We start from the raw sequence: 62,855 nt of genomic DNA, 5'->3' as shown, positions 1-62,855 counted from the left end.
AAACACGGGATCGTTTGCAACCCGCAATGAGGGTGTGCCGAAGGCCTGAAACGGTATACAGGGTTTCCTGCCTGAGTGGGGGGGGGTTGGACTAGATGACCTCCAAGATCCCTTCCAACTTTATGATGATGATGATGATTTATAATCCTGGTTTGTTTTTCTTTGCCTTCGAAACGAAGCAGAGCAACTGGCCGCAAGTGGCGAGATCGGCCCGCTTTTTCCTAGGGTGTCCTCCAATTTTCCGCCCTTTTCCCATCCCGTCCGCCGGACGTCCGTTAACGACATGACAAGAACACGCTATAAGATTCAACGTTTGGCTTTCTCCTTCTCCAGCCGTACTTTTCCTCTGGTTAACATGCTTGGTAAGGAATGAGGAAGTGGGTTTGAAGAGGGAAGCAGGTGTGTGTGTGTGTGTGTGTGTGTGTGTGTGTGTGTGTGTGTCTTTCCTCATTGGCACCAACTCAAGCCACAATCCCTGGCGGCCACTTTTCCTTCTTCTCCTCTCGCACAATATTCTTGAGACGGGACGCTGCGGAAATGAAATAAATGCATAAAAGTCCAGAGAAGGGAATATTTGGTGCTCTCTGAGCTTGGTGGTTTTCTTGGAGACTTTTGACGACCCAACTAGGTAACGCCATCAGAGCGAAAAGGGAGGGAGGTTGTGGAAAGGAGGAGGAGGAGGAGGAGATGAAGAAGAAGAAAGGAGGAGGAGGAAGAAGAAGAAGAAGTAGAAAAAGAAGAAGAAGAAGAAGAAGAAGAAGAAGAAGAAGAACAGGAGGAGGAAGAGGAGAAGGAAGGAAGGAAGGAAGGAAGGAAGGAAGGAAGGAAGGAAGGAAGGAAGGAAGGAAGGAAGGAGAGGAGGAGATGGGGGAGATGGGAAGGAGATGGGAAGGAAGGAAGAAAGAGAGAGAAAGAAAGAAGAAAGAAAGAAAGAAAGAAAGAAAGAAAGAAAGAAAGAAAGAAAGAAAGAAAGAAAGAAAGAAAGAAAGTAAGAAAGAAAGAGACAGGAATCCTAGCTAATCCATATTTTTGCCTCTTGGGCAAACTCAGAGCCAAAATCCGTAATGATCCTTAAGGAGATCACAGGACATTCCATGAATTCCCCCACTTGTATGTGAGACCCTCAGTCTGAAAAAGTTTCAGCCAGTTCCTACAAATGATTGTCAGATGTCACAAAACCTGTTTGATTTCCTCCTTCATCTGTGGTCATCCCTAGTGGGTTTATCTATCTATCTATCTATCTATCTATCTATCTATCTATCTATCTATCTATCTATCTATCTACACACACATACACACACCACATACCCCCTGAGCTATATATATGTATATGGAGAGAGGAACATTGGTGTCATATATATATATTTATATATTTATATTTATATATTTCTATATATATATGCACATGGCATCGATGTTCCTCTACTTTCAAAACCCTCCACTGGCTTTTCACCCTAGATCTTCGGCTGTCAACTGCAGAGATAAATCAGGATTTATTTTACACCATCATCCATCGTTTCATATTTATTTTTTAAATGCACGGGGAATCTTCACAATTTCCAGGTCAGCATTACTTTAAAGCCACCCTGCAAAACTGGAAATCGGTCATCCAATTTCGCCAAGTGTTAAGTTCCAGATTGCTGTTTTCTTATTCATTTAATAAAAAAAAAAAAAATTAACGTGGAGAATTGGAGAGAGAGGGAGAAATAAGCCAAGGAAAAGCAGAAATAACTGCTTTTTGTTTCCTGTTTTTGAAGCAATCCAGCTGGCTGCCAAATAAAAGAATTCCAGTTATGTTTTGTTCTGAGGAGGATAAATGGCGTCTTTGTGTAACTTGCCAGCCTCGTGTAAATATTTTTTTAGGTCAGTTGAATCCATGAAACCCAGTTCCCTGGGAATATATATATGGAAAGATAGAAAACGTTCTTTTCCCGTCAAATCTGCCCTTGGAAGTATTTTGTTATTGGTGGGAATAATATTTTATTTTTTATTTTATTTTTAATTTTTGTCGCATTCGTTCATCCCAAACCATGTTTAAATTCTGTTAAGGACGGTGGACTCACTACTTCTTTGCAACGGCCCTGGAAAAAGGGACTGATGACCATTTTTTCACATTTACGACCGTCACCGCATCGCCACGGTCACGTGATCAAAATTCAGACCCTTGGCCACTGACTCGTATTTATGACAGTTGCGGCGGCTTCCCCAGACTCGGTCACGTAATTCCCCTTTGGCTAGAATAGAATAGAACAGAACAGAACAGAATAGAAGTTGGAAGGGACCTTGGAGGTCATCTAGTCCAACCCCCTGCTCAGGCAGGAAACCCTATCCCATTTCATACAAATGGCTGTCCAGTCTCTCCTTAAAAACTTCCAGTGTTGGAGAAGGAAGGAAGGAAGGAAGGAAGGAAGGAAGGAAGGAAGGAAGGAAGGAAGGAAGGAAGGAAGGAAGGAAGGAAGGAAGGAAGGAAAAATATACAGAATAACAGATGGAAGGGACCTTGGAGGTCATCTACTCCAACCTTCTGCTCAGGTAGGAAACCTTGACCCATTTCAGACAAATGGCTGTCCAGTCTCTTCTTTAAAACTTCCAGTGATGGAGAAGGAAGGAAGGAAGGAAGGAAGGAAGGAAGGAAGGAAGGAAGGAAGGAAGGAAGGAATAACAGATGGAAGGGACCTTGGAGGTCATCTAGTCCAATTCCCTGCTCAGGCAGGAAACCCTACCCCATTTCAGACAAATGGCTGTCCAGTCTCTTAAAAACTTCCAGTGTTGGAGAAGGAAGGAAGGAAGGAAGGAAGGAAGGAAGGAAGGAAGGAAGGAAGGAAGGAAGGAAGGAATAACAGATGGGACCTTGGAGGTCATCTAGTCCAACCCCCTGCTCAGGCAGGAAACCAAATGGCTGTCCAGCCTCTTCTTAAAAACTTCCAATGTTGGAGCATTCAGCGCTTCTGGAGGCAGGTAGTCCCACTGGTTAATTGTTCTAACTGTCCAGAAGTTTCTTCTGATGATCAGTCAGAAAAGACCCTTATGTCAGTGTGGTGATTATTTGCAGAAACATGATCCAAATGTTTAGATTTATATTCACAATTGTGCGAAGCCTTCCAGAAGGAGAGACTCTACTCACAACCCCTTACACTTGAGAGGTGACTACACACAGGTGTAGTCCTTGGAGGCCGGCTGGAAGCCACAGCTGCTCCGGAATCCAACCTCTGAAGGAGCTCGGGATACTCCTCAATCAAATCATACCTCCACCGAGCATGTTGTTGGCTTCTGGCTTCAATCCCAGGCGATGATGGTCAGCTTTGGGGCTCAAAGCCTAGCGATCAGTAGGTCCACCTTCTGTCCACCATCCTAAGACCAAGCAACACAACGTCAAGGCCAAGAGAAGACCTTGGCTTGAAGGCCATCAACGTTGACCCTCGATGGCCCACCTGAAATGGAGGGAGGGATGAACAAGGTTCCTTTCCATAAAAAAAAAAATAAGTTGATCCTGGGAAATTCAAGGTAGGGCTTCATCCTGGTTTGACCCCTCACATCTCAGCAGATCCAAGGGCCCACCTTGTCCTCCGTTCACATCCGGGCTGTTCCGGAACAGAACCAGCTCGGGGCCTTTTCAGAAGTTGCAGACACGGAGATTTATTTAGACAAAAGATGCTGAAGTTGCCAGCCCGGGGGAGGAAGTGAAACCGGATGCTGGAAATCTGTTCGCTGCAGAAGGTGACCTCCGATGGCCCTCGGGAGGAAGTCCGTTGACTTTTGGGTTGGGTTCGCTTTCTCCTTCCTTGGAAACCTGGAAAGACTTCCAAGGAATGTGGCAGACTCTAGAAGCGGGGTGGCCAACCTTGGCAACTTTTTGTGGACTTCAGTTCCCAGAATTCCCCAACTAGCTGCTGCTGCTCCTCCTCCTTCTTGCAAACCCCCCTCCCTTCTAGCACTGATGATGTTCCCTAGTTGGGTCACGAACCGCCTGCAAGGAAACCAGCAAGCTCAGAGAGCGCCAAAGACCCCTCAATTCTCCTCCTCCTCCTCCTCCTCCCTCCTCCTCCTTCTCCTCTTCCTCTTTCTCCTCCTCCTCCTTCTCTTCCTTCTTCTTTTCCTTCTCTTCTTCTCCTTTTCCTCCTTCTCCTCCTCTGCTTCTCCTCCTCCTCTTCTCCTCCTCCTTCTTGTCCTCCTCTGCTTCTCCTCCTTCTTCTCCTCTTCCTTCTCCTTCTCCTCCTTCTCCTCCTCCTTCTTCTTCTTTTCCTTCTCCTCCTCCTCCTTCTCTTCTTTTCCTCCTTTTCCTCCTTCTCCTTCTTCTCCTCCTCCTTCTTCTCTTCTCCTCCTCCTCCTTTTCCTCCTTCTCCTTCTTCTCCTCCTTCTTCTCTTCTCCTCCTCCTCCTTTTCCTCCTTCTCCTTCTTCTCCTCCTCCTCCTTCTCTTCTCCTCCTCCTCCTCCTTCTCCTCCTCTGCTTCTCCTCCTCTTCTCCTCCTCCTCCTTCTTGTCCTCCTCTGCTTCTCCTCCTTCTCCTTCTCCTCTTTCTCCTCCTCCTTCTTCTTCTTTTCCTTCTCCTTCTCTTCTTTTCCTCCTTTTCCTTCTCCTTCTCCTCCTTCTTCTCTTCTCCTCCTCTTCCTCCTTCTCCTTCTCCTCCTCCTCCTCCTTCTCTTCTTCTCCTCCTCTTCGTCCTCCTCCTCCTTCTTCTCTCCTCCTCCTCCTCCTCTTCCTCTCCTCCTCCTCTTCCTCCTCTGCTTCTCCTCCTTCTTTCTCCTCCTTCTTTCTCTGCCTTCTTCTCCTCTTCCTTCTTCTTATCCTCCTCCTCCTCTGCTTCTCCTCCTTCTCTTTCTCCTTCTCCTCCTCTTCTTTCTCCTTCTCCTCTTCTTCTCCTCCTTCTCCTTCTCCTTGCAAAAAGGGATCCCATGAACCTCTGGGAACACTGCGGCAGTCATAAATAGGAGCCAGCGGCCAAGCCCTTGAATTTTTTTTTTTTTTTTTTGGATCACAGAGATGCTGCGACGGTCGTTAAGCATGAACCGCAAGTCACAAGTCCCCCCCCCTTTTTTTTTAGTGCCATTGGAGGCTTGAGCCCGCCGCTGGAGGAACTGCAGGACTGGCCTGTAGATTTCCCCCACGTTCGTAGGAGGCACCCCTGCCGTACCTGAGGCCCACTAGCCGCAGACCCTCCATGCTCAGCGGCAGTCTATCTGAACCCAGGCCCGTTACGATTTGCCAGGCCCTTTTTCCGCTGAAGGATGCAAGTCTTTTGAGTCCATCCCGCCACCTTCTTCTTCTCCACGGGCGAAACACACACACACACACACACACACAATAAAAACCTGTTGCCCAAGAGAAAGTTGTCACAATACGCCACACCAGAATTCACATTTCAAATTGCCTCTCGATGCAACAGCACAAGCGTCATTGATGGGAAGTCAATGGAGGGCCGGAAGAGATTGTTAATTTGATAGCGGGTGAGCCAGTTGTGGCGTGCCCTGCATTCCTCTGAACCCAGGTTTCGGATCAGAGAACTGGGCAGATGGGGTTGCCGTGCGCACAACACAACTGAGAAGCCTCTAGGGAGGTTCCTGCCTTGAACAGTTGTATCAGTTTACTAAAAACACAGCTTTGGTATTGATTCTGTAGATTTATTTGTAAACCACACGGCTTTACGCAGGTGTGATGGGCTGTACACGTATTTGATCAACTTGATAGCTGAATAAATAGAATAGAACAGAGTAGAGTAGAATAGAATAGAATAGAATAGAATAGAACAGAATAGAATAGAACAGAATAGAATAAATAGAAATAAGGAATAGAACAGAATAGAACAGAATAGAACGGAATGGAATGGAACGGAATAGAATAGAATAGAATAGAATAGAATAGAATAGAATAGAATAGAATAGAATAGAATAGAATAGAATAGAACGGAATGGAACGGAATGGAACAGAATAGAACAGAATAGAATAGAATAGAATAGAATAGAATAGAATAGAATAGAATAGAATAGAATAGAATAGAAAATAGAATAGAATAGAATGGAATGGAACGGAATGGAACGAAATGGAACGGAATAGAACAATAGAATAGAATAGAATAGAACAGAATAGAACGGAATAGAACGGAATGGAACGGAACGGAACAGAACAGAATAGAAAATAGAATGGAATAGAAAATAGAATAGGAAATAGAATAGAATAGACCTCCAAGGTCCTTCTGACTCCGTTATTCTGTTATGACTCCTGTGTCTAGCTTACTGTACTGATTTTGAGCGTCGTATTTTCCTCTTTTTCGTGTAAGATGAAGCTTGAAGAGCCCTGCTGTATAGGGTCTCTTGCTCAAGCAGAGGGTTGGACTAGATGACCTCCGAGATCCCTTCCGTTCTCCTGTTCTTCGGTCTAGTTTATTTGTACTGATTTGGAGCATCGCGTTTTCTCTTTCTCGTGAAAGATGTTCTAGCCTCAGGAAATAATAATAATAATAATAATAATAATAATAATAATAATAATAATAATAATAGCAGGAAAATTGAAGAAAGAGACCGAGGGACTAATTCTATCTGCACAAGACCAAGCCTTAAGGACAAATGCATATAAAGAAGACAGCAACAGACAGTAAGTGCCGCCTATGCAAAGAAGCTGAAGAAACAGTGGACCACCTGGTAAGCTGCTGCAAGAAGATTGCACAGACTGATTACAAGCAGCGGCATGACAAAGTAGCAACAATGGTGCATTGGAAGATCTGCAAAAAATATCATTTGCCTGTAAGCAAAAACTCGTGGGATCATAAAATAGAGAAAGTCATAGAAAATGATAAAATTAAACTGCTCTGGGACTTCAGAATTCAAACAGAAAAGCACCTGCAACATAACACCCCAGACTTAACACTTGTCGATAAGAAAGACAAAAAAGTCTGGATAGTGGACGTGGCAGTGCCTGGAGATAGCAGAATAGACGAGAAAGAACTGGAGAAGATCACAAAATACAAAGACCTACAAATAGAAATAGAAAGACTGTGGCAAAAGCAAGCAAGGGTAGTACCAATAGTCATAGGCTCCTGGGTGCAATCCCAAAACAACTGGAGCACCACTTGAACACCATTGGCATTGACAAATTCGCTATTAGTCAATTGCAAAAGGCGGCCTTGCTAGGAACTGCTTCCATCCTGCAACGATACCTGTAATACCATCAAACATCCACATCTGCCTATCCCATGTCCTGGGTAAGGACTCGATAGGTAGACAAAATGCCAAATCCAGTCTGAACATCTGGCTGACTGTGCAATGATCCATAATAATAATAATAATAATAATGAGAGAAATACAGAGATCGGCAAACACTGAGGACCTTGCAGTTCAACCCCTAGCAACGAATATTCCCAAGGAAACAATAAATGCATTGCGAATTCCAGGTGCAGGGAAACGGCGCGATTCACCTGCCGCGGATAAAACCGAACGCCACCCTGAGCGGCCCACTTCAAAGGGAGATAAGAGGAAAGCAGATAAGAGGAGATTAAACAGATGTTAAAGCCCTGCCTGTCGCTTGGTTACGTGTGTCTCCAACGGCGAATTCTTCGATTTCAGACAGGGCCGCCGTCTGGCAAGCGCCCACATGGCTTTTGACCACAACGGTCCTTACGATGTATTTCCTGCCGAGGACGTCCGATGCCCACCGGCCTTCAAAAACGCAGGCCATGAATACAGGTACTCTAGGTCCCCGACTTACGACCAGAACGGGAACCTGGTGCTGGTGTGGCAAGGATCCCTCCTTCGCCGTGGCGACTATGGAGCCAGGTTCCATACCTGTGCATTTGGCTTTTCTTGCCCAAATATAGAAGCTTCCTTTTTTTCACCGTGGAAAAAGGAGGAGGAGGAGGATTGTGGGGCCCTTGGTGCTCTCTGAGCTTGGTTATTTTTTGCAGCCGTTTCATGACCCAACTAGGGGACATCATCAGTGCTTCAAGGAAGTGGAATTTGGGAGGAGGAGGAGGAGGAGGAGGAGGAGGACTGTGGTGTCCATGGCGGTCTCTGAGCTATGTGTGTTTCCTTGCAGACGTCTCCTGAACCAACTAGGGAACGTCATCAGCGCTAGAAGGGAGGGGGGTTGGCAAGGAGGAAGAGGAGGAGGAGGAGGAATAATAATAATAATAATAAAACAACAACAAGAAGAAGAAGAAGAAGAGGAGGAGGAGGATTATTATTGTTAACCTTCTTATTAATAACCCTGTACTCTGCTCTGGGAAGTGAGGGGGGGGAGGGTTGAGGGTGGGTGGGTGGGTGAGTGGGTGGGTAATGATAATATAGACATGGTAAACGCTTGGGCATTTCCCCTATGCTTCGTTCATGTGTGTGAGAGGGATGAGAGGGGAGGAAGGAGTAAGGAGGAAGTAGGATGGTTAGAGGAGGTGGGGAGGGGAAGAGAGTAGGAGGGGAGGAGAGAAAGAGGAGGGAAGTAGGGAAGGTATTAGAGAGGGTGGACGCAGCCTGGGGGGAATGGGCAGGCTGTACCAATGGTTAATTGTATTTTGTATGAATAAATGGAAAATAAAAACTTTTTTAATAAAAAAAATAATAATAAAACAACAACAACAACAACAACAAGAAGAAGAACAAGAAGAAGAAGAAGAAGAGGAGGAGGAGGAGGAAGAGGAGAAGGAGAAGGAGAAGAAGAGGAAGAGGAGAAGGAGAAGGAGAAGAAGAGGAAGAGGAGGAGGAGAAAGAGAAGGAGAGGAAGAGGAAGAGGAGGAGAAGGAGAAGGAGAGGAAGAGGAAGAGGAGGAGGAGGAGGAGGAGGAGGAGAAGAAGAAGAAGAAGAAGAAGAAGAAGAAGAACTGGAAGGGACCTTGGAGGTCATCTAGTCCAACCCCCTGCTCAAGCAGGAGATCCTAACCCAGTTCAGACAGATGGTTGTCTACAAATCTCTTCTTAAAAAGGAGGAGGAGGAGGAGGAGGACTGTGGGGTCCACGGGGGTCTCTGAGCTGGCTCGTTTCCTTGCAGATGTCTCATGACCCAACTAGGGAACATCATCAGTGCGACGAGGAGGAGGACTGTGGGGTCCCTGGTGCTCTCTGAGCTGGCTGGTTTCCTTGCAGACCTCTTCTGACCCAACTAGGGAACATCATCAGTGCTAGAAGGAAGGGGGGGTAGCAAGGAGGAGGAGGCGGCGGCACCGGAGGAAGCACCCAGCCTTCTTCCCTCCCTGTCTCCCTCCCTCCCGCCTGCCCAGCTGCGCCTTGCCGGATGGCGCTGCCCGAGGCGCGGGCGGGCGGGCAGGGAAGGACGGGCGCCCAGCTGCTGTCGGCAGACCCGGCCGGGCAGCGGCTCGCCAGGCGGAGGCGGCGGCTGCTGCGGAGGCGCCCCGCCCTCCCCAGGTGGAGCTCCGCGGCGCAGCCGGGGCCGCCCAGCCCGCCAGCCAAGGCCGCCAGCAGCCGCTCCGGAGCGCAGAGACGGCAGGCCGGACGCCTCTCCGCACCGCTTGCCCGGACTGTCCCGCTCGCTGCCCCCGCCGAACCGCCGGGGGACCTTTCTCCGGCGCGCAGCGCGATCCTGAGAGCGGCGCCGCGCCGCGCGATCCTGAGGGCAGCGCCGCGCGATCCTGAGAGCGGCGCCGCGCGGGGAGGGAAGGGGCTGAGTGCTGCCCTGCCTCCTCCTCCTCCTCCCCGTTGTAGGATCGCCCAGGTCTGTCGGCGGGGCACCATGGGTGGTGTAGTGGGAGGTGGAGAAGCAGCCCGGGAACCGCCTTGGGAAGCCCTGAATTGCGTCCGGAGCCGGGGCGCATGGGATTTGTGACTCTTTCCCCCCCCCCCTCTCCCTCTCCAGGCTTACACCTCTCCCGGGACTTTGGAGTGAGTACTTCCAGTTTGGGGAAGGGAAGCGGGAGCAGATCTCCCGGCAAGGTAAGCGCCTTCCTCGGCTGCGCAGATGCCTTTGCAGGACAGGCAGAAGTTCAACAGGGATAGCTGCCCTTCTTTTCTCTGCTCGGCTCTGGCCTTTGCAGCCGGTCCTCGGCTTACCGCCTCAACAGGAGCCCTAAAAAGTCCGTTGCTAAGCGAGACCTTTGCGGGGGGGGGCTTTCGCCTCGTTTTACGACCACGGGCGCTAAGCGAATCGCGGCCGTCGTTCAGCGAGTCAGGCGGTTGCTAAGTGAATCTGGCTGTCCCATTTATTTATTATTTATTAATAAAATTTATATGCCACCCAATCCCTAGGGACTCATTGACTTGGCTGGTTAGAGAGTTACACAAGGGGATCCCGTGACACACACACACACACACACACACACACACACACACACACAGAGGACGCAGCGACCGCCATAAGTGTGAGTCGGTCCCTAAGGGTCCGAATTTTGACCCCGTGACTGTGGGGAGGTTGCAGCGGTCATAAGGGTGGAAAAGGGTCGCTAGGTCGCTGTTTTCAATGCCGTTGTAACTTAGACCCGTCGTTAAATGAGCTGTAAGTCAAGGACTTCCTGTATTGTTTTTTTAATCAATGCTTTGAGTGCTGCAGCAGTGATTAGAATTGAGTTTTGCAACACACACGGACACACACACACCCGTATGCACACTCACACATACACCTGTTTGCGTGTGTTGCAAAACTCAGTTCTAATCACTGCTGCAGCACTCAAAGCAGTGATAAAAATTACATACATACATACATACCTACATACATACATCCATAGGTCTTTGGTTATTCGGGTTTTCTCCCGCGTCAAATTGTTCGCTTTCCATTTCCAAAATTAAGAAAAAAATTGTACATTTTCTTAAATTTCTCACCTGAAGTTAACCACATCTTATCAGTTTGATCTTTATAAAATCCATACATTTTCACCTCTTTTTCAGATCTATTTTGCACCTGTAAATGTGCCCACCACGACAGGTTGATCCCCTGATTTTCTCATTTAGATTTCAAATTCCCACCAATAGTTAGAATACCTCTATATGCCCGTATTTTTTTTTTTCAATATCTACCACGTTTGGATGTAGAAAAATGCCTCCGTCGGAGATACCCACAAAGTGTATTTTAGCTTTAATTTTTTCCCCCATACTGTTAACAAAGCCTTTCTTATATAGTGGTTTTGGAAATGTTTATGAGCTGTTTTTCCCACACCGTAGGAAAGCGTGCCGCCCCGCTTGTAAGTCATGCTCCTCTAAATATAACGACCTTTTATTTCTAAGCATTATCCATTCTTTCACCCCCTGTTAAAAAAACAGATGCTTGGTAATACAACGCCCATTCTGGCAACTCAGATCCCTCGCCGTGTGTGGCCGCTGCACCTTGCCGGATTGCGCTGCCCGATCTTAACTACACACATGTAGATAGGTGCCTTAAGTCAAACTTGGCCCCTGGCAACGGATGTGGACAAGTCCGTGCAGTTTTCTTGGCAGCTATTTATTTAAAAAAAAAAAGGAAAAAAAAGTCAGAGGACTGGCCCAAAGTCATCCAACTGGCTTCCACACCCGAGTAGGATTAGCACTCGGGTTCCCTACTCCCAAAATAATCTTTTCCTCAGTCCGGGCTCGCTGCTTATTCCAAAGTCCAGAAAAATCCTAGCCAAGAAACAGGGAGGAGTTAAAACGGGATCCAACCGGCTCGCCATCGGCCTTTTGGTGTCCCTGGGCTGGACTACTGCACCGATAACCTGAGTGGGTCATCCCTGGAGGCAGCCCACTAGGAAGGCCAGAGGGAGGGGGTGGGAAAAAAAATAAGAATAAAAATGACTTTTTCCGTTTCAACGCCGGCGTTTGAGGTTTGTTGGAAAAATAAAAATGACTTTTGCAATTTCAGCGCTGGCGTTTGAGGTTTGTTGGGAAAATAAAAAATAAAAAAAATAAAAATTCCCTCCGGGATGTTTTTGCCTCTTAGGAATGTCGGCTCCGTACGTTTACTTAAATCGCCTTCACGGGGCCCCCAAAATGCAGCTCCACGCGGTTCAGAAGTTGCACAGACCTTGGATGGTTCTCCTGAATGGCTGCCGAAGTTTCAGGCAAAATTCAGCCAGAGGTAAGAATCCTGATTCTTGGCGTGAGATCCAGGGAGGCCAAAGGAAGGGATGCTTTTGATCAGGTGCGGAAATATGCAGGCGGTCCTCGGCTTGCGATCGATAAATTTATGTTCCCGAGGGAGACATTTGGGAAGCCAGCCTGGCCCCATTTCCTGATCTTTCTTGCTGTGGCGGTTCCTTCCTTCCTTCCTTCCTTCCTTCCTTCCTTCCTTCCTTCCTTCCTTCCTTCCTTCCTTCCTTCCTTCCTAGAGACAGCCACTTGAGCAGGGGGTTGGACTAGATGACCTCCGAGATCCCTTCCAACTCTATTCTCCTCCTCCCCCTCCTCCTCCTCCTTTTTAAGAAGAGATTGGATAACCATCTGTCTGAAATGGGTTAGGGCAGTGGTTCTCCACCTCTGGGTCGGGACCCCATTTGGGGTCGAACGACCATTTCACGGGGGTCGCCAAACAACGCAGTCCGCCATTTTTTTCCTCCCTTTTCCTTAGCTGTGCTCCTCCCTTTTATTCTATTGGCTGTTGAAAGCCAATAGAATAGACTCTCTTGAATACAATCTAATTCTATTGGCTTTCAAAAGCCAATAGGAATTGTCCAGGCTGTCTCTGCCCTGCTGAGCCCGCCAAAAGTCCCCTTCTGCAAACGGTGCTGCACCAGTTGAGTAGTCCTCGACTTACGACCGGTTGAGTAGTCCTCGACTTACGACCGGTTGGGGGTCACGGCATTAAAAAGGTTGAGAACCACTGGGTTAGGGTCTCCTGCTTGAGCAGGGGGTTGGACTAGATGACCTCCGAGGTCCCTTCCAACTCTGTTGACTTCCTTCCTTCCTTCCTTCCTTCCTTCCTTCCTTCCAAGAGACAGCCTCTTGTCTGAAATGGGATAGGGTCTCCTGCTATAGCAGGGGGTTGGACTAGATGACCTCGAGGTCCCCTTCCGATTCGGTTATTCTGTTATCCTTTTGTTATAGTCCACGTTCTCAACCGGAGAAACCTCTAATAAAATATTTTTTAAAAAAAAAAACCACCTTAGTTTTTTTTTAAAAAAACTTTATCGTGCCCTTAAGGACCCGTGCCATCCAAACCGCAGGCGGTGATCTTCTAACTCTAAACGTCTTTTGTTTCTTGATTCCGCTCCTTCGTCCAAAACAAACCACAAACTACATGAAAAATACATTTCCCAAACCGGTAAAACCCAGCCCTGTTTTTTTTTCCCTCTACACTTTGTAACACTTTTAATTTGCGGTTTCTTTTCCCTTGCCAGGCGAATTTAAATAAGGCCCTTTTTTTTTTCTTTTGCTACTGTTCGAATGGTTGATCGGCTGTCAAAAAAAAAACCCACAAAAAACGACATCGCAAGGCAGTCCATCAGAAAAGAGCTGGAAGGGATCTTGGAGGTCATCTAGTCCAACCCCCTACTTTGCAGGAGACCCTAACCCATTTCAGACAACTGGCTGTCTCTTGGAAGGAAGGAAGGAAGGAAGGAAGGAAGGAAGGAAGGAAGGAAGGATAACAGAGTTGGAAGGGACCTCAGTGGTCATCTAGTCCAACCCGCTGCTCAAGCAGCAGACCTTAACCCATTTCAGACAAGTGGCTGTCTCTTGGAAGAAAGGAAGGAAGGAAGGAAGGGAGGGAGGGAGGAAGGAAGGAAGGAAGGAAGGAAGGAAGGAAGGAAGGAAGGAAGGAAGGAAGGAAGGAAGGACAACAGAGTTGGAAGGGACCTCGGTGGTCATCTAGTCCAACCCCCTTCTCAAGCAAGAGACCCTAACTCATTTCAGACAGATGGTTATCCAATCTCTTCTTAAAAAGGAGGAGGAGGAGAATAGAGTTGGAAGGGACCTTGAAGGTCATCTAGTCCAGCCCTCTGCTCAAGCAGGAAACCCTAACCCATTTCAGACAGTTGGTCGTCCAGTCTCTCTCTTTTTAAAAAAATATATTTTATTAGATTTTATATGGGTAGGGAAAAGGTGGGGTCGGTGCAGGTACAGGGAAATCGGGATAAAGGGGACAGGGTGTGGATAACTACAGTAAATACGTAATTCAGCGAACAAACTGTCGTCCAGGTCTTCATATGGAGTATTATTGTCTATATAATACTAGATATTTGTAAGAAGAAATCGGTATAGTTACAACTGACATTTGGCAAAACACTAATATTCCTTTAAATAATTAACATAGTTGATCGCATAACAACTATTTCCAATCATCAACCTAATGTAATAAATCTCTAAAATCTCTTCTTAGTCTAACGTGTTTCAACCCACTGATAAAATTTTCCCCAGGTTTTATGAAAAAATGGAATCTTCTTTCTCCTTCATCTCGAACGTTAATCTAGTCCCTTTCTGCACAATCTAGGATTTTCAAAATTATAATCTCGTCTGATGGTAGGTTTTCATTTTTCCAAAATTGGGCAAATACTATTCTTGCAGCTGTTAATACATGTAATTTTAAATAATCCTTTTCTTTGCCATAGTTAGGTCTTAATATACCTAACAGGAACAATTCCGGTTTAAATTCTATCTGGATTTTCATCATCTTTTTTAACCATCTATGAATCTTAGACCAATATTTTTTTGCAATAGAACAGCGGTTCTCAACCTGGGGTCGGGACCCCATTTGGGTCGAACGACCATTTCACTGGGGTTGCCAAACAACGCAGTCCGCCATTTTTTCCCCCCTTTTCCTTAGCTGGGCTACCCCTTTTATTCTATTGGCTTTTGAAAGCCAATAGAATAGACTCTCTTGAATAGAGTCTAATTCTATTGGCTTTCAAAAGCCAATAGGAATCGTCCAGGCTGTCTCTGCCCTGCTGAGCCCGCCAAAAGCCCCAGTCTTCAAATGGTGCTGCACCGGTTGAGTAGTCCTCGACTTACGACCGGTTGAGTAGTCCTCGACTTACGACCGGTTGGGGGTCGCGGCATTAAAAAGGTTGAGAACCACTGCTCTAAAGCATTGAAATCGGCGCCGAAGTCGGGGGTCATCTTATACGCCGAGTCGTCTTGCCACCAGAAATGGTGGGCGCTCCATCACTGGAGGTTTTTAAGAAGGTGCTAGAGTCAGTCACTTGTCTGAGACGGTATATAGGTTCTCCTGCTTGAGCAGGGGGCTGGACTAGAAGACCTCCAGGGTCCCTGTATTCTCCTCCTCCTCCTCCTCCCCCTCCTCCTCCTCCTCCTCTTTTTAAAGAAGAGATTGGATGGCCACTTGTCTGAAACGATATATAGATTCTCCTGCCCGAGCAGGGGGCTGGACTAGATGACCTCCAGGGTCCCTTCCAGCTTCTATTCTATTTCTAATTCGAATGTGGCAAACGGCCAAACGAAACAAAACCACCACCCTCTGCCCCCCCCCTGGCCAGACATTCCTTTTCATCAAAGTGGTGACATTTTATTTCCTCCGTGTTAACACATCTTTCTTAATTTCCTTTCGTTTCTTAACCTCGTGGTTTCGAAATAATAACATTACCATTCGCATTGGCTGCCGCAATCTCCAAGATTTCCTAAGCCGAAAGGCGGTTTTCTCCCGTTCTTTTTCTCATTTTTGATCTTTGCAAACATTCCCTTTGTGTGTGTGTGTGTTTGTGTGTTAACATCTTCATCCTCTGATTACGGATCGCCCTCGTCTTAACGATCCTTTGTTTAGCCACCGTTCAAAGTGACCAGGGCTTTGAAGAAAGTGGCTTTAGACTGTGTCCCACACTTAACGACCGTTGCAGCCACCCTCCCCGTGGTCGGGGGATCAAAATTTGGATGTTGGCTCCTCCTTTTGTGACCAATGGGGAAGCCGGGATTCATTTAACAACCGTATTACTAACTGAACAGCTGCAGTGATGATGATGATGATGATGATGATGATGATGATAATAATATCATCCCAGGTGCTTGGGAAGAACTCGATAGGTAGACAAAAGTGCCAAATCCAGTCTGAACATCTGGCTGACTGTGCGATGGTCAATAACAACAACAACAACAACAGGAGTCAGTAGAAACATCAGAAAATTTGTGCAAAGATTGATGGCACAATGGAAGACACAGTTGCAGATCGATGGTGAGAGACTGGGAGAAGTTAATATCAAGAGAGGAATATTTCAAGGAGATTCATTGTCACCATTACTATTTGTCATTGCACTGTTTCCTCTGTCAACAATACTGAATAACTCAGGACATGGCTATCAAACATCAAAAACATCTGCCAGACTATCCCATCTCCTTTACATGGATGATCTGAAGCTGTATGGGAAAAGCATCGTCTGAAATAGAATCGCTGCTCAACACTGTCCATGTATATAGCCAAGATATTGTTATGGAGTTTGGCTTGGACAAATGTGCCACACTTACTATCAAACAAGGAAAAGTAGTGAAAACTGAAGGAATCAAGATGCCCCACGAAAATAATATTAAGAGTCTGGATGAGGAAGATTACTACAAATACTTGGGTATCCTTCAAGCTGAAAACATCAAGCACACTGAAGTCAAGAAAAAGATTAGAGGTGAATACATCAAGAGAGTGAAGAAGATCTTAAAGTCCAAACTCAATGGAGGAAATACCATAAAAGCAATCAACACCTGGGCAATCCCAGTCATTAGGTACACAGCTGGAATAGTGGACTGGACTCAAGCAGAACTAAAAGCAATGGATAGGCAGACCAGAAAAATAATGACAATGAATCATGCCCTTCATCCACGCAGTGACATTGATAGACTTTATCTACCAAGGCAAATAGGTGGCGTGGAATACTACAAGTACATCTTATGGTTGAAGAAGAAAAAATGGCTTTGGAAGAATATCTGAAAAACAATGATGAAGATGCACTGAAATTAGTATATCAGGAAGGCTTACTAACTACTGGAGAGACCAAACTGGCCTACAAGAAAGACCAAATGAAGAACAGAATAGAGGCATGGGAAGACAAAGCACTACATGGCCAATACATTACAAAAATAGCTGGGAAAGCAGATAATAACAAGACCTGGCAATGGCTAAGAGCAGGAAAATTGAAGAAAGAGACCGAGGGACTAATTCTGGCTGCACAAGACCAAGCCTTAAGGACAAATGCATATAAAGTCAAAATTGAGAAGACAGCAACAGACAGTAGGTGCCGCCTATGCAAAGAAGCTGAAGAAACAGTGGACCACCTGGTAAGCTGTTGCAAGAAGATTGCACAGACTGACTACAAGCAGCGGCACGACAAAGTAGCAACAATGGTGCATTGGAAGATCTGCAAAAAGTATCATTTGCCTGTAAGCAAAAACTGGTGGGATCATAAAATAGAGAAAGTGATAGAAAATGATAAAATTAAACTGCTCTGGGGCTTCAGAATTCAAACAGGCAAGCACCTGCAACATAACACCTCAGATTTAACAATTGTCGACAAGACAGACAAAAAAGTCTGGAGAGTGGACGTGGCAGTGCCTGGAGACAGCAGAATAGACGAGAAAGAGCTGGAGAAGATCACAAAATACAAAGACCTACAAATAGAAATAGAAAGACTGTGGCAAAAGCAAGCACGGGTAGTACCAATAGTCATAGGCTCCTTGGGTGCAATCCCAGAACAACTGGAGCACCACTTGAACACCACTGGCATTGACAAATTCGCTATTAGTCAATTGCAAAAGGCAGCCTTACTAGGAACTGCTTCCATCCTGCGATGAGATCTGTAATACCATCAACATCCACATCTGCCTATCCCAGGTCCTGGGTAAGGACTCGATAGGTAGACAAAATGCCAAATTCAGTCTGAACATCTGGCTGACTGTGCGATGATCCATAATATGACTTTCTCTATTTTATGATCCCACCAGTTCTTGCTTACAGGCAAATGATTAATAATAATAATAAACATTTTTTTCAGAATTTCACAGAATGACAGAGTTGGAAGGGTGTATATATATCAAAGCAATCAATTTAGCCATCTCTGCTAACGCCATCAACATTTCTCCCTTTTGGGGATCCAAATGTCTTACTTAGCTTGGAATTAAGGGGGTCCCCAGCCCTTTAAACAAACCCCATTTCAGTTGAACTTGAACCAACTTTTGTTTGTTTGTTTGTTTCTTTTGCAAAATAGTTCCCCTTTGTGCGATTCAGCTCTGGCAGGCAGCTGCAGAATTGCGTTGACATTGTGTGTACCGCCCTCCCTGGCCAAAAAAAAAAAAAAAAGTGGAATTTGAATTTGCTTTCATTGCTGGAAAGTTATCCTGCAAGGCGTAACTTCAGAGTCATTCAGCACTTTTTTAAAAAAAATAATAAAAGTAATAAAATAAAGGCAAGTTAAACTCTTTCAAAAAAAAAAAAAAAACAACAATGTACAATGCGAGCAGTTTGCAAAAAAAAAATCGGGTGGAGGAATTTACCGAAGAAGCCAAGCCGGTCGAATTCAACCCGTTTATACTGCAGGAAAACAAAAACACGAAAAAGTTCTTTGGAATTCCCAGGGCGGGCTCCTTAAGTTCAACGGCCCTTGAGGTTTGGCAAAGACCGCTAGTCCTTGACTTACGACCGCCGTTGAGCCCTAACTTTCTGCCGCTAAGCGAAGCGGTCGATTGTGCCCCATTTGACAACCTTCTGCGCCGGTTGTTTATTTCGTACTTAACCTGTTCAGTGGATCCACCTTTCTCATCGAGTTTGACCGCACCAGGGCACAAGAGGGGGGGTCACATGGGACGCTGCAACCGTCATAAATGCGAGTCAGTTTGCAAGCCTCCGATTTTCGATCACGTGACACGCAGGGGTGCCGCGACGGTCGTAAGTGTGAAAAAACAGTCCCAAATCCTTTTTTTTTTTTTATTTTAGCACTGCTGTAACTTTGAACTAAATGAAAAGCCATTCAAGGAGTATCTGCAGCTGTGCATTGCTTCCCGTCTCACATCTGGAACCAGCTTATTTATTATGAATTCCCTTAGGGGTTTTTTTTAATTTTCCCCGTGTTTTAAACAGACGTTGTGGAAGCTTCGTCCCTGGAAGCATTCAAGGAGAAACTGGATCTGCCATTTGTCAGAAATTGGTGTAGGGCCTCCTGGTCAGGTGGGTGGGGGTTGGACTAGATGACCTACAAGGTCCCTTCCAACTCTGTTCTTTATTCTACTCTACTCTATTCTGTTTTCTATTTTATTCTGTCCATTATTATTCTACTCTACTCTATTCTACTCTACTGTGCTCTACTCTACTCTACTTTATTCTATCCATTATTATTCTACTCTATTCTGTATTCTATTTTATTCTATCCATTATTATTCTATTCTACTCTATTCTGTATTCTATTTTATTCTATCCATTATTATTCTACTCTGTATTCTATTTTATTCTATCCATTATTACTCCCTACTCTACTCTACTCTACTCTACTCCACTCCACTCCACTCCACTCCACTCCACTCCACTCCACTCTATTTTGTATTCTATTTTATTTTATCCATTATTATTCTACTTACTCTGCTCTATTCTATTCTGTATTCTATTTTATTCTATCCATTATTCTACTCTACTCTACTCTACTCTACCCTACCCTACCCTACCCTACTCTATTCTGTATTCTATTTTATTCTATCCATTATTATTCTATTCTACTCTATTCTGTATTCTATTTTATTCTATCCATTATTATTCTACTCTACTCTATTCTGTATTCTATTTTATTCTATCCATTATTATTCTACTCTACTCTACTTTACTCTACTCTACTCTACTCTACTCTACTCCACTCCACTCCACTCCACTCCACTCCACTCCACTCCACTCTATTTTGTATTCTATTTTATTTTATCCATTATTATTCTACTTACTCTGCTCTATTCTATTCTGTATTCTATTTTATTCTATCCATTATTCTACTCTACTCTACTCTACTCTACCCTACCCTATTCTATTCTGTATTCTATTTTATTCTATCCATTATTGATCTGTTATCTCTTCCAACTCTGTTACTCTACTCTATACTCTACTCTGTTCTGTTCTATTCTATTCTATTCTGTTCTGTTCTGTTCCTTATTTCTATTCTATTCTATTCTATTCTATTCTATTCTATTCTATTCTATTCTGTGCTATGCCATGCCATGCCATGCCATGCCATGCTATGCTATGCTATACTATGCTCTGTCCTATCCTATTCCATTCCATTCCATTCCATTCCAGGCAGCTGAAAAACCACTTTCGGCTTTTGTATTTCTCTCTCTCTCCCCGGCTGGCCGATGACCCCAGTAAATAAATATTGCACAAGGCTGAAGGAATAAAGGAAAGTGATAAAAAGGGGTCATTGCAGCGATTATAAGCAAGAGTGGGAACAGCTGGGAGAAAGGAGATTGTGACTGGGAGTTAACACACCGTGTTGCTTCCTGGGGTCAAAAGGTTGTTTTGCTTCTCAGCCAAAATTGATATTTACGCAGAGAAAAAAAAAATCAACAATGGGCTGATTTATCGCAGCTGCAATAAATTTTTCTGCTGCAATAAATCAGCCTATGGTTTTCTTCCAGCAGGAAATGGACCCAGATGACCGAGGGTCTTTTGAAATATATATATATCCTGTTTTTTGCAGCCTACAGCGGTGATCCTTGGAGAAAGTTGGCTGGTTTTGGCAACCCTGGTTTGAACCGGATGAGTCTAAAGAGATCCAGGCTTTTGTTTGGATTCCCAGGAATTCAAAGATGCGGTTTTTCGTTATCGGGAAACGGCGCCGTTTTGCAAAGAGAAATGCAGGTAAGATTATCTGGGTGGTTGTTGGATTTTTTTGCAAGTGTATGCGTGCAGTCCTCAACTTACGACCGCAAAGGAAACTTCTGTTGGCTGTCGTTAAGTGAGTCGCACGAGGTAGGTAGTCCTCGACTTACTGAAACCCTTTGTTTCGTGGCCGTTTGAAGTTACAAAAGTGACCTATGAGCGTTTTTCTCACTTCACGTCCGCTGAAGCATCTCCTGGGGTCACGTGTTCAAAATTCGGACACGTGTGTGTGTGTGTGTGTGTGTGTGTGTGTATGTAATAATAATGATAATAAAGTTGGAAGGGACCTTGGAGGTCATCTAGTCCAACCCCCTGCTCAGGCAGGAAACCCTATACCATTTCAGACTAATCATTATCATCATCATCATCATCATCATCATAAGTTGGAAGGGACTGTGGAGGTCATCTAATCCAACCCCTTCTCAGGCAGGAAACTCTGTACCCTGTCCAGCATTGGAGAAAGGAGGGAGGGAGGGAAGGAAGGAGGGAGGGAGGGAGGGAGGGAGGAAGGAAGGAAGGAAGGAAGGAAGGAAGGATAACAGAATAACAGACTCGGAAGGGACCTTGGAGGTCATCTAGTCCAACCCCCTGCTCAGGAAAGAAACCCTATACCATTTCAGACAAAGGGCTGTCCAGTCTCTTCTTAAAAGCCTCCAGTAAAGGAGCATTCATAACTTCTGGTGGCAAATCGTTCCACTGGTTAATTGTTCTGATTGTCAGGAAGTTTCTCCTTAGTTCCAGGTTGCTTCTCTCCTCGGTTAGTTTCCATCTGTTGCTTCTTATCCTGCCTTTCAGGCGCTTTGGAGAATAATGTGTATATGTGTTTGTATATATATGTGTGTGTGTGTATATATATATGTGTATAGATATGTGTGTGTATAGATATATATATAGAAGCACGAAGCCGAAAGCACCAGCCTGAAGATGACGAATGAGACTTCGTCGAAACGTCGCCAAGACACTTCCAATTTTACGTGGGAGAAAACCCGAATAACCAAAGACCTACATATATATATATACCATCTACCAGAAGAAAACACACACAAACCGCTATCTACACGTTCTCTCACACCACCACCCAGCACAGATCAACTCTGTAGCCAAGACACTCATCTCCAGAACAAAACGCTTAGCTGACGAACAACACCTAAAACCCGAACTACACACTCTCACCAATGTACTAACATCCAATGGATTCCATAGAAATAAGATTACAAACCTAATCCAAAAAGAAACCCCCACTAAAATCCAAGACAAAGAACAAGAAAACGGCAAAGCCCTCCTCCCATACATAAAAGGCACCACAGACAGAATCAGTAAGATCCTCCATAAACACAACATCAAAACAGCATTCTGCACAAACAGAAAAATATCCACCATCCTTAGAAACCCCAAAGATAAAATTGAATTAGAAAATCAAGGAGTATACGAAATCCCATGCACCACTTGTCCCACCACATACATCGGACAAACCAACAGAAGAATAAGTGCACGCATTGAAGAACATAAGAACTCAGTCAAAAAAGAGGAACCAACATCTTCCCTGGTCCAACACCTTAAAGCCACAGGACATGAAATTGACTTTAAAAATACCAGAACCATTGCCAAAAGTGAACATTTTAATAACAGAATAATCAGAGAAGCCATCGAGATAGAAAAACGCCCACACAGCATGAACAAGCGAGATGATACCTCCCGCCTACCAGCCATTTGGAAACCTGCCCTTATTGACAAACGACTCCCTAACCCCAAAATCTTAAACCCCTCTGCAACTCAGACTAACCTGAGCACAACCAAACAGAACACTCCCCCAGCCAATCAGAGCACAGCCAAGCCCCTAACCATTCAGAACACACCTCCACCCAATCAGAACACAGCCAAGCTCCCATCCAATCAGTTCATACCCTCACTGGCAGTTAAAAGGAAGAAACAGCTAAAACCACACATTGCTGCTCAAAGCAAGAAGCTAAAAACACCAGCCTGAAGATGACGAATGTGACTTCGTCGAAACGTTGCCAAGACACTTCCAATTTTACGCGGGAGAAAACCCGAACAACCAAAGACCTATATACAAATACCCGCGAAAACCTCAGAAAACATATATATATATAATATATATAATATATATATATATATATATATATATAATATATATATATATATATTTGTTTTCTGAGGTTTTCGCGGGTGTTTGTATGTAGGTCTTTGGTTGTTCGGGTTTTCTCCCGCGTAAAATTGGAAGTGTCTTGGCGACGTTTCGACGAAGTCCCATTCGTCATCTTCAGGCTGGTGTTTTCAGCTTCGTGCTTCGAGCAGCAATGTGTGGTCTTAGCTGTTTCTTCCTTTTAACTGCCAGTGGGGGTATGAACTGATTGGGTGGGAGCTTGGCTGTGTTCTGATTGGGTGGAGGTGTGTTCTGATTGGTTAGGGGCTTGGCTGTGCTCTGATTGGCTGGGGGGTCATTAAACTCCTCCAATCCATACATGAAGCAAACTGACACCCTCCATGAAGAGGAGGCACGACCACGAACGCAAAGCCAAAAAATAGCAAGGCAGCCCAAAATATTAAACCCCTCTGCAACTCAGACTAACCTGAGCACAACCAAACAGAACACTCCCCCAGCCAATCAGAGCACAGCCAACCCCCCAGCCAATCAGAGCACAGCCAACCCCCCAGCCAATCAGAGCAGGAACTTCCTCATTCTCGATCCTCCATCCAGCTCAGGCAGGAAACCCTATACCATTTCAGACAAAGGGCTGTCCAGTCTTCAAAACTTCCAGTGGTTAAAATAACCTCACGGCCTCAACTTTTTCACTTTTGCACATGAAGAACTAGCCATTTCTGGAACAAGAAATCGATCAAATCTGCAAAACCAAAGTCCGGAGTTTCTTTCTCTCTTTATTTTTTTTCGTCCCAGGTACAAAATCCAGAAGCGATTTCCAAATTAAAAAAGAAAACATAACAAAAGATATTCTCCCTTTTGAACAATTTCACCATGTCTGCTTTTTTTTTTCTTCCTGGCGGCGCAAACCCCGTCTACAGGCTGTCCTCACCTTACGACGGTCTGTTTAGTGACTGTTCACAGTTAACAACAGCAGGGAAAAAGGGGATTTGCGACCCGTTTCTCCCCGTTACGACCGTTGGCAACCTCCCACCTGGTCACGTGATCGAAATTCGAACGCTTGCCAACCGACTTGTACTTATGACGGTCGCCATGTCTCCTCCTCTCACGTGATTTCCCTCCTTTGGCGGACCTTCAGCCGAGGAAAGTCAGTGGGGAAACGAGATTCGCTTAATAACCGGGCGACCCGCTTAACAACGACGGCCGAGAAGGTCGTAAAGCGTTGAGAAAGTCACGCGGCAGAGGTCCCCCTTAAACGACGGAAATTTGGGGCCCGGTTACGGTCGTAAGCCGAGGACTACCCGTATTCGTGTTTTCACTTAAGAATCTTTATATACTATCACTGTTTATGGAGGTGCTTTTTTCCAAGGGGCAACTGGACTTCCGTTGTTTTTCTTTGAAGACGTTTCGCTTCCCATCTCGGAAGCTTCTTCAGCTCCGACTGGATGGTGGGGAATGGAAAGACTTATACTCCTTTCAGAGAGCTGGTCATTTGCATTTCTTTTAGAGAGTCGTTGAGGCCACTTGGAGCTTGACCTGTGTCCTCAGTTGTCCCAAAGGTGCATTTTCAAGAGGGAGCTGGATTTTCTTTGTTTTTCTTTGGTTTTGCTTCTCATCCCGGAAGCTTCCTCAGGTTCTGACTGGATGGTGGGGAATGGAAGGATTTATACTCCTTGCAGACAGCTGGTCATTTGTCTTCTTTTAGAGAGTCGTTGAGGCCACCTGGAGGTTTGTCTCAAAAGTGCTTTTTCAGGACTTCCTTGTTTTCCTTTGAAGACGTTTCGCTTCCCATCCCGGAAGCTTCTTCAGCTCCGACTGGATGGTAGGGAATGGAAGGATTTATACTCCTTGCAGACAGCTGGTCATTTGCCTTCTTTTAGAGAGCCGTTGAGGCCACCTGGAGTTTTACCTATGTCCTCAGCGTCACCTGAGCGGTGCAAATCACATCCTCTATCTCCAGTCTACCACACAGTCCTTTCAGCAGTTCCACGCCAATTTGCACCACTCACGTGAGCCTGAGGACACAGACAAAACTCCAAGTGGCCTCAACGACTCTCTAAAAGGGTGCAAATGACCGGCTGTCTGCAAAGGAGTATAAATCCTTCTATTTCCCTACCATCCAGTCGGAGCTGAAGAAGCTTCTGGGATGAGAAGCGAAACATCTTCAGAAGGAAAACCAGAAAGTCCAGTTGCCTCCTGAAAAAGGGGCAACTGAGGGTCTCAACGACCCTCTAAAAGGGTGCAAATGACCGGCTGTCTGCAAGGAGTGTAAATCCTTCCATTTTCCCCATCCTCCAGTCAGAGCTGAAGAAGCTTCTGGGATGAGAAGCGAAACGTCTTCAGAAGAAAAAAAACAACACACGGAAGTCCTGGGGGAAAAAAAGCACCTTTGCTATCACCCGCTTATATTAACAAAAGTGGCTGTCGTTTTTTTTTCAAATCCAAAGCCTGCAATCCTTGATCTCGCCTTTTCTCCTCCTCCAGAAGCCGGAAAAGAAGAATTTGGGGAGATGGTGGAGCTCCTGCAGCAAAGCAGCGCCATCCTTGGTGTACAAAGTCCAAGTCGCCACCGGGAAGCTCTGGGGTTCGGCCACCTTCAACTCCGTCTCCATCACCCTGGTGGGCTTAAAGGGGGAAAGCCCCAAGCAGCTGCTGGATAAGACCGGGAAGGACTTCATCCCCGGGGCGGTGAGATTGGGACCCTGGGCTCAGGGGGGGCGGTGGGGGGGGAGGCCATCTTTAGGGTTTCCAACCAAATTCTATTCTATTCTATTCTGTTTCTTATTCTATTTATTTCTTAACCTATTCTATTCTAATTTCTTACTCTATTTCTTATTCTATTCTATTCTGTATTCTATTCTGTTCTAATTTCTTATTCTATTCTATTCTATTCTAATTTCTTACTCTATTTCTTATTCTATTCTATTTCTTATTCTATTTCTTATTCTATTCTATTCTATTTCTTATTCTATTCTATTCTATTCTGTTCTATTCTAATTTCTTTTTCTATTCTATTCTAATTTCTTATTCTATTTCTTATTCTATTCTATTCTATTCTATTCTGTATTCTATTCTATTTCTTATTCTATTTCTTATTCTATTCTATTCTGTTCTATTCTAATTTCTTTTTCTATTCTATTCTAATTTCTTATTCTATTTCTTATTCTATTCTATTCTAATTTCTTATTCTATTCTATTCTGTATTCTATTCTATTTCTTATTCTATTTCTTATTCTATTCTATTCTGTTCTATTCTAATTTCTTTTTCTATTCCATTCTAATTTCTTATTCTATTTCTTATTCTATTCTATTTCTTATTCTATTCTATTCTAATTTCTTATTCTATTCTGTATTCTATTCTATTCCATTCTATTCTATTCTACTCTATTCTACTCTATTTCTTATTCTATTTCTTATTCTATTCCATTTCTTATTCTATTTCTTATTCTATTCTATTCTGTATTTTATTATTCTATTCTATTCTATTCTATTCTATTCTATTCTATTCTATTCTATTCTATTCTCCAACAGACCCTCTCCTTCCCTTAGGTGGACAACTACGAGGTCCTGAGTGACCGTGACCTTGGTCCCCTGCTTTTAATCCGGCTGCACAAGGAACCGTATCAATTTTTCCCGGAGGACCCCTGGTTCTGTGACTTCGTCCAGCTGACCACGCCGGATGGCCAGACCTTCCATTTTCCTTGCTACCAATGGCTCGAGGGCTACCGGACCCTGGAGCTCAGAGAGGGGACAGGTGAGATCATCCAGTCCATCCCCATCTTGGGAAAGAAAAATAATAATAATAATAATAATAATAGTAGTAGTAGTAGTAGTAGTAGTAGTAGTAGTAGTAATAACAACAACAACAACAACAACCCTGAAAGAATCCCATAGGAGCTGATAAAGATGTACAGGCAGACCTTGACTTACAACGGTTCGGTTAGCGACCATCCAAACTTAACCACGGCACTGGAGAAAGCGACTCACGATGGTTTTTCACACTTAACGGCCGTTGCCGCCTTTCGTGTGGTCACCTGATCAAAATTCTAGATGCTTGGCAAGCGACTTGTATTTATGACGGTCGCAGCGTCCCAGGGTGTGTGTGTGTGTGTGTGTGTGTGTGTGTGTGTGTGTGTGTGTGTGTGACGTGATCCCCTTTTGCGCCATGTGTTTCACTTAACAACTGGAGTTTATGGTCGTAAGTTAAGGACTAGCCGTATGTTGGGAAGGAGAGAAGCAACCTAGAACTAAGGAGAAATTTCCTGACAGTGAGAACAATTAACCAGTGGAACAGCCTGCCTCCAGAAGCGGTGAATGCTCCAACACTGGAAGTTTTTAAGAAGAGACTGGACAGCCACTTGTCCGAAATGGTGTAGGGTTTCCTGCCTGAGCAGGGGGTTGGACTAGATGACCTCCAAGGTCCCTTCCAACTTTTATTATTGTTATTACTATTACTATTATGGGATGCCTTATTTTATATCTCCGGTGACAACTCTGCCAGGTCTTCTGTGCTGAGACGGAAACGTGACTCAGATCTTGAATTTGATCTTCCTAAATCATCCCCTTTTTTTTCTGACCCATCACTGTCCACTTTTTAAAAATTTATTATTATTATTATTTTTAAAAAAATCCATTTCTACATTGAACCGTGCGTTGTCTAGGTATACAAGTATTCAAATAATCATCGCATTCATACTAATCTTATCAAAATACATTCATATACTAGAAAATAGCAAAATCAAATTATTAAAAACAACATGACCCGCATTAACATTAGTTATAGAGCAATCAAAGTATTTACTAATCCGTTATCAATCTCGCTCACTTAATCCTCATAATTCTCATGTTTCCAACTTTCTAACCTCTGTTTTGAAACAAGTCCCATGTCATGGAATAGTCCGTTTCTTCTTTTTTCTTTGATTTTTAATGTTAAGCATCCATTTCTGCGCATTCCAGTATGTTTTCAATTATATAATAATAACAATAATAAAAATAAAGTTGGAAGGGACCTTGGATGTCATCTAGTCCCACCCCCTGCTCAGGCAGGAAACCCTATACCATTTCAGACAAATAATAATAATAATAATTATTATTATTATTATAATTATAATTATAATAACAACAACAATAACAATAAAATAAATAAATAAATAAATAAAGTTTGAAGGGACCTTGGAGGTCATCTAGTCCAACCCCCTGCTCAGGCAGAAATCCCTATAACATTTCAGACAAATAATCATAACAACAACAACAACAACAACAAAGTTGGAAGGGACCTTGGAGGTCATCTAGTCCCCCCCCCTGCTCAGGCAGGAAACCCTATACCATTTCAGACTAATAATAATAATAATAATAATAATAATAATAATAATAATAATAATAATAATAATAATAATAAATAAAGTTGGAAGGGACCTTGGAGGTCATCTAGTCCAACCCCCTGCTCAGGCAGGAAACCCTATCCCTTTTCAGACAAATGACAATATTCTCCTCTCCACTTTTGAGGAATAGGAAGGTTTTTTCCCCCACCCCCCCAGAGTTAGCCACACCCCTTGTTGGTGGATCTGAAAACCCTAGCGGAAATGTGTGCACGATTCGAATCCAGTGCTGAGGACATTGTCCTTCCTTTTTTTTTTTTTTTTTTTTTGGTCTCCCCCAGGCAAATTGATCTGTGATGATGGCCAGAACGCCTGCCTCCTGGGACACCGGACGAAGGAGCTGAGAAGCAGGCAGGACACCTACAGGTAAGGCGTTCCGGAGCCATTTTGTCTTTTTTTTTTTTTTTAAACCGTCCCTTCTATTCCGACACAAGAGACTTGCACACCGGAGCACGCTCACACCCCCACGGCACCCCCAACACACCCCAGCCCTCCTCTCTGCCAACAGTCTTGAAAATAGCCTTTCCGCAGAGGTGTGTCAACGTGACTTAGGCCTGTGTGTCTCTAGATGGTTGGTTTGCCCGTTTGCTAAGTATTAAAGAATGTTCTTTTTTAAAAAAAACCCCTAACCCTAACCAGTGGTTCTCAACCTTTTTAATGCCGCGACCCCCAACCGGTCGTAAGTCGAGGACTACTCCACCGGTCGTAAGTCGAGGACTACTCAACTGGTGCAGCACCGTCTGCAGAATGGGACTTTTGGCGGGCTCGGCAGGGCAGAGACAGCCTGGACCATTCCTATTGGCTTTGGAAAGCCAATAGAATTAGACTCTATTCAAGAGAGTCTATTCGATTGGCTTTCAAAAGCCAATAGAATCAAAGGGAGGAGCACAGCTAAGGAAAAGGGGGGGGAAAATGGCGGACTGCGTTGTTTGGCGACCCCCGTGAAAGGGTCGTTCGACCCCAAATGGGGTCCCGACCCACAGGTGGAGAACCGCTGCTCTAAACCTTAATTATATGATTAAAGCTGCAACGGTCACATTTTCTTGCGGTCTCCACTTTCTTTCACCTTGTTCTGTTTGGTCCTGGAAGTCTTGCCGTGAAAACTGTGCTGAACGTGAATTTAATCTCTCCCTTTGAAACGCCAGGTGGGCTGAATTCGCCCCCGGCTTGCCTCGGTGCTTTGTGGTGGAGACCGTGGATGAGATGAACACCAACATCAAGTTCTCCTTAACCAAGATGAGCACGTTCATGGTCCGCTCCAAACTGACGTGAGTCCCAGGGAAGCTTCGGGCAGCTCCGGGATGGGACGGGGAGACCCTGGGAGTCCCCCTCTGGGCTGGGTGGTCTCCTTGCAGACGTTTCGTGACCCAACTAGGGAACCTCACCAGTGCTGGAAGGGAGGGGGGGGTCTGCAGGGGGGAGGAGGAAGAGGAGGAGGTGAGGTCCCTGGTGCTCTCTGAGCTGGCTGGTCTCCTTGCAGACGTTTCATGACCCAACTAGGTAATATTATCAGAGCTAGAAGGATGGATGGAAGGAAGGAAGGAAGGAAGGAAGGAAGGAAGGAAGGAAGGAGGGAGGGAGGGAGGGAGGGAGGGAGGGAGGGAGGACTATGGGGTCCTTGGTGCTCTCTGAGCTGGCTGGTTTCCTTGCAGACGTTTCATGACCCAACAAGGGGACGTCATCAGTGCTAGAAGGGAGGAGGAGGAGGAGGAGGAGGAGGAAGAAGAGGAGGAGGAGGAGGAGGACGACGACGACTGTGGGGTCCTTGGTGCTCTCTGAGCTTAGCTGATTTCTTGCAGACGTTTCATGACCCAACTAGGGAACATCATCAGTGCTAGAAGAGTTTGCAGGGGAGAGGAGGAGGAGGAGGAGGAGGAGGAGGAGGAGGAGGAGGAGGAGGAGGAGGAGGAGGAGGAGGAGGAGGAGGAGGAGGAAGAGGAAGAGGAGGAGGACAACGACGACTGTGGGGTCCTTGGTGCTCTCTGAGCTTGGCTGATTTCTTGCAGATGTTTCATGACCCAACTAGGGAACATCATCAGTGCTAGAAGGGAGTGGGGTTTATGGAGGGAGGAGGAGGAGGAGGAGGAGGAGGAGGAGGAGTAGGAGGAGGAGGAGGAGGAGGAGGAGAATTGCTGTGGACATCTTGCTGCTCGCTGAGCTTGGTGGTTTTCCTCGCAGACATTTCATGACCCAACTAGGGAACGTGATCAGTGCTAGAAGGGAGGGTGAGGTTTGCTCTCTCTTTATATACCTGTGGCTCCCGTAGGCCTAAAGAAAGAATCACCCAGACTTCTCCCACCAAGGCCGACAGGGGAAGCCTTTGCACTTACCCTTACTTCCTCCTTGCTGAAGAAAAAAACGGTTCGCCCGGATCTGGCGACATGAAGGGCGACCCGGATTCACTCCGTCTCCCTTTCTCTTTCGATCCTCAGGCGGCTGGAGTTCAGGCTAAAAGGCTTAATGAACTACCAGGAATCCTGGAAAAAACTTGAGCACATCCGCAAGATTTTCTGGTTCAACAAGACTTTGGTTTCAGGTTGGTATCCGAGGAGGAGGAGGGCAACGAAGGAAAAATACGGGATGTCCACGGATACAGGGAGTGGCTAAAATGCGTGGAAGAAACACGGGGGCCATGTAGAGAACGCGGAGCTCCAGAATTGAGGGGCTTCAAAGGTGGGTGGATTTCCGCTCCCAGAATTCCCCAGCCAGCCATGCTTTAAGATGGACTTCAACTCCCAGAATTCCAAAGTCAGCCTGCTTTAAGACAGGTGGACTTCAACTCCCAGAATCCCTGCTTTAAGCTTCAACTCCCAGAATTCCAAAGTCAGCCTGCTTTAAGAGGTGGACTTCAACTCCCAGAATCCCTCAGCCAGCCTGCTTTAAGAGGGGTGGACTTCAACTCCCAGAATTCCAAAGTCAGCCTGCTTTAAGAGGGGTGGACTTCAGCTCCCAGAATCCCTCAGCCAGACTGCTTTAAGACAGGTGGACGTCAACTCCCAGAATTCCAAAGTCAGCCTGCTTTAAGAGGGGTGGACTTCAACTCCCAGAATTCCCCAGCCTGCCTGCTTTAAGATGGGTGGACTTCAACTCCCAGAATCCCTCAGCCAGCCTGCTTTAAAAGGGGTGGACTTCAACTCCCAGAATTCCAAAGTCAGTCTGCTTTAAGAGGGGTGGATTTCAACTCCCAGAATTCTCTAGCCAATCATGCTTTAAGATGGGTGGACTTCAACTCCCAGAATTCCAAAGTCAGCCTGCTTTAAGATGGGTGGACTTCAACTCCCAGAATCCCTCAGCCAGACTGCTTTAAGACAGGTGGACTTCAACTCCCAGAATCCCTCAGCCAGCCTGCTTTAAGACGGGTGGACTTCAACTCCCAGAATCCCCCAACCACTGTGGAAAACATTAAACTATTGAATATTGAACTTTAGTTGACTCAAGCTTATGCCCAAGCATCTAAATCAATTAAAGTTGAATGTTAAATTGGAGCCCAATGAGGGTCAACAGAATTCAGGAGCTGGAGGTGAACCATTTGCGGCAACTAATGATTCTAAGCTCATGACGCCCTTAATTCCACCTCCAGCTCGGCCTGCTCTTTTTCTACGTGACACTGACAAAATCCCAGAATTCATCCGAGATAAAATGGACGTGCAGAGCCTGGTCCTAGTATTAGAAAAGTAAGGTGGCCATCTTGGACGTGGTGAAAGGACAGATAGTTGTAACACTGCAACTTTGGCTTACTAATAGAATAACAGCGTTGGAAGGGACCTGGTCCAACTTGTCGGTCCTCCCTTCTTCACAGTCCATCATCTGATCTTCAAGATCTTCGGGGCGGACTTCGTGATTCGTCAGGAAGTCACCCCCTTTTTGCTTTCGATCCTCTCTTGACTCTCCAGAGTACGTGGCTGATCACTGGGAAGAAGACACCTTTTTTGGCTACCAGTATCTGAACGGGGTCAACCCTGTGGTGATTGAGAAGTGCACTGAGATCCCGGCCAACTTCCCGGTGACCCAGGAAATGGTCGCCGAGTCCCTTGGAAAATCAACCACTCTCTCGGAAGAAATGCAGGTGACCGGGTGTGGGTTTCTAGCTTTCTCTTGTGAACTGTAGTTGCGTTTCCCCAAGAATCTCACTAAGGTTGGGTTGACCTAGGGACGTTCTCAGTGAAGGAACTGGGGAATCTCCAAGGAGAATCAGTAGAGGGAAGTTGGTGGTTGCGACTCCACTCCCGAAGCTACCATCTTGACCTTCTGAATTTTCTGAAGCCATCGTCTTGACTGCTGAACTTCCTGAAGACATTGTCTTGATCTTCTGATCTTTCTGAAGCCATCCTCTTGACTTCTGAACTTCCTGAAGACATTGTCTTAACCTTCTGATCTTTCTGAAGCCATCCTCTTGGCTTCTAATCTTTCTCAAGCTCCCATGTTGACCTTCTGATCTTTCTGAAGTCATCCTCTTGACTTTTAATTTTTCTGAAGCTCCTATCTTGACCGTCTGATCTTTCTGAAGTCATCCTCTTGACTTCTAATCTTTCTGAAGCCCCTATCTTGACCTTCTGATCTTTCTAAAGCCATCCTCTTGATTTCTAATCTTTCTCAAGCTCCCATGTTGACCTTCTGATCTTTCTGAAGCCATCCTCTTGACTTCTGATCTTTCTCAAGCTCCCATATTGACCTTCTGATCTTTCTGAAGCCATCCTCTTGACTTCTAATCTTTCTCAAGCTCCCATGTTGACCTTCTGATCTTTCTGAAGCCATCCTCTTGACTTCTAATCTTTCAAGCTCCCATGTTGACCTTCTGATCTTTCTGAAGCCATCCTCTTGACTTCTGATCTTTCTCAAGCTCCCATATTGACGTTCTGATCTTTCTGAAGCCATCCTCTTGACTTCTAATCTTTCTCAAGCTCCTATGTTGACCTCCTGATCTTTCTGAAGCCATCCTCTTGACTTCTAATCTTTCTGAAGCTCCCATGTTGACTTTCTGATCTTTCTGAAGCCGCCCTTTTGACTTCTAATCTTTCTGAAGCATTTTGACCTTCTGATCCTGTCCCCGTGGACACACATAAACATCTCCTTTTGTGGGCTGCATTTTGACCGTGAAGGTTAGCTGTTTTCCAAACGATAGCAAGGACCTCCCTAACTTCTTTCTTTCTTCTGTTTAAAGAAGGGGAACATCTTCCTAGTGGACTACAAGATCCTTCAAGGCATTCCGACCAACTTCATCGGTGGGGAACAGCAGTATCTGGCCACGCCTTTGTGCCTCTTCCACCAGAGGTCATCTGGGGATCTCGTACCCATAGCAATCCAGGTAAACCAACTTGGATTAATCCAACTTGAGAGAGAGAGAGTTGGGTGCACTGAACCTTGACCCAGCTCCTTGCTCATTCATTTCTTCTTCTACGTTTATCATTCTTTCTTTTTCTTCCTTCTCTCAGCTCAGCCAAGTCCCCGGTCCTGAGAGTCCCATCTTCCTTCCCAGTGACCCACGCTGGGATTGGACCTTGGCTAAGATGTGGGTCCGCAATGCCGATTTCCACGTCCACCAGAACATCTCCCACCTGTTGAAGACCCACCTGATGGCCGAGATCTTCACCATGGCTACGCTACGGCACCTCCCCATGTGTCATCCAGTTTTCAAGGTATGGACCGTTTGCTGTCTCACATGAGTTTTGATGCAGATCAACAAGAACATGGTCACTGTATTCCTCTAGTTTCCCCATAATGCAATGTTTTTTGGGGGGGGCAGTCCGCAAAACGAATACAGTTAAGCTTAATGCGCAAATTGATATAGAATAGAGCTGGAAGGGGCCTTGGAGGTCTTCTAGCCCATATGAAATAATGAGGGACACCCTATTCAAATAGTGGACCCAAATAATAATAATAAAACCATAGCAAAAAGAAGATAGGGCCAATAATGCTGGGTGCTTTGGGTCCAATCCCCAAACAGCTGGAGCATTACTGGAACACCATCAGCACTGAGAAAATCCCCATTGGTCAGTTGCAAAAGGCAGCTTTGCTTGAACGGCGTTGACAAAATCCCCATCAGTCAATTGCAATAGGCAACTTTGCTTGAATGGCATTGACAATATCCCTATTGGTCAATTGCAAAAGGCAGCTTTGCTTGAATGGGGTTCACAAAATCCCCATCGGTCAATTGCAAAAGGCAGCTTTGCTTGAATGCCATTGACAACATCCCCATCAGTCAATTGCAAAGGGCAGCTTTGCTTGAATGCCATTGACAATATCCCTATTGGTCAATTGCAAAAGGCAGCTTTGCTTGAATGGCGTTGACAAAATCCCCATCAGTCAATTGCAAAGGGCAGCTTTGCTTGAATGGTGTTGACAACATCCCCATCGGTCAATTGCAAAGGGCAGCTTTGCTTGAATGGCGTTGACAAATCCCCATCGGTCAATTAAAAAAGGCAGCTTTGCTTGAATGCCATTGACAACATCCCCATCAGTCAATTGCAAAGGGCAGCTTTGCTTGAATGCCATTGACAATATCCCTATTGGTCAATTGCAAAAGGCAGCTTTGCTTGAATGGCGTTGACAAAATCCCCATCAGTCAATTGCAAAGGGCAGCTTTGCTTGAATAGCGTTGACAAATCCCCATCGGTCAATTAAAAAAGGCAGCTTTGCTTGAATGCCATTGACAACATCCCCATCAGTCAATTGCAAAGGGCAGCTTTGCTTGAATGGCATTGACAATATTCCTATTGGTCAATTGCAAAAGGCAGCTTTGCTTGAATGGGGTTCACAAAATCCCCGTCGGTCAATTGCAAAAGGCAGCTTTGCTTGAATGGCGTTGACAACATCCCCATTGGTCAATTGCAAAGGGCAGCTTTGCTTGAATGGCGTTGACAAAATCCCCATCAGTCAATTGCAATAGGCAGCTTTGCTTGAATGCCATTGACAACATCCCCATCGGTCAATTGCAAAGGGCAGCTTTGCTTGAATGGCGTTGACAACATCCCCATCGGTCAATTGCAAAAGGCAGCTTGACTCAGAAGGGCTGACATCCCATGACAAGACCTTGGTCACCATATCACAAAAAAGATGTTAAGAGTTTGGAAAAAATTCAGAGAAGGCCTGGAGACTAAAACGTACGAAGAACAGCTGCAGGACTTGGGGTTGGCTAGTCTAAAGAAAAGAAGAAATAGGGGAGACATGATAGCAGTGTTCCAGTATTTGGGGGGGCTGCCCCAAAGAAGAGGGGGTCAGATTGTTCACCAAAGCACCAGAGGGAAGGACGAGAAACAATGATTGGAAACTGATCAAAGAGAGAAGCAATCTGGAATTAAGGAGAAACTTCCTGACAGTGAGGACAATCAACCAGTGGAACAGCTTGCCACCAGAAATCATGGGCGCTCCGTCACATTTTCAAGAACAGGCTAGACATTCACCTGTCTGAGATGGTGTAGGTTGTCCTGCTTGAGCAGGGGGTGGACTAGAAGACCTCCAAGGTCCCTTCCAGCTTCTACTCTACTCTACTCTACTCTACTCTACTCTACTCTACTCTACTCTACTCTACTCTACTCTACTCTACTCTGCTCTACTCTACTCTACTCTATACTCTACTCTATATTCTGTATTCTATTTTATTCTAACCATTATTATTCTATTCTGTTCTGTTCTATTGTTCTATGTCCTTTCTTGACAGTGAGAACAATAAAAGAGATTGGACAACCATTTGTCTGAAATGGGTTAGGGTCTCCTGCTTGAGCTGGGGGCTGGACTAGAAGACCTCCAAGGCCCCCTTCCAACTCTGTTCTTCTGTTCTTCTGTCCTGGAGAGTGTGTTCCACCAAGAACGTTCCCCATTTTGTTCCTCAGGAATTGATCTCCTTCAGATCTTGTCCCTGTCCCCATCTCCCTCTACTTCTTGAAGGTGCAAATCCAGGTTTTCTGCTCACCTGGCAGGTCCAGGTACCTCCACCTGCTTTCTGCAATTTGGTCTGTTGGTCACACCAAAGGGGTGTCAGATACCTTGCAACGCCCTCTCCGTTGACCTCCTTCGTCTCCGCCAACCTTCTCCGACGCGACGACTGAGGGCCTTAATCGCTTTCCCCCCCCCCCTTGTCCTCCGCAGCTCCTGATTCCTCACCAAAGATACACACTTCAGATCAACATATTCGCCAGGATACGGCTGATCAGGAAAGGTGGCATGATGGATCAGGTAAGGGGGACTTTCTGGGTCAGTTTTCTCTACCTGGTCTGTTTTCACCTCTGCCCCCTCGCCGTTCCTCCCCTTTACGGATTCTGCAAGCGGCCGACGCCTGGAGTAAACTTTGCGTTCCGTCAAACGTTTATTTGAATACAGCGATGTTTGCAAAGAAAGGCATCTTGGCAACAATATAAATCAGAATTAAGGCCCCTGTCCAGCCAAAGTAAGCCTCAAATAAAGCACAGGTAATCCACGACTTATAGCCATTCATTCAATCAATCAATCAATCAATCAATCAATCAATCAAAATACAGCTGGAAGGGACCTTGGAGATCTTCTGGTCCAACCCCCAGCTCAAGCAGGAGACCAGGCCTAGACCATCTCAGACAAAGGGCTGTCCAGTCTCTTCCTAAAAACCTCCAGTGATGGAGCACCCACAACTTCTGGTGGCAAGCTGTTCCATTGGTTAATTGTCTTCATTGTTAGGAAGTTTCCCTTTAATTCCTTAATTTAACAACAATTCAAAGTTACAACAGCACTGGTAAAACCTCCCAGAGCCACTCAATGAGGGAGATAGATGATAGATAGATAGATAGATAGATAGATAGATAGATAGATAGATAGATAGATAGATAGATAGATAGATAGATAGATAGACAGACAGACAGACAGACAGACAGAGATAGAGAGACAGAGATAGAGATAGATGACAGAGATATAGGGATGTTGACGATAATAAGATAGAGATATAGATAGATGATAGATATATATATATGGATTATAGATACAGATAGATGATAGATGTATATAGAGATATATAGATGATAATAGAGAGACAGAGAGATAGCAATAGATAGAGATAGATGATAGATATACTGTAGAGATATATAGATGATAATAGATAGAGAGAGATAGATGATAATAGATAGATAGATAGATAGATAGATAGATAGATAGATAGATAGATAGATAGATGGATGGATGGATGGATGGACGGACAGACAGACAGACAGACATATAGAGAGACAGAGATAGAGATAGATGATAGATAGAGAGATGGAGATCTATAGATATAGATAGATGATAAATAGTTCAGACAGACTGACAGACAGACAGGCAGATAGATCTGGCCGGCAGGTAGATAGGTAGACATAATGACTTAGAACTGGTCCCTACACTTAACCACCATCAAGCATTCCCAACGATCCTGTGATCCAAGTTCAGGGGCTTGGCAACCGACACGCCAGTATTTATGACGGTCGTAGCGTCCCACGGTCAGGTGCTTCACTTTGGCAATCTTTTGACAAGCAAAGTCAAGTGGGGGGGGGCACTCCAGTTTCGCTTAACGACTGCGTGAGTCGCTTAACCGCTGCAATGATTCGGTATACACAACTATAGCATAAAACTCGCTTAGCCGCCATCTTGCTTAAAACAGCAGAGATTTGGGGTCATGACTCCCGCCTTCTCCGTCTTCCAGGCCACCTCGGCTGGATTCGAAGGCATCGGCCCCTTGGTGAGCAGAGGAGTGGAGCAGCTGACTTACTCTTCCCTCTGCCTGCCGGAGGACATCAAGGCCCGTGGAGTGGAGTCTGTCGCCAACTATTATTACCGAGATGACGCCAGCACGCTGTGGGCTGCCATAGAGAGGTGGGGCCTGGCCTTGGGTTGGACACTCGCTGAAGTCCCAGATAGAATGGAATGGAATGGAATGGAATAGAATAGAATAGAATAGAATAGAATAGAATAGAATAGAATAGAATAGAATAGAATAGAATAGAATAAGAATAAGAATAAGAATAAGAATAAGAATAGAATATGGAAAGAGTAGAATAAGAGATAGAATGGAATATGGAATGGAATATGGAATGGAATGGAATAGAATAGAATAGAATAGAATAGAATAGAATAGAATAGAATAAGAATAAGAATAGAATATGGAAAGAGTAGAATATGGAAAGAGTAGAATAAGAGATAGAATGGAATATGGAATGGAATGGAATAGAACAGAACAGAACAGAACAACAGAACAGAACAGAACAGAATAGAATAGAATAGAATAGAATAGAATAGAATAGAATAGAATAGAATAGAATAGAATAGAATAGAATATGGAAAGAATAGAATATGGAAAGAGTAGAATAAGAAATAGAATGGAATATGGAATGGAATGGAATGGAATAGAATAGAATAGAATATGGAAAGAATAGAATAGAATAGAATAGAATAGAATAGAATAGAATAGAATAGAATAGAATAGAATAGAATAGAATATGGAAAGAATAGAATATGGAAAGAGTAGAATAAGAGATAGAATGGAATATGGAATGGAATGGAATAGAACAGAACAGAACAGAACAGAATAAGAGATAGAATGGAATATGGAATGGAATGGAATGGAATAGAACAGAATAGAATAAGAATAAGAATAGAATTGGAATTAGAATTAGAATTAGAAAAGAATTAGAATAGTATACTGGAACTTTCAGCTCCTTTGGAAAATAAGTTGACCCCCCCTTCTTTGGGGCAGCCCCCCAAATACTGGAAGACTGTTATCCTGTCTCCCCTAGTCCTTCTTGTCTCTAGAACTAGCCGAACCCAAATCCTGTAGCCGTTCTTCATACGTTTTGGTCTCTAGACCTTTTAGTCTCCAGGCCTTGGATCATCTTCGTTGCTCTTCTCTGAATTTTTTTTTTCCAAACTCTCAACCTCTTTTTTGGGTTATGCTGACCAAAACTGGCTCCAGTATCCCAGGTCTGGCCTCACTAGGGTTTTACAAAGCGGTGCTAATACTTTGCGTGATCTTGATTCTCTGCCTCTGTTTAATACCACCCAGGATTGTGTTGGCTTTTTTGGCTGCTGCCGCACGCGGCTGGCTCACGGTCAAGCGATCGTCCACTAGGACTCTGAGGTCCCTCTCACCATGGCTGTTTTTTTGACCCAGGTCTCGCTCGAAACCTGAACGTGGACCTTTGTGTTTTTTTCCCTGAAAACCCAACATATCTGAGGGACTCTCCGACTTGGTGGAAAGCTTGTCTTAGAAGACCCCTCCCCAACTCGTCTCCTTGTCTTCCAGCTTCGTGGCGGGCTTCGTCCGATATTACTACTGGAATGACAGCCGGATCCGAGGTGACTCCGAGCTGCAGGCCTGGATTCGGGAGATCTTCAAGGAAGCGTTCCAGAGCCAAAAGGCGTCAGAGGCTCCCTCGTCACTGACCACTGCGCAGGAGCTCACCAAATTCTTGACCATGGTCATTTTTACCTGTTCGGTTCAACATGCTGCGGTCAACAGCGGGCAGGTGAGAACCAGCCTACCCTAGATAATAAAATCACAGAATAACGGAGCTGGAAGGGACCGTGGAGGTCATCTAGTCGAACCCCCTGCTCAGGCAGGACACTCTAGACCAGTGGTTCTCAACCTTTTTAATGTCGCGACCCCCCAACCGGTCGTAAGTCGAGGACTACTCAACCGGTCGTAAGTCGAGGACTGCTCAACTGGCGCAGCACCGTTTGCAGAATGGGGCTTTTGGCGGGCTCAGCCGGGTAGAGACAGCCTGGACAATTCCTATTGGCTTTGGAAAGCCAATAGAATTAGACTCTATTCAAGAGAGTCTATTCTATTGGCTTTCAAAAGCCAATAGAATAAAAGGGAGTAGCACAGCTAAGGAAAAGGGGAAAAAATGGTGGACTGCGTTGTTTGGCGACCCCCGTGAAATGGTCGTTCGACCCCAAATGGGGTCCCGACCCACAGGTGGAGAACCACTGCCCTAGACCATTTCAGACAAATGGTTGTCCAGTCTCTTCTTCAAAACTTCCAGTGTTGGAGCATTCACAACTTCTGGAGGCAGGTTGTTCTACTGATTCATTGTTCTAAGTGTCAGAAAATTTCTCCTTAATTCCAGGTTGCTTCTCTCTTTGGTTAGTTTCCCTCCGTTGCTTCTTGTCCTGCCTTCAGGCGCTTTGGAGAATAGCTTGACTGCCTCTTCTTTGGGGCAGCCCCTCAAATACTGGACTACTTGCAGATCATGAAACCTATGCAAGAAAACAACCCAGCTCAGACAGCACCGAGGACTCCATAATTCAACCCTGAGCTACAAAGATGTTCTCCTCCCGCTATTATCGCGTCTAAGTCTGGACGGTTTTCAACCCTCTCCCCTTCCTTTGGGGTCTCCAACCTGGAGCGTGTGGGCCCCGAATTTCATTAACAACCTTCATTCATAACAGAGAAAGCCTATCCAGTGTAATATCTGTGGTAAGGCCACACTTGGAATCCTGCATCCAGTTTTGGTCTCCACGATGTAAAAAAGATGCTGAGACTCTAGAACAGTGGTTCTCAACCTTTCTAATGCCGTGACCTCATAATACAGTTCCCCATGTTGTGATGACCCCCAAGTGGGTGTGGCCACCAATAACAGGGAGTAGGACAGCTAGGGAAAAGGGGAAAAAATGGCGGACAGCGTGGTTTGGCGAACCTCGTGAAATGGTGGTTCGACCCCAAATGGGGTCCCGACCCACAGGTTGAGAACCACTGCTCTAGAACAGTGGTTCTCAACCTGTGGGTCGGGACCCCATTTGGGGTCGAACGACCATTTCACGGGGGTCGCCAAACAACACAGTCCGCCATTTTTCCCCCTTTTCCTTAGCTGTGCTCCTCCCTTTTATTCTATTGGCTTTTGAAAGCCAATAGAATAGACTCTCTTGAATAGAGTCTAATTCTATTGGCTTTCAAAAGCCAATAGGAATTGTCCAGGCTGTCTCTGCCCTGCTGAGCCCGCCAAAAGTCCCATTCTGCAAACGGTGCTGCACCAGTTGAGTAGTCCTCGACTTACGACCGGTTGAGTAGTCCTCGACTTACAACCGGTTGGGGGTTCACGGCATTAAAAAGGTTGAGAACCACTGCTCTAGAAAGAGTGCAGAGAAGAGCAACAAAGGTGATAAGGGGACTGGAGGCTAAAACATACAAGGAATGGCTGCTAGAATTGGGTATATCTAGTTTAATGAAAAGAAAGATGAGGGGGGACATGATAGCAGTGTTATAGTATCTCAGGGGCTGCCCCAAAGAAGGGGGAATCAAGCTATTCTCCAAAGCAGCTGAAGGCAGGACAAGAAGCAACGGATGGAAACTAATCAAGGAGAAAAGCAACCTAGAACTAAGGAGAAACTTCCTGACAGTGAGAACAATTAACCAGGGGAACCACCTGCCTCCAGAAGCGGTGAATGCTCCAACCCTGGAAGTTTTAAAGAAGAGACTTGACAGCCATTTGTCTGAAATGGGATAGGGTTTCCTGCCTGAGCAGGGGGTTGGGCTAGATGACCTCCAAGGTCCCTTCCAACTTTATTATTATTATCTTGCAATTTGGCCTCTGAACTTTGCCATGTTTATGGGGAAATCTGCCCTTATCGCGCAGGCTGGGCGTTTCTGAGGTCTGCTCACCTGCCCTCTCTCTCGTTCTCAGTTCGACTTCGGGGCTTGGATGCCAAACGTCCCCCCAACCATGAGGAGACCCCCGCCCAGCGTGAAGGGCTCTGCCTCTCTGGAGAGCATCCTCAGGACCCTCCCGCCAGTCAACATTACTTGCATTGCCCTCTCTTCCCTCTGGCTCCTGAGCAAGGAAGCCGGGGATCGGGTAAGTAGCAAGGAACCCGATGGAGAAGGGAAGAGATTTCAAGATATCACGTCGTTGTTTGTATGTATGCTGAGAGCTTATGCAACGGAGACAAATTCCTTGTGTGTCCAGTTATGTGAAAGAAAGAGAGAAAGAGAGAGAGATAGAGAGAGGGAGGGAGGGAGGGAGGGAGGAAGGAAGGAAGGAAGGAAGGAAGGAAGGAAGGAAGGAAGGAAGGAAGGAAGGAAGGAGAGAGAGACACACACAGAGACAAAGGAAGGAAGGAAGGAAGGAAGGAAGGAAGGAAGGAAGGAAGGAAGGAAGGAAGGAAGGAGAGAGACACAGAGAGAGAGAAAGAAAGAAAGAAGAAAGAAAAAAGAAAGGGAAAGTAGAAAGGAAAGAAAGAGAGGAAGGAAAGGGAAAGAGAAAGAAATAAAAGAGAAAGAAAAGAAAGGAAGAAAGAAAGGAATGAAAGAAGGAAAGAAGGAAAAAGAAAAAGTAGAAAGGAAGGGAAGAAGGAAGGAAGGAAAGAAAGAAGATAAGGAAGGAAAGAAAGAAAGAGAAAGAAAGAAAGAAAAAAAAGAGAGGAAGTCAGAAAGAAAGAAAGAGAAAGAAAGGAAGTCAAAAAGTAAGAAAAAACAAAGAAAGAGAAGGAAGGAAGGAAAGAAAAAGAAAGAAAGAAAAAGAGAGGAAGTCAAAAAGAAAGAAAGGAAGGAAGGAAGTCAAAAAGAAAGAAAGAAAACAGAAAGAAGGAAGGAGGAAAGAAAGGAAAGAAAGGAAAAAAGAAAAGAAGAAGGATGGACGGAAGGAAAACAGACGAAAGGAAGGCAATGGGAATGAGAAGAAGGAAAGAGGGAGGAAAAGGAAGGAAGGAAAGAAGGAAGGAGGAAGGAAAGAAAGAGAAAGAGACCCCTTTTAAGGGTCTTTTTAAGGGTCTCTCACCTGGAATCCCTTTTTTACTCATCCGTAGATCAAGAGACATTATTCTAGTTTTTGTCTAGGAAATGCGAAGGGAGCACAGGCCGTCCTTCAGGGCGTGTGTTGTGCTGCTGACGCGTTTCTCCGCTTCCCTCCCTCCCAGAGACCGCTGGGCTTCTACCCAGACCGCCATTTTGTGGAAGAGGAGCCCAAAAGACTCATGCAGGCTTTTCGGACACGCCTGGCGGACATTTCCGAGCAGATCAACCAGCGGAACCAGGCGCTGGCTCTCCCCTACGATTACCTCAACCCCACCTGCGTGGAGAACAGTGTCTCCATCTAGCCTCACCTGATTGGCCCATCCAGCAGGATCCTTTCAGGAACGACAGAGTTGGAAGGGACCTTGGAGGTCTTCTAGTCCACCCCCCTGCTCGAGCATGACTCCTTATCCTATGGCTGTCCAGTCTCTTCTTCAAACCCTCCAGGGATGGAGCATTCACAACTTCTTGTGGCAGGTGGTTCCACTGGTTCATTGTCCTCACCATTACGAAGGTTCTCCTTAGTTCCATGTTGCTTCTCTCCTTGATTAGTTTCCACCCGTTGCTTCTTGTCCTGCTTTCAGGCGCTTTGGAGAATAGCTTGACCCCCTCTTCTTTGGGGCAGCCCCTCAAATGTTGGAAGACCGTTATGTCACCTCTGGTCCTACTCTTCATCGGACTAGACCAAGGGGTCTCCCAACATGGCAACTTTAAGAGTTGGGGACTTCCAGAATTCCTCAGTCACTTTAAGACTTGTAGACTTCAACTCCCAGAATTCCTCAGTCACTTTAAGACTTGTAGACTTCAACTCCCAGAATTCCTCAGTCACTTTAAGACCTGTAGACTTCAACTCCCAGAATTCCTCAGCCAATTTAAGACTTGGGGACTTCATCTCCCAGAATTCCTCAGTCACTTTAAGACTGGTGGACGTCAACTCCCAGAATTCCTCAGTCACTTTAAGACTGGTGGACTTCAACTCCCAGAATTCCTCAGTCACTTTAAAACGGGTGGACTTCAACTCCCAGAATTCCTCAGTCACTTTAAGATTGGTGGACTTCAACTCCCAGTTTCCTCAGTCACTTTAAGACTGGTGGACTTCAATTCCCAGAATTCCTCAGTCACTTTAAGACTGGTGGACTTCAATTCCCAGAATTCCCCAGTCACTTTAAGACTGGTGGACTTCAACTCCCAGAATTCCTCAGTCACTTTAAGACCTGTAGACTTCAACTCCCAGAACTCCTCAGTCACTTTAAGACGGGTGAACTTCAACTCCCAGAATTCCTTAGTCACTTTAAGACGGGTAAACTTCAACTCCCAGAATTCCTCAGTCACTTTAAGACGGGTGGACTTCAACTCCCAGAATTCCTCAGTCACTTTAAGACTTGACGACTTCAATTCCCAGAATTCAACTCCCATGCTTTATAACCTTTGCATCATCCCCCCGGTCACCTGATCCAAATTCAGCTCTGCTTGGCCACCGACTCGTACTTACGACCGTCGCTGTGTCCCGAGATCCCAGTTTTGACGGGCAAAGTTTCACTCAACAACCAACTTACTAACTTATCAACCGCAGTGATTCTCTTAACAAACCGGGTTGTAGAAAGGTCATAAAACGGGTGGGCCAAATTCACTCAACAAAGGTCTCACTTAACAACAGGAATTTGGGACTCGGCCGTCGTAAGTCGAGGACTTGAAAGAGAGAAGCAACCTAAGCTGGCCAAGGATGATGGGACTTGGCGGCAAGCAGGAGAACATCGACTCGTGCTTTTAGTCTGGCTTCAGAGTCCGAGTCACGTCAAGACGAAAAATCGACTCTTCCTGGTTCCAGCCTCCCGCTTCAAAGACAAAACATTTGTGTGTATTGTTGTTTGTGGACAACACACTGACATTGTGTTGGCCAGATTCTCGGTCAGGCACCTGGCCTGGAAGTGTATTTTTTTTTTAAGCTCGTCCAATTACTTAAAGCCGTGTGGCGTTGCGTTAACGGCCCGCGACTTTGACAATTGGGTGCCTGTTTTGCACAACGTTTTCGAAATGAAACACCTACGTCGCAACTTGAATGTGGGATTTCACCGTTGCGAGAAAAGAATTACACCGTTTTTTGTAATTAAGGGCAGCTTAAAAATGGTCTCTTTCTTTCCATCCTCTTTCCTTCCTTCTTTCCTTCCTTCCTTCCTTCCTTCCTTCCTTCCTTCCTTCCTTCCTTCCTTCTTCCTTCTTCTCATTCCCATCTATTTTCCTTTCATCTATTTTCCTTCCTTCCTTCCTTCTTCTTTCTTTCTTTTTCCTTTCCCTTCTTTCTCTTATTTCTTTCCTTTCTTTCTTTTCTTTCTTTTTGACTTCCTTCCTTCTTTCCTTTCTTCCTTTCTTTTTCTTTTTGACTTCCTCTCAAATATATATATATATATATATATATATATATATGAAATAAAAGTGTGTCTTAGATCTAAAATGGCATGCTTTCTTTCTTCGGTGTGCCGGTTAAAACTCAACAGCGTTGCTTCTTGAAAAGCACCGGAGGAAAATAAATGGAGAAAATATACCGCCTATTTCATAATAATTATTCTTGGAAGGGACCTTGGGGGGTCATCTAGTCCAACCCGCTGCTCAGCCAGGAAACGCTATATCTTTACTTGCCCTTTTGGTTTTTTTTCCTGCCTAGGTGTAAAACCTGGTTTTTCTCCACGTCAAATTTCATGGGGTTGCCCAGGGCTCCTCGTTCGAGTTCTGCCGAGATCTTTTTGGATCCTGAACTTAGAAAGAGAAAACAGAGTGATTACAGGCAATCCTCAACTTAAAGACTAGAATTGGAAGCAGAATTTCTGTGGCTAAGCCAGGGGCCTTCAAACCTGGCCCTTTGATGACTTGTGGACTTCAACTCCCAGAATTCCTCAGCCAGACACTGGGAATTTTGGGAGTTGAAGTCCATAAGCAGGGGTCTTCAAACTTGGCCCTTTGATGACTGATGGACTTCAACTCCCAGAATTCCTCAGCCAGCGTGAGGGAACCATGGCCCTTTGATGACTTGTGCCTGAGGAATTCTGGGAGTTGAAGTCCAGAAGCAGGGGTCTTTGAACTTGGCCCTTTGATGACTGGTGGACTTCAACTCCCAGAATTCCTCTGCCAGACACTGGGAATTCTGGGAGTTGAAGTCCCCACGGTTTTAAAATGACTGAGGAATTCTGGGACTTGAAGTCCACAAGTCATCAAAGGGCCAAGTTTGAAGACCCCTGGTCTAAGCAAAGCAGTTTTTAAGTGAGCCAGGACTGATTTTATAAACCCTTTTTTTTGCTAGGGTTAAGTGAGTCACGGCCGTCACTAAGCGAATCACACGATCGTTAAGTGAATCCACCTTTCCACCTTTGGGACAGTCCCAAATGGTGAACCGCCTTATCCTGGCCCACTGCAAGAGTCATAAAATGCCGCTTGCCAAGTGGCCACATTTTGATCCCGTGACCATGAGGATGTTGCCACCGTCGTAAGTGTGAGGACCGGTGATAAATCACTTTTTTTCACTGCCATCGTGACTTTGAATCCTCGGCATAAGTTGAAGGTTACCTGCATTCTGTGCAGAAAATTAAAATATAAGGGATTTGGTCATCATGGCAATAAATTTCCAATCTATATTCTCCAGCTATGGATGCTGCCTAGATTCCTAAGTTGGAACCTCAATGGTGAAAAAAGCAAGGTTCTACATTTAGGCAAGAAAAACCAAATGTACAGGTATAGTATAGGGGGTACCTGGCTCAATAGTAGCAATTGTGAGAGGGATCTCGGAGTCCTAGTGGACAATCACCTTAATATGAGCCAGCAGTGTGCTGCAGCTGCCAAAAAGGCCAACACAGCGCTGGGCTGCATTAACAGAGGGATAGAATCAAGATCAGGTGAAGTGTTAATACCACTTTACAAGGCCTTGGTAAGGCCACACTTGGAATGCGGCATCCAGATTTGGTCACCACGATGTAAAAAAGATGCTGAGAAAGAGTGCAGAGAAGAGCACAAAAGATGATCAGGGGACTGGAGGCTAAAACATACAAGGAATGGTTGCTGGAATTGGGGATGTCTAGTTTAATGAAGAGAAGGACAAGGGGGGACAGGATAGCAGTCTTCCAATATCTCAGGGGCTGCCCCAAAGAAAAGGCAGTCAAGCTATTTTCCAAAGCGCCTGAAGGCAGGACAAGAAGCAGCAGGTGGAAACTCATCAAGGAGAGAAGCAACCTAGAACTAAGGAGAAACTTCCTGACAGTGAGAACAATTAGTCAGTGGAACAACCTGCCTCCAGAAGCGGTGAATGCTCCAACAGTGGAAGCTTTTAAGAAGAAACTGGACGGCCATTTGTTCGAAATGGTATAGGGTTACCTGCCTGAGCAGGGGGTTGGACTTGATGACCTCCAAAGTCCCTTCCAACATTATTATTATTATTATTATTATTATTATTATTATTATTATTATTATTATTATTATTATTATTCATCTCACAGTCAGCCAGATGGTCAGACTGGATTTGGCATTTTGCCTACCTATCGAGTCCTTACCCAGGACCTGGGATAGGCAGATGTGGATGTTTGATGGTATTACAGGTATCGTGGCAGGGTGGAAGCAGTTCCTAGCAAGGCCGCCTTTTGCAACTGACTAATGGTGAATTTGTCAATGCCGATGGTGTTCAAGTGGTGCTCCAGTTGTTTTGGGATTGCGCCCAAAGAGCCTACGACTATTGGTACTACCCTTGCTTGCTTTTGCCACAGTCTTTCTATTTCTATTTGTAGGTCTTTGTATTTTGTTATCTTCTCCAGTTCTTTCTCGTCTATTTTGCTGTCTCTAGGCACTGCCACATCCACTATCCAGACTTTTTTGTCTTTCTTATCGACAATTGTTAAGTCTGGGGTGTTATGTATTATTTTTATTATCATTCATCGCACAGTCAGCCAGATGTTCAAACTGGATTTGGCATTTTGTCTACCTATCGAGTCCTTACCCAGGACCTGGGATAGGCAGATGTGGATGTTTGATGGTATTACAGGTATCGTCGCAGGATGGAAGCAGTTCCTAATAAGGCCGCCTTTTGCAATGGACTAATAGCAAATTTGTCAATGCCAATGGTGTTCAAGTGGTGCTCCAGTTGTTTTGGGATTGCGCCCAAGGAGCCTATGACTATTGGTACTACCCTTGCTTGCTTTTTCCACAGTCTTTCTATTTCTATTTGTAGGTCTTTGTATTTTGTTATCTTCTCCAGTTCTTTCTCTTCTATTCTGCTATCTCCAGGCACTGCCACGTCCACTATCCAGACTTTTTTGTCTTTCTTATCGACAATTGTTAAGTCTGGGTGTTATGTTGCAGGTGCTTGTCTGTTTGAATTCTGAAGTCCCAGAGCAGTTTAATTTTATCATTTTCTATGACTTTCTCTATTTTATGATCCCACCAGTTTTTGCTTACAGGCAAATGATATTTTTTGCAGATCTTCCAATGCACCATTGTTGCTACTTTGTCATGCCGCTGCTTGTAGTCAGTCTGTGCAATCTTCTTGCAACAGCTTACCAGGTGGTCCACTGTTTCTTCAGCTTCTTTGCATAGGCGGCACTTACTGTCTGTTGCTGTCTTCTCAATTTTGACTTTGTATGCATTTGTCCTTAAGGCTTGGTCTTGTGCAGCCAGAATTAGTCCCTCGGTCTCTTTCTTCAATTTTCCTGCTCTTAGCCATTGCCAGGTTTTATTATTATCTGCTTTCCAGCTATTTTTTTCATGTATTGGCATGTAGTGCTTTGTCTTCCCATGCCTCTATTCTGTTCTTCATTTGGTCTTTCTTGTAGGCCAGTTTGGTCTCTCCAGTAGTTAGTAAGCCTTCCTGATATACTAATTTCAATGCATCTTCATCATTGTTCTTCAGATATTCTTCCAAAGTCATTTTTTCTTCTTCAACTATCTGATGTACTTGTAGCATTCCACGCCCACCTATTTGCCTTGGTAGATAAAGTCTATCAATGTCACTGCGTGGATGAAGGGCGTGATTCATTGTCATTATTTTTCTGGTCTGCCTATCCATTGCTTTTAGTTCTGCTTGAGTCCAGTCCACTATTCCAGCTGTGTACCTAATGACTGGGATTGCCCAGGTGTTGATTGCCTTTATGGTATTTCCTCCATTGAGTTTGGATTTTAAGATCTTCTTCACTCTCTTGATGTATTCACCTCTAATCTTTTTCTTGACTTCAGTGTGCTTGATGTTGTCAGCTTGAAGGATACCCAAGTATTTGTAGTACTCTTCCTCATCCAGACTCTTAATGTTATTTTCGTGGGGCATCTTGATTCCTTCAGTTTTCACTATTTTTCCTTGTTTGATAGTAAGTGTGGCACATTTGTCCAAGCCAAACTCCATTACAATATCTTGGCTATATATACGGACAGTGTTGAGCAGCGATTCTATTTCAGATGATGTTTTTCCATACAGCTTCAGATCATCCATGTAAAGGAGGTGGGATAGTCTGGCAGATGTTTTTGATGTTTGATAGCCATGTCCTGAGTTATTCAGTATTGTTGACAGAGGAAACAGTGCAATAACAAATAGTAATGGTGATAATGAATCTCCTTGAAATATTCCTCTCTTGATATTAACCTCTCCCAGCCTCTCACCATTGATCTGCAACTGTGTCTTCCATTGTGCCATCGATCTTTGCACAAATTTTCTGATGTTTCTACTGACTCCTGTTATTTCTAGGCACTTGATTATCCAATCATGTGGCAGAGAGTCAAATGCCTTTTTGTAGTCAATCCATGCCACATTCAGGTTGGTCTTCCTTCTCTTGCAGTTTTCCAAGATCATTTTGTCTATTAGGAGTTGATCTTTTGTTCCTCTGCTATTGGGGCGGTTTCCTTTCTGCTCAGGTGGAAAGAGATTGTTTTCAACTAGATGCTGTTGCACTGCATCAGCTACTACACCAGTTAGTAATTTGAAAGTTGTTGGTAAGCAGGTAATTGGCCTGTAGTTACCTGGTGTTGCCCCTTTTGCTGGATTTTTCATTATTAGGTAGGTTTTCCCAGTTGTTAGCCACTTTTCAATTTCTCCTCCTTGTAGTATATTGTTGAACTGCTTGGCAATGAGTGGGTGTATAACAGTTAGATGTTTCAACCAAAACCCATGCAGTTCATCTTCACCTGGTGCTGACCAATTTTTGATTTTCTTTGCTCTTTTTTCTACCATTTTTGTTGTTATTACTAGTTCTTTCATTTCAACTTCTGTTTTATTTGCATCCACCTCTTTTAACCAAGCCGCATCCTTGTTGTATTTCTTTGGGTTATCCCATATCTGCTTCCAGAACTGCACTGTTTCTTCCTTGTCAGGTACTGACTGATTCCTTGCAGTTTCTCCATTGATGGATTGGTAGAAACGTTTCTGATTGGATTGAAATTGGAGGTTCTGCCTATAGTTTGCAATTCGAGCTTCATATCTACTGATTTTCCTGGCTATAGCTGTTATTTGTTGCTTTATTATTTCCAGTGCTTCCTTGATCTTCCTTGTTTCTAAGTGGTATTTCTTGATTAGGTATTCTTTGGTCTTCTTGTTCTTCAGCTTCTTTTCTTTCATCTGTTCTAGCTTGCTTGCATGTGATCTTAACTTGCTGATCTTATTTTCTAGTCTAACCTTCCATTTTTCTGGTGCACTGTTTGTTTGTTTTTCTTTTTTGTTGATTTTACATCCCAGGTATTCTGTTATAACTGCAGCTGTGCTGTACATTAGTTGGTTTGTTTCTTGCAGTGAATTGGTGCTTATACTTGCTATTGCAGTATTTGCATCTTTTAATGCTTGTGCTAGCTGTTTCTTTGGAACAAGCTTCAATGCAGGCAGCCTTATTCTGTTGTTTTTGTGCTGTTCTAGATGCTCAGTTATTCTTTGTTTCAATTCTTTTATTTCTTTAGTTAGAGGGTTTTGTTCTTCCTGAGGAAGAGGTGCCTGGTTTCCAAATGAGAACAGTTGTATATCTCTACTGGATTCTTTCACTGCCAACTCCCCCTGGTTTGCCTCTACATTCTGAATTACTTCTTGTAAGGCTTTGATTTCTTTGCCCTGGGTAAACCTTTGCAGTTCGTCCAATTCTGTTTCTGTAAATACTTTATTTCGTGTTATAAATCGGCGTTGATCTGCTAGTCTCTGTTCTGTTATTTCTGATTCTGGATGTTGTTCTTTCCAGAATGGCATTCGTTTTAGATATCCTCGTCTTGTTGGACTTGATCTGTAGTAACAGATCATTATTTCTTTGTTTTCCATCACTGTGTATCTGCGACGGGTAAACACCTTTTCTTCCAGTAGTTCTGCAGCTGCTGGCCCTGGTTGCTCAGCCAACAGTCCTGAGTCCTGTAACCCATTTTTCACCAGATATCCAGGAACTCCAATATCTAGTGCGGACCTTGTTAACCCGGGCGACGTCCGAGCCGGTATGGCATTCTGAAATTTACGTCTCACCATATTTTTTATGGGAGAGACACTCTTTGTCTGACTCCTCTGATGAGACCTGTCCAGTATGGTTGAACCTCTGGCATAGCTCTCATCTTCCTCAGAGTACACAAGCCCCACAACCATGTCAAGGTAGTGCCTTACTATTATTATTATTATTATTATTATTATTATTATTATTATTATTATCATCATCATCATCATCATCATCATCATCATCATCATCATCATCTTCCTGGAAATTTCAGGAGTTTGTCCAAGACTGAATTGAGCATTCAGAAATTCTTTTTAAAAAAATATGAATTATAGTCAGTAGGAGGCAAAACCAACTGGGCAACGTCTTGGCAGCTAAGTAGAGCCAGAACTGGTTAGGGATTGGATGGGATCCACACAGGAAATCTCAAGGAGGATGAAAGGGTGTCCCGGAGGGAGACAGTGATCGACTACAGGAGAAAAACACGGATGCATCCATGAAACCACTCCAAAAAAAAAATTAATTACAAGCCTGTTCACCATTTGCACCCTGTATTTTGGGTTTGAAGGAGAGGGCGAATATGTATTTTTTTTTAATTTAAAAGCTGCAAACTATCCATCACAGGATGAAAATCCTCCCGGGCAGGGAGGGAATAAAAAGGAAGGTTGACAATTAAAATGTTTATTTAGGTCAAAGTCTGGCAAAGTTTTTCCAAAGCACCTGGAAGGGCTCTTGGCTTTACCCTCTGCGGTCTCCAGGTGGCGCCATTGCTGCGCATCCCTCTGCGGTTCTGCTAGGAATTTCTCTTTTGGGTGGTTGGGGGTGTACCAATCCATAGGGATGGGGGGGAGTGTTGAGATTGGATCAGTCCAAGAGGCCAGATTGATGGGAGGGAAACCCAGGCAGGGCTTGGGGGGGGGGGCAACCTCATTCTCAAAACTGGAAATTGTTCATTCTTCAGAGACTTTGGAAAAAGTGCAGAGAAAAGCAAATAAGATAGGGGTCTTCAAACTTGGCCCTTTGAGGACTTGTGGACTTCAACTCCCAGAATTCCTCAACCAGCGTGAGGGAACCATGACCCTTTGAGGACTTGTGGACTTCAACTCCCAGAATTCCTCAGCCAGCGTGAGGGAACTAGGACCCTTTGAGGACTTGTGGACTTCAACTCCCAGAAGTCCTCAGCCAGGGTGCCTGTCTGAGGAATTCTGGGAGTTGAAGTCCACAAGTTATCAAAGGGCCAAGTTTGAAGACCCCTGAACTAAGATGATTAAAGGCCTGGAGATTAAAATATAGGAAGAAGCACGGTTGCAGGATTTGGGTATGGCCAGGCTAAAGAAAAGAAGGACTAGTGGGCAGGACATGATATTTGTCTGAAATGGTATAGAGTTTCCTGCCTGAGTAGGGGGTTGGACTAGATGACCTCCAAGGTACCTTCCAACTTTTTATTATTGTTGTTGCTGCTGTTGCTGCTACTGCTGCTGCTGCTGCTGCTGCTGCTGTTGTTGTTGTTATTGTTGTTGTTGTTGTTATTATTATTATTATTATTATTATTATTATTATAGCAGTCTTCCAATATATGAGGGGCTGCCCCAAAGAAGAGGGGGGGGTCAACTTATTCTCCAGAGCACCAGAAGGCAGGACAAGAAGCAACAGATGGAAACCGCTCAAGGAGAGAAGCAACCTGGAATTAAGCAGAAACTTACTGACAGAGAGGACAATTAACCAGTGGAACGGCTGGCCACCAGAAGTGGCGGGTGCTTCTCCCAACACTGGAGGCTTTTATGAAGAGATTGCACAGCCACTTGCCTGAAATGGTACGGGGTCTCCTGCTTGAGGCAGGGGGTCAGAGTAGATGACCTCCAAGGTCTATTCTGACCCAGAACCCGAGTTGAAAAGCAGAGTTCCGCTTCTGTGTGATCGATTTTTCGACCGGCAAAAAAGAAAAGAAAATTCAAAGTGAAATCTAATTGCTCTCCAAATAAGTCTGCTTTCCTTCGTAACTCCGGGGAAAGGTCCACGGGGCTTTGATCTCCCAGCCCGAAGCCGTCTGCGCTTCCCAGACGGAGGGCCCTGCCTGGATGATGGGTAGGTTGGTTCACTGGAAGGGTCCCAAGAAGGTCAGTGGATTTGGGTCGGGGCAATTACAGGGCTGGCAGACCCCTCATGTCTGTCCACACCTCTTTCTGGTGCCAGACTGGCTGGTGTTTGATGCTTGCTCAAGGATAAGATGGGCGAGAACAGAAGCTCTAAATTGGGGCCTTGCAGAGCAGTAGGAAAGTAGGATAGGATAGGATATAAGTTTGCTTGCCTGAACAGGGGGCTGGACTAGAAAACCCCCAAGGTCTTTCCCAGATTCTGTTTTATTCTATTTCTTATTATTCTATTCTATTCTATTTTATTTTATTCTATTCTATTCTATTCTATTCTATTCTATTCTGTATTTTCTATTCTATTCTATTTTACCCTATTTCTTATTATTCTATTCTATTCTGTATTTTCTATTCTATTTTATTATTCTATTCTGTATTTTCTATTCCATTCTATTCTATTTCTTATTATTCTATTCTATTCTGTATTTTCTATTCTATTCTATTCTATTCTATTCTATTCTATTCTATTCTGTATTTTCTATTCTATTCTTTTATTATTCTATTCTGTATTTTCTATTCTATTCTATTTCTTATTATTCTATTCTATTCTGTATTTTCTATTCTATTCTATTTCTTATTATTCTATTCTATTCTGTATTTTCTATTCTATTCTATTTCTTATTATTCTATTCTATTCTATTCTATTCTGTATTTTCTATTCTATTTTGTTATTCTATTTTGTATTTTTTATTCCATTCTATTCTATTTCTTATTATTCTATTCTATTCTGTATTTTCTATTCTATTCTTTTATTATTCTATTCTGTATTTTCTATTCTATTCTATTTCTTATTATTCTATTCTATTCTGTATTTTCTATTCTATTCTATTTCTTATTATTCTATTCTATTCTATTCTGTATTTTGTACTCTATTCCAATATTCTATTCTATTCTATTCCATTCCATTCCATTCTATTCTATTCCTTATTCTACTCCTTATTCTATTCTGTTCCTTATTCTATTCTATTCTATTCTATTCTATTTCTATTTCTATTCCTATTCTAATTTCTATCATATTCCATTCCATTCCATTCTATATTCTATTTTGAATTCTATTCCATTCTATTCTGTTCTATTATGAATTCCTATTCTGTTCTGAATTCTATTCTATTCTATTCTGAATTCCTATTCTATTCTATTCCATTATGAATTGAATTCTATTCTATTCTATTCTATTCTATTCTATTCTATTCTATTCCATTCCATTCCATATTCTATTCTATTCCATTCCATATTCTATTCTATTCCATTCTATTCCATTCCATTCCATTCCATATTTTCTATTCTATTCTATTCCATATTCTATTCTATTCCATTCTATTCCATTCCATTCCATTCCATATTTTCTATTCTATTCTATTCTATTCTATTCTATTCTATTCTATTCTATTCTATTCTATTCCATTCCATATTTTCTATTCTATTTTCCAGTGCTGTCTTTTTTTTGAAGCCAAACTAGCCAGTTCAGATCTTGGCCACTTCAAAACCAGGGACTGGTCCCATGTCTTGCCCAAGGCCTGGGCGACGTGGCTAATTTCTTTGCAGCAGGTGTTTGTGGCACACCTGGGAGGAGCTGGTCTACATGTCCCAGCCCGTTCGAGGCACTGGCTCGCCAGAATCCTTCCTTCCCCGGCTGCGTTCTGAGCTCTCTCTCTCTCTCTTTCTCCCGGCTTCCCGAATGGCGACGTACAAAGTCTCCGTGGCCACCGGCGACATGATCCTAGCGGGCACCTACAGCAGCATCTCCATCACCCTGGTGGGCGAGCGGTCCGAAAGCGCCAAGCAGCGTCTGGACAAGCTGGGCAGAGATTTCGTCCCGGGAGCTGTGAGTAGTGGGACCCCGGCGAGGAGGGGGATTCGGAAGGGGTTCTGCCATGGGCAAGGGGTGAGGTCTTTGTTGCTCTGGGAGCTGGAGAGGGGAATGCGTGGTTTCCCCGGCAAGACGTTTCGTGACCAGACTAGGGGACGTCATCAGGGGTAGAAGGGAGAGGGGTTTGCAGAGAAGAGGAAGGGGGAGGAGGACTGTGGGGTCCTTGGTGCTCTCGGAGCTGGGGGGATTTCTTACAGACGTTTCGTGACCCAGCTAGGGAATGTGATCAGTGCTAGAAGGGAGTGTGGGAGGAGGAGGAGGAGGAGGAGGAGGAGAAGGAGGAGGAGGAGGAGGAGGAGGAGGAGGAGGAGGAGGAGGAGGAGGAGGAGGAGGAGGAGGAGGAGGAAGAGAAGGGGAAGGACTGTGGGGTCCTTGGTGCTCTCTGAGCTGGGGGGTTTTCCTTGCAGACGTTTCATGACCCAACTAGGGAACATCATCAGTGCAAGAGGGAGGAGGAGGAGAAGGAGAAGAAGGAGAAAGAGGAGGAGGAGGACTGTGGGGTCCTTGGTGCTCTCTGAGCTGGGGGTTTTTTCTTGCAGACATTTCATGACCCAACTAGGGAACGTCATCAGAGCTGGAAGGGAGTTGGGTGTGTGGAGAGGAGGAGGAGGAGGAGGAGGAGGAGGAGGAGACATGTTAGCAGCATTCCAGTATTTGAGGGGCTGCCCCAAAGAAGAGGGGGGTCAACGTATTCTCCAGAGCCCCAAAAGGCAGGACGAGAAACCATGGTTGGAAACTGACCAAGGAGAGAAGCAACCTGGAATTAAGGAGAAACTTCCTGACAGTGAGGACAATCAACCAGTGGAACAGCTGGCCACCAGAAATCGTGGGTGCAGCATCCCTGGAGGTTTTTAAGAAGAGGCTAGACAATCACCTGTCTGAGACGGTATAGGTTCTCCTGCTTGAGCAGGGGGCTGGACTAGAAGACCTCCAAGGTCCCTTCCAGCTCTCTTCTATTCTAGGAGGAGGAGGAGGAGGAGGAGGAGGAGGACTGTGAGGTATTAGATGCTCTCTGAACTGGGGAGGTTTTCTTGCAGACGTTTCATGACCAGACTAGGAAACATCATCAGGGCTGGAAGGGAGATGGGTTTGCTCTCTGTTTATACACGAGGGGCTTGCCCTGTCAGTTTGGATGGGAGCGTTGGTTTCTTCTTGACAGTTGCTGGATTGAGCTTTTGTGTACTGTGTGATCGTTTGTTGGAGCTGGTAGTGGCAAACCACTTGTATAGAAACAGAGAGGAAATCCCCCCCCCCCGCCTTCTAGCGCTGCTGATGTCACCTAGCTGGGTCATGAAACATCTTCAACAAAACCTCCTCCTCCTCCTCCTCCTCCTCCTCCTCCTCCTCCTCCTCCTCCTCCTCCTCCTCCTCCTCCTCCTCCTCCTCCTCCTCCTCCCCCTGTTCTCACACTCCCTTCTAGCTCTGATGACGTTCCCTAGCTGGGTCATGAAACGTCTGCAAGGAAAGCACCCAGCTCAGAGAGCACCAAGGACTGCACAGTCCTCCTCCTCCTCCTCTTCCTCCTCCTCCTCCTCCTTCTCCTCCTCTTCCTCCTCATCCTCCTCCCATACTCCCTTCTAGCGCTGATGACGTTCCCTAGCTGGGTCTTGAAATGTCTGCAAGAAAAGCCCCCAGCTCAGACAGCACCAGGGACCCCCTCATTTCAACCTCTTCTGTTAGGGAGAAAAAACTGGCCAATATTTTTTGGGGGGAGGGGGGTGCCTTGTAATTTCCTGATGCTTAATTAAAAGTTGCCAAATCTTCATGGAGGCGGAGGCAGATTGCCTGCGGATAGAGGCTTCTACTTTTGTAAGAGGGGGAGGGAACTTTGCATGTCGTCCCGGCTTTCTCGCGCACGCAGGGGTGTTTAGGATTACGCTAAGTGGATCGGGCCACTTAAACCAACCCTCTTAATTGTTTTGTACAAGACTGAGCGAACCGGTTTGGTGTAGTGCTGAAGGCACCCGTCTAGAGATTGGGAGATTGGGAGTTCTAGTCCCGCCTTGGGCAGTTGAAGCCAGCTGGGCGATCTTGTGCCAGCCACCTTCTCTCCGCCCTAGAAAGGTGGCAATGACACAAGCCATTTCTGAAAAAAAAAAAAAATCCTTGCCAAGAAAACTGCAAGGAGTTGCTTAGGCAGCCTCAGACAGCATTGAGCAAAAAAAAGGAGAGAGAGAGGGAGAGAGAAAGAGAAAGAGAGAAAGAAAAAAATAGAGAGAGAAAGAAAAAAGAAAGAGAGCGAGAGAAAGAAAGAAAAAAGAAAAAAGAGTGAGAGAGAGAAAGAGAAAGAGAAAGAAAAAAGAGTGAGAGAGAGAAAGAAAAAAGAAAGGGAGAGAGAGAAAAAAATAGAGAAAAAAGAGAGAGAAAGAGAGAGAAAGAAAAAAGGGAGAGAAAGAGAAAGAAAAAATGGAGAAGGAAAGAGAGAAAGAGAGAAAAAAGAAAAAGGAGAGAGAAAGAAAGAGAACAAGAGAGAAAGAAAAAAGAGGGAGGGAGAGAGAGAAAGATAGAAAACAATAAAGAGAAAAAAGAGTGAGCAAGAGAGGGAGAGAAAGAAAAAAGAGAGAGAGAAAGAAAAAAGAAAGGCAGAGGCAGAGAAAGAGAAAGAGAAAGAGAAAGAAAGAAAAAATAAAAAGAGAGAGAAGGAAAAAATAAAGAGAGAAAAAAGGGAGAGAAAGAGAAAGAAAAAAGAGGGAGAGAGAAGGAGAGAGAAATAAAAAGGGAAGAGAGAGAAAGAAAAAAGAGAAAGAGAAAGAAAGAGAGAGAGAGAGAGAGAGAGAAAGAGAGAAAAAAAGAGAGAGAGAGAATGAAAGAAAGAGAGAGAGAAAGAGAAAAAGAGAGACAAACAGACAGATTCTGTTGCAAAATTGCAAACATTGCAGAATCTCACAACGGGGGGGATGACAAAATCAAACACAAACGCAACCTATTCATCTCCATCCGGAGCAGACAAGTACTTCAATTGCCTTTCCTAGAGAGGAAGGCTCACCCACAACATCTGGTGGTGAGCTGTTCCACTGGTTAAATAACAGAATAACAGAGCTGAAAGGGACCTCGGAGGTCTTCTAGCTCACCCCCCCACCGCCCAAGCTGGAGACCCTCAACCACGTCAGACCGATGGCTGTGCAATCTCCTCATTCTTTAAAACAAAAAATAATAATAAAAAAAACAACCCTCCAGCCCTGGCGCGCCCACAGTTTCCAGTGGCGAGCTGTTCCACCGGTTAATTGTCCTCGTGGTCAGTGTAAGTTTCCCCTTTGTTCCAGCTTGGCTGTCTCTTTATCCCACCTTGTTTAAAGCCGGTTTTGGGGATGGGGGTTTCTCTCTCCCGTCTCCAGGTGGACGAATACGAGGTGCCCTGTGAGAAGGACCTGGGACCCATCATCCTGATCCGCCTGCACAAGGAGCCTTACCTGTTCTTCCCCAAGGACAACTGGTTCTGCAGCTACGTCAGGGTGAAGGCGCCCCGCGGGGAGACCTACCACTTCCCCTCCTATCAGTGGCTGGAGGGCTACTGCTCCCTGAATCTGCGCGAAGGGACAGGTAGGCGCACTTCCGCCTTTACGCCCCGCCCCCTTACCTGGGAGGGAGGGAGGGAGGGGAGAAGGCAGGTGAGCCAGCCCCTTGGCCCCAGACCCAGCTGGGTGGGTCACCCCCACAGAGGGGGTCTTCAAGATACGGCAGCAGATGGCATGGTGTAACTAGAGGTTAATTTGTTCGCCTTGACACCAGGGACGGGGAGTTCTAGTTCCGCCTTAGCCAGGAAAGCCGGGTGGGGGACTTTGGGCCAATCACCAGGAGACAGGGAGTTCTAGTCCCGCCTTAGCCAGGAAAGCTATAGGGGTGACTTTCCATCAGTCACCGGGAGACAAGGAGTTGTAGTTCTACTTTTGCCATGACTTTGGGCCAATCTCCAGGAGCCTGGGAGTTCTAGTTCCAGCCTAAGCATGAAAGCTGGTTAGGTGTCTTTGAGCCAATCACGAGGAGATGGTGAGTTCTAGTTCCGCCTTCACCATGAAAGCCGGCTGGGTATCTTCGGGCCAATCACCAGGAATTGGGGAGTTCTAGTTCCGCCTTAGCCAGGAAAGCTATAGGGGTGACTTTCAATCAGTCACCGGGAAACAAGGAGTTGTAATTCTACTTTTGCCATGACTTTGGGCCAATCTCCAGGAGCCTGGGAATTCTAGTTCCAGCCTAAGCATGAAAGCTGGTTAGGTGTCTTTGAGCCAATCACGAGGATACGGTGAGTTCTAGTTCCGCCTTAGCCATGAAAACCAGCTGGGTGACTTCGGGCCAATCACCAGGAGACAGTGAGTTCTAGTCCCACCTTAGGCATGAAATCTAGTTGGGTGACTTTGAATCAATCACAAGGAGACAGGGAGTTCTAGTTCTGCTTTTGCCCTGAAAGCCAGCTGGATGACTTTGGGCCAATCTCCAGGAATCTGGGAGTTCTAGTTCCACCTTAAGCATGAAAGCCAGCTGGGTGACTTTGGCCCAACCACCAGGAGGCTGTGAGTTCGAGTCGCGCCTTAGGCGCGAAACCCTTCTGGGTGACCTTGGGCCAGTCCCTTCCTCTCGGCCCAACCCACCTCACAGGGTTGATGTTTTGGGGAAAAATACGGGGAGGAAAGAGCATTAGAGCAGTGGTTCTCAACCTTTTTAATGCCGCGACCCCCCAACCGGTCGTAAGTCGAGGACTACTCAACCGGTCGTAAGTCGAGGACTACTCAACGGGTGCAGCACCGTTTGCAGAATGGGACTTTTGGCGGGCTCGGCAGGGCAGAGACAGCCTGGACAATTCCTATTGGCTTTGGAAAGCCAATAGAATTAGACTCTATTCAAGAGAGTCTCTTCTATTGGCTTTCAAAAGCCAATAGAATCAAAGGGAGCAGCACAGCTAAGGAAAAGGGGGGGGGGGAATGGCGGACTGCATTGTTGGGCGACCCCCGTGAAATGGTCGTTCGACCCCAAACGGGGTCGCGACCCACAGGTGGAGAACCCCTGCGTTAGATAAAGGCACCCAGAGGCCCGGTACTGCAATAACCAGCATCCCCAGCACCCTTGCTCTCTGGGGATTAGCTATATCTGGGATAGCAGTGTGTGCCAGGCTGGAGATCTTAGGTCTGAAAGATTGGAACAGGCGGAACGGGTTGGAACAGTGCCTCTGAGCATGCCACGAGTCTCCAGCACTCCACAGCCACCCTGCTTCATCAGGAAAGGCCGGGGCCTCGGGCGTTAACTCATCCTGAGTTTTTTGGGGGGCAATTTCCACACTCTGAGCCCCCCCAACTGGCCTTCGGTTCTCCTTCCCTGCAGCCAAAACGAGGGAAGATGATGCGGGGAGCCCTTCTCTGCTGGAGCATCGCAAGAAAGAGCTGGCCAAACGGCAGGAAAGCTACGGGTGAGCAAGGCAACCCCTCCCTCCTCTCTCTCTGGAGCCCCCCCAGGACCCCCAAACCGGCTCCCCTGAACCCCAGAAACCGAGGGCGTCGAAGAAAGACCCAGAAAAATAGTATTCTGGGGAAGAAACGGCCATTGGCTTGAGCGGCTAGATTTCTGCAAACGGGGAACGGTTGCCTTCCAATTCAATTTCTCCCCCTTTGAGGCTGAATTAGGGGGACCCCCCCCCACAAAGTTGCATCTCCTTCACCTGGAAGAACGAAGGTTGTGATCTGAAACAAGTGTGATCGGACAGAATGGAGTGTGTGTGTGTGTGTGTGTGTGTGTGTGTGTGTGCAGCTTTGTGCGTCTGTGTCTGTGTGTTTCTTTTTTTATTATTATTGAAAAGTTTTATTAAAATTACAGTATACACCCCAAAACCCACCCACCCTAAACCCCCCCTCTCCCTCCCCCACTTCCCAGAGCTGAGTACAGGGTTACAAATATAATAATCAAACTCTAACTAACACTAACCAACTATATAAATAACCAAGTCCATAATGCGCTTTAACTCCCCTTTAACATAGGTATAAACAAATTAAAAATAAACGTAATAATATAAAAAAGTCAATATTATTAAACAATAAAACATCCAAATTGTTAATAATACCAATACTAAAAATAATAATAAAACTAATAAAAATTCTACTATAATAAACTATTAATAATAATAATAATACTCTAAAATTTACTCATAAACTAGATGGAACTTTTTAGTCCCATATTTATTCTGAATATAATCTATTGTGTGTCTTGTGTGTTTCTTGTGTGTGCGTGCGTTTATCTGGGTGCCTGGGCCTTCTTTGTGTCTGTGCGTTTGTGAGGGGCTGCGTGCACACATTTGTGCCTTTGTGCCTTTGGGGGGGGGGGTGTCTGTGTGTGCCTTCTTGTGTCTGTGGGTCTGTGTGTTTTGAGTGTCTGTTGTGTTTGTGTGGGTCGGTGGGTGCGTGGTTGTCTGTCTGTATCTGTAGGTTGGGTGTGCGTGTTTGCGTGACAGTATCTGTGGGTCTCTTTGTGTGTGTGTGGGTCAGTGTGTGCATGCTTGTGGGTCTGTATCTGCGTGCCTGTGTGTGCATGTTTGTCTGTGACAATGTGTAGGTGTGTTTCAGTGCTGTTTGTGTGCCTGTGTCTATGACTGTGAGTTTGTGTATTTCTGTGTGCATGTTTGTCTGTATGTCTGTGTATTTGTGTGTGCCTGTGTGTGTTTGTGTGTGTGTAGTACAAAGGGGGCTTGGAATGGGGAACTCACATCTGGAGCTGCACATCCAAAGCTGACAAACGGGAGACTGAATTCACTTCCAACAATAATCTTTGCACCTCTTGTGTCATGTAGCAAGGAGTTCCATAGTCTTTTTCTGTATATGTGCGTGTGTGTATGTGTTTGTCTGTTAAAAAATGATCTTTTGGGCTGCATTTTCTCACAACAGCTGGAAGAACTATGCCCCGGGCTGGCCGAGATGCGTGGACGCCCACACCACCGACGACCTGCATTCAAACTCAAAGTATTCGCTCAGCAAAACCACCTTCTTTGCCATGCGCACCCTCAAGTCGTGAGTAACGGAGGTTGCGGGTCAGGATCCGGTTTACAGCTTCAGCTGCCGCGTTGTCGGTGGGATTGCGATGTTGGCGTCACGTCCACTAATTGCACCCCTGGAATTGGGGCAGGGACAGAGAAGGCCCCACCGCTGCTCCCCGCTGACCCGGGGGTCCTTTCTTCTGTGTTTAATCTTTTGTCATCTTAGTCTGTTCTTTTTATATTTGTAATTGTTTTTATATCTCTCTTTTGAATTGCACTGTAAGCCACCCAGAGTCTCCTTGAATGGTGCGATGGGCAGCATATAAATTTGATAGAGATAGATAGATAGATAGATAGATAGATAGATAGATAGATAGATAGATAGATAGATAGATAGATAGATATAAAACATGATAGACAGACAGAAGATGATAGAGAGAGAGAAAAAGATAGATGATACATATATATATATAGAGGATAGATATAGATTGATAAATGATAGAGAGATCGAGAGAAAGTTATAGAGATAGGCAACAAATAGATGATAGAGAGAGAGATTGATAGAG

General features: G+C 45.0%; 2 protein-coding genes across 3 annotated transcripts in view; both read left to right on the top strand.

Annotated features, from left to right (window-relative positions):
- The first annotated feature begins 9,244 nt into the window (after nucleotides 1-9,244).
- On the top strand, nucleotides 9,245-43,371 carry LOC120305738 (polyunsaturated fatty acid lipoxygenase ALOX15B-like). Its single transcript, XM_039337991.1, has 17 exons — nucleotides 9,245-9,650; nucleotides 9,792-9,868; nucleotides 11,841-11,978; nucleotides 20,500-20,660; nucleotides 25,288-25,491; nucleotides 26,353-26,557; nucleotides 28,463-28,547; nucleotides 29,327-29,449; nucleotides 30,614-30,717; nucleotides 32,075-32,247; nucleotides 33,343-33,486; nucleotides 33,614-33,817; nucleotides 36,267-36,353; nucleotides 37,819-37,988; nucleotides 39,415-39,637; nucleotides 41,795-41,965; nucleotides 43,026-43,371. Exons 3-17 carry the CDS (start codon nucleotides 11,843-11,845, stop codon nucleotides 43,203-43,205), a joined length of 2,370 nt encoding a protein of 789 aa, XP_039193925.1. The 5' UTR covers nucleotides 9,245-9,650; nucleotides 9,792-9,868; nucleotides 11,841-11,842; the 3' UTR covers nucleotides 43,206-43,371.
- A 9,564-nt stretch (nucleotides 43,372-52,935) lies between these two features.
- The window catches only part of LOC120305737 (hydroperoxide isomerase ALOXE3-like), a 26,848-nt gene continuing 16,928 nt past the window's right edge, over nucleotides 52,936-62,855 (top strand). The window contains exons 1-5 of one of the 2 annotated variants that reach the window (XM_039337990.1): nucleotides 52,936-53,402; nucleotides 55,162-55,292; nucleotides 58,673-58,877; nucleotides 60,651-60,735; nucleotides 62,201-62,323. In XM_039337990.1, the coding sequence (XP_039193924.1) occupies nucleotides 53,396-53,402; nucleotides 55,162-55,292; nucleotides 58,673-58,877; nucleotides 60,651-60,735; nucleotides 62,201-62,323 (551 nt within the window). In that variant the 5' untranslated portion in view covers nucleotides 52,936-53,395. Of the gene's footprint in view, nucleotides 53,403-54,835; nucleotides 55,293-58,672; nucleotides 58,878-60,650; nucleotides 60,736-62,200; nucleotides 62,324-62,855 lie in introns of those variants that run through there. The other variant, XM_039337989.1, reaches the window with a different exon arrangement.

The sequence above is a fragment of the Crotalus tigris genome, unplaced genomic scaffold, assembly GCF_016545835.1.
Source record: "Crotalus tigris isolate CLP2741 ecotype Arizona unplaced genomic scaffold, ASM1654583v1 scf7180000017690.20705106771:4171800, whole genome shotgun sequence".
Taxonomy (NCBI): domain Eukaryota; kingdom Metazoa; phylum Chordata; class Lepidosauria; order Squamata; family Viperidae; genus Crotalus; species Crotalus tigris.
Note: the sequence above shows the minus strand (reverse complement) of the source record. Positions and strands in the feature narration are given on the sequence as shown.

Excerpts from the sequence above, each read along its gene's own strand:
- LOC120305738 (XM_039337991.1), top strand. The coding sequence starts at position 11,843 with ATGTCGGCTCCGTACGTTTACTTAAATCGCCTTCACGGGGCCCCCAAA. Across the intron at positions 33,487-33,613 it reads TCGTACCCATAGCAATCCAG|CTCAGCCAAGTCCCCGGTCC; the intron begins GTAAACCAACTT and ends TCCTTCTCTCAG. Across the intron at positions 41,966-43,025 it reads GCAAGGAAGCCGGGGATCGG|AGACCGCTGGGCTTCTACCC; the intron begins GTAAGTAGCAAG and ends CCTCCCTCCCAG.